The 71,825-nt window shown below is 44.7% G+C and overlaps 2 protein-coding genes across 8 annotated transcripts; both read right to left on the bottom strand.

Annotated features, from left to right (window-relative positions):
* Positions 1–7,037: 7,037 nt before the first annotated feature.
* On the bottom strand, positions 7,038–25,804 carry RAB9A (RAB9A, member RAS oncogene family). 6 transcript variants are annotated; one of them, XM_084610773.1, is made up of 4 exons: positions 25,601–25,804; positions 15,878–15,910; positions 8,216–8,280; positions 7,038–8,124 (listed from the first exon to the last, which is right to left on the bottom strand). In XM_084610773.1, the coding sequence occupies exons 3-4, from the start codon at positions 8,266–8,268 to the stop codon at positions 7,485–7,487; spliced, it is 693 nt and encodes a 230-aa protein (XP_084466899.1). In that variant the 5' UTR covers positions 8,269–8,280; positions 15,878–15,910; positions 25,601–25,804; the 3' UTR covers positions 7,038–7,484. The 6 variants fall into 6 exon arrangements, with proteins under 6 accessions (XP_084466899.1, XP_084466898.1, XP_084466901.1 ...); XM_084610772.1 differs by lacking the exon at positions 25,601–25,804 and adding an exon at positions 24,456–24,573; XM_084610775.1 differs by lacking the exon at positions 25,601–25,804 and adding an exon at positions 24,456–24,573 and having other exon boundaries at positions 8,227–8,280.
* Positions 25,805–46,944: 21,140 nt separating this feature from the next.
* TCEANC (transcription elongation factor A N-terminal and central domain containing) lies at positions 46,945–70,999 on the bottom strand. 2 transcript variants are annotated; one of them, XM_084613312.1, is made up of 4 exons: positions 70,873–70,999; positions 56,002–56,104; positions 55,775–55,831; positions 46,945–48,566 (listed from the first exon to the last, which is right to left on the bottom strand). In XM_084613312.1, the coding sequence occupies exons 3-4, from the start codon at positions 55,800–55,802 to the stop codon at positions 47,470–47,472; spliced, it is 1,125 nt and encodes a 374-aa protein (XP_084469438.1). In that variant the 5' UTR covers positions 55,803–55,831; positions 56,002–56,104; positions 70,873–70,999; the 3' UTR covers positions 46,945–47,469. The 2 variants fall into 2 exon arrangements, with proteins under 2 accessions (XP_084469438.1, XP_084469439.1); XM_084613313.1 differs by lacking the exon at positions 55,775–55,831.
* Positions 71,000–71,825: the final 826 nt, after the last annotated feature.

The following is a 71,825-nucleotide window of genomic DNA, read 5'->3' as shown; positions in this document are numbered from 1 at the left end:
TTGCCTAGAGGGGTTCTCTATGTTTTTGAATCTAATTACCCTGTAAGATATCTACCATCCTGATTTTACAGGGGGGATTTCTTTATTTCTATTTACTTCTATTTTTTATTAAAAGTCTTCTTGTAAAAAACTGAATGCTTTTTCATTGTTCTCAGATCCAAGGGTTTGGGTCTGTGGTCATCTATGCAAATTGGTGAGGCTTTTTACCAAACCTTGTCCAGGAAGTGGGGTGCAAGGTTTTGGGAAGTATTTTGGGGGGAAGGACGCGTCCAAACAGCTCTTCCCCAGTAACCAGTATTAGTTTGGTGGTGGTAGCAGCCAGTCCAAGGACAACGGGGGGAATATTTTGTACCTTGGGGAAGTTTTGACCTAAGCTGGTAAAGATAAGCTTAGGAGGTTTTTTTCATGCAGGTCCCCACATCTGTACCCTAGAGTTCAGAGTGGGGGAGGAACCTTGACATGGTGGCATAGTGGTGGGATTAACCTGAAATCATTTTGAGATCCAGTTGAGATTTTTTGAACTAGAAATACAGATTTTAAAAAGGAATTTTTTTTTTCCTGTGGAAAGGAAGTCCAGAAAGCAGCTTTGAAACTGAAAGCACCTTTGTTTTCTCTGCTTTGTGGCCAAGCAGAGACAAAAGGGGATTATCTTGTGAATTGCAGGTTTTCTTTGCCTGGAGGCAGGGTACTTAACTCCTGCAGGGAAATTCACAGTCTTCCAACCCAGAGGTTTTTTTTTCTTTTCTTCCTAAAAGTAAATAGGGGGTGTGTGTTCTACCCATTTGCTTTTTCTTTGGGCTGGGTAAGCAGGTTTCCAAGTAGTTGGAGGTTTTTTGCTTTAATTTGGGCCCAGAGCAGAGACAAGGGAATTGTCTTTTTCTGTAGGCTGACAGTCACTATCAGAGAATAGGTATTCTATTCCAGCACAGCAAAATTTTACAGCCACGTTTTGTTTGTTTATTTCTAAACCTCGGGTGTAAAGTTAGTTAAAAACAGAGAGGTTAGAATGACCAAATCCTCAGCTCGACTACAGCTGGAATTAGCCAAATTTCAGGCTGAGGAAAAACAAAGGGAACATGAAAGACAGATAGAACTCATGCGGCTGGAGAAGGAGGTACAGGAGGCTGCCCACAAGAGGGAAATGGAGGCAAGGAAGCATGTGGAGGAGGTGGAGAGGATAAAGGCCCAGCAGAATATACCAACAAACCCTAGCAATCCTTCTCCAGGTACCACTTCCCATCCCAGAAAGTTCCCCACCTACAAGGCAGGTGATGATACTGAGGCCTTCTTAGAAAACTTCGAAAGGGCCTGCCTTGGGTACAACATCTCTACTGACCAATACATGGTAGAGCTGAGGCCGCAGCTCAGTGGACCCTTAGCTGAGGTGGCAGCTGAAATGCCTAAAGAACACATGAACAAGTATGAACTGTTTAAATCCAAGGCAAGAGTCAGAATGGGGATAACACCCGAGCAGTCTCATCGGAGGTTCAGAGCCCTAAGGTGGAAACCAGACATGTCATTTACCCGACATGCCTACCACATTGTGAAACATTGGGATGCCTGGATATCAGGAGCAAGTGTTGAATCTCCAGTAAATTTGCCCTTCCTAATGCAAATGGAACAATTCTTAGAGGGTGTTCCTGAGGAAATAGAAAGATACATCCTAGACGGGAAGCCCAAAACTGTAATCGAGGCAGGAGAGATTGGAGCCAGATGGGTGGAGGTGGCAGAGAAGAAGAAAACTGGTCGCAGTTGGAGCGGAGACCAGAAGGGACCACCCCAGACCACACCCTATTACCGGGGGCCGCCCAAAGCCCCACCTACCTCCCAAAGAACCCTCCAGACCCCTTATCGTCCCACCACCCCGTTCTCCAGCAACCCTCCTCGCCCCAGTGACCCGTCAGCTGGACAATGTTTTAAATGTAACGAGCTGGGGCATGTAAAGGCCAACTGCCCCAAGAACCCCAACAGATTACAGTTCATTGCACCGGAATCACACCAGAGGTCCACAGGCCCAGATACCTCCCAGATACCCTTGGAGCGGAGGGAAACTGTGAGTGTGGGTGGGAAGAAGGTCACCGCGTGGAGGGACACCGGAGCACAAGTGTCAGCTATCCACGCTTCCTTAGTGGACCCCAATTTAATCAACCCAGAGATCCAAGTGACGATTCAACCCTTCAAGTCCAACTCTTTCAATTTGCCTACAGCCAAGTTGCCTGTCCAGTACAAGGGCTGGTCAGGAATGTGGACTTTTGCAGTCTATGATGATTATCCCATTCCCATGCTGTTGGGGGAAGACTTGGCCAAGCATGTGAAGCAGGCCAAGAGGGTGGGAACGGTCACCCGCAGCCAGGCTAAACAAGCTGTGAGGCCTAGCTCTGTTCCGGAAACTTCTATCAGGACCCGGTCAGAGGTGCTGGACCTGGACCCCAGGCCAATGTCTGCAACAGCAGTAGTGGATCCAGTCCCAGAGACCCAGACGGAACCAGTCCCAGAACCGGAACCAGCCGAACAACCAACACCAGACCCCGTGTCAGCACTGAATCCAGTACTTGCAACCTCAACACCAGAGGGCCCCACCGAACCTGAACTGGCAGCAGCCGATAACCCTACACAAGAGGCTCAGCCGGAGCCTGAATCCCAACATAGTGCACCAGCGGAGAGCGGTTCACAGTCAACAGAAACAGCTCCATCCCCTATATCGCTTCCAGAGGGACCAAGCCTATGTCCCCAATCCAATGAGGAACTGATGTCTCCAGCATCAAGGGAACAGTTCCAGACCGAACAGGAAGCAGATGAAAGCCTCCAGAGAGCTTGGACGGCGGCACGGAGCAACCCACCGCCTCTCAGCTCTTCTAATCGATCCAGGTTTGTTGTAGAAAGAGGACTTTTATACAAGGAAACTCTTTCTGGTGGACACCAGGAAGACTGGCATCCTCAGAGACAGTTGGTAGTTCCAACTAAATACCGGGCCAAGCTCTTGAGCTTAGCCCATGATCACCCTAGTGGCCATGCTGGGGTGAACAGGACCAAAGACCGTTTGGGGGGGTCATTCCACTGGGAGGGAATGGGCAAGGATGTTTCTACCTATGTCCAGTCTTGTGAGGTGTGCCAAAGAGTGGGAATACCCCAAGACCAGGTCAAAGCCCCTCTCCAGCCACTCCCCATCATTGAAGTTCCATTTCAGCGAGTAGCTGTGGATATTCTGGGTCCTTTTCCGAAAAAGACACCCAGAGGAAAGCAGTACATACTGACTTTCATGGATTTTGCCACCCGATGGCCGGAAGCAGTAGCTCTAAGCAACACCAGGGCTAAAAGTGTGTGCCAGGCACTAGCAGACATTTTTGCCAGGGTAGGTTGGCCCTCCGACATCCTCACAGATGCAGGGACTAATTTCCTGGCAGGAACTATGAAAAACCTTTGGGAAGCTCATGGGGTAAATCACTTGGTTACCACTCCTTACCACCATCAAACAAATGGCATGGTGGAGAAGTTTAATGGAACTTTGGGGGCCATGATTCGTAAATGAGCACTCCAATGATTGGGACCTAGTATTGCAGCAGTTGCTCTTTGCCTACAGAGCTGTACCACATCCCAGTTTAGGGTTTTCCCCATTTGAACTTGTATATGGCCGTGAGGTTAAGGGGCCATTGCAGTTGGTGAAGCAGCAATGGGAGGGATTTACACCTTCTCCAGGAACTAACATTCTGGACTTTGTAACCAACCTACAAAACACCCTCCGAACCTCTTTAGCCCTTGCTAGAGAAAACTTACAGGATGCTCAAAAAGAGCAAAAAGCCTGGTATGATAAACATGCCAGAGAGCGTTCCTTCAAAGTAGGAGACCAGGTCATGGTCTTAAAGGCGCTCCAGGCCCATAAAATGGAAGCATCGTGGGAAGGGCCATTCACGGTCCAGGAGCGCCTGGGAGCTGTTAATTATCTCATAGCATTCCCCACCTCCAACCGAAAGCCTAAGGTGTACCATATTAATTCTCTAAAGCCCTTTTATTCCAGAGAATTAAAGGTTTGTCAGTTTACAGCCCAGGGAGGAGACAACGCTGAGTGGCCTGAAGGTGTCTACTACAAAGGGAAATGTGCTGGTGGTGTGGAAGAGGTGAACCTCTCCATGACCCTTGGGCGTATGCAGCGACAGCAGATCCAGGAGCTGTGCACTAGCTACGCGCCAACGTTCTCAGCCACCCCAGGACTGACTGAACGGGCATACCACTCCATTGACACAGGTAATGCTCACCCAATTAGGGTCCAACCTTACCAGGTGTCTCCTCAAGCTAAAACTGCTATAGAACGGGAGATCCAGGATATGTTACAGATGGGTGTAATCCACCCCTCTGAAAGTGCATGGGCATCTCCAGTGGTTCTAGTTCCCAAACCAGATGGGGAAATATGTTTTTGCGTAGACTACCGTAAGCTAAATGCTGTAACTCGCCCAGACAACTATCCAATGCCACGCACAGATGAACTATTAGAGAAACTGGGACGGGCCCAGTTCATCTCTACCTTGGACTTAACCAAGGGGTACTGGCAGGTACCGCTAGATGAATCTGCCAAGGAAAGGTCAGCCTTCATCACACATCTCGGGCTGTATGAATTTAATGTACTCCCTTTCGGGCTGCGAAATGCACCCGCCACTTTCCAAAGACTTGTAGATGGTCTCCTAGTGGGATTAGGAGAATATGCAGTCGCCTACCTTGACGACGTGGCCATATTTTCGGATTCCTGGGCAGACCACCTGGAACATCTACAAAAAGTCCTTGAGCGCATAAGGGAGGCAGGACTAACTGTTAAGGCTAAGAAGTGTCAAATAGGCCTAAACAGAGTGACTTACCTTGGACACCAGGTGGGTCAAGGAACTATCAGCCCCCTACAGGCCAAAGTGGATGCTATCCAAAAGTGGCCTGTCCCAAAGTCAAAGAAACAGGTTCAATCCTTCTTAGGCTTGGCCGGTTATTACAGACGATTTGTACCACACTACAGCCAAATTGCTGCCCCACTGACAGACCTAACCAAAAAGAAACAGCCAAATGCTGTTCAGTGGACCAAAAAGTGTCAGAAGGCCTTTAATAAGCTTAAAGCGACACTCATGTCTGACCCTGTACTAAAGGCCCCAGACTTTGACAAACCGTTCCTAGTAACCACAGATGCGTCCGAGCGTGGTGTGGGAGCAGTTTTAATGCAGAAAGGACCTGATCAAGAATTCCACCCTGTAGTGTTTCTCAGCAAAAAACTGTCTGAGAGGGAAAGCAACTGGTCAGTCACTGAAAAAGAATGTTACGCCATTGTCTATGCTCTGGAAAAGCTACGCCCATATGTTTGGGGACGGCGTTTCCACCTGCAAACCGACCATGCTGCACTGAAGTGGCTTCACACCGTCAAGGAAACTAACAAAAAACTTCTTCGATGGAGTTTAGCTCTCTAAGATTTTGATTTCGACATCCAACACATCTCAGGAGCTTCTAACCAAGTGGCTGATGCACTCTCCCGTAAAAGTTTCCCAGAATCAACTGGTTAAAATCGTCCTTGAGATGTGGAAAATGTTAGTCTTTATGTACTTGGTAGTATATTTAGAGATGCATGTGTCTTATTAACTCTGTTTTTCCTAGAGCTCCAGGAAGAAATCCCAGCCAGTGTTTCACCCTAGCTGAGATTTGGGGGGCGTGTCATAAATATAAAGGGAAGGGTAAACCCCTTTGAAATCCCTCCTGGCCAGGGGAAAGCTCCTCTCACCTGTAAAGGGTTAAGAAGCTAAAGGTAACCTCGCTGGCACCTGACCAAAATGACGAATGAGGAGACAAGATACTTTCAAAAGCTGGGAGGAGGGAGAGAAACAAAGGGTCTGTGTCTGTCTGTAGTCGTCTTGGCCGGGGATAGACCAGGAATGGAGTCTTAGAACTTTTAGTAAGTAATCTAGCTAGGTATGTGTTAGATTATGATTTCTTTAAATGGCTGAGAAAAGAATTGTGCTGAATAGAATAACTATTTCTGTCTGTGTATCTTTTTTGTAACTTAAGGTTTTGCCTAGAGGGGTTCTCTATGTTTTTGAATCTAATTACCCTGTAAGATATCTACCATCCTGATTTTACAGGGGGGATTTCTTTATTTCTATTTACTTCTATTTTTTATTAAAAGTCTTCTTGTAAAAAACTGAATGCTTTTTCATTGTTCTCAGATCCAAGGGTTTGGGTCTGTGGTCATCTATGCAAATTGGTGAGGCTTTTTACCAAACCTTGTCCAGGAAGTGGGGTGCAAGGTTTTGGGAAGTATTTTGGGGGGAAGGACGCGTCCAAACAGCTCTTCCCCAGTAACCAGTATTAGTTTGGTGGTGGTAGCGGCCAGTCCAAGGACAACAGGGGGAATATTTTGTACCTTGGGGAAGTTTTGACCTAAGCTGGTAAAGATAAGCTTAGGAGGTTTTTTTCATGCAGGTCCCCACATCTGTACCCTAGAGTTCAGAGTGGGGGAGGAACCTTGACACCAGTAATAAAAGGTTCCACACTGCAAGCTCTGCCCTCAGGAACAGATGTATCTGTGTTTGGGGACGTAACTGAAATTTAAGTAAGAAGTTCTGTTATTGCCCATGTCGATCTGAGAGAGAGAGAACAGGATTCATTAGCTCTACAAGGATAACAGGAGTAAAAACTTATTTGCTGCTTATGTAAGCAGATGAAGCCCTGCTTCTGCACAAGAAGCAGCTCTGTGAACGGAGGGGATACTTCAGTTGCATACAAGTCAGTTTTCAGCCACACATCAAGTTCCTAGCATGACGTGTCTCATTCGCTGTATGGTGCAAATGCAGCTTTAAGTAACCTGTTGGCAAAATTCAACAAGGCTTTAGAAGAGCAGATGAAGGGAAAACACGCAGACATTTAAGTATGCAGGAGGTTTATTTCCCACCTTAAAATCTACAGTAGTTCTAGTCACATTAGGTACTTAATAGCAGAAATCTAAAGGTTTATATAGAATTTAAAAAAAAAAATCACATTAGAGATGAAGTACCACTCAGATCAAAAGGAATGTAATGAGACTGAAGTTCTTTAATATTTAGCATTATTGTTATGAAATGGGTTTTAGTGAACCAAAAATGGAATACTAATTTCATAAAAATATACATACATATAAAATTTGTTCCTTGCATTTGAATTACAGAAAAAAAACCCAAAAGTAGTGCTTCTAGAACTTTCAAGTTTCTCTGAATTACATTTAAGTATTTATCATTTGATTTGTTAACTTTGCAAATTACACATTTGTATTAAATGAACATTTTTAGCTGACACCTTTCTAAACAGAAGAGTTCAGTAACAAATCACTCACTGAATGGAAGCCCTCCCCTACCCCCCAGTAAAGCAGCAGAATGTTATATTTTAATAATATTAGGGTGGAACCCACTTATATTTGAGCTATTACTCCTTTTCTTATTTTTAAGTTTGTCAGAACTTTATTGGCAAAAAAAAAAAAAAATTAACAGTCAACAGCAAGATGAACTGGGTTTAGGCTTCCGGTGAAGATTTATTGTATCTGTCTGAATCAAGTGATCTGTTCTGTCTTCAGTAGCAAGAACTCTTCGAACAGCTTCCTCAAAGGCCGCTGCAACATTAGTGGCATCTTTTGCACTAGTCTCAAAATAGGGATGGTTGCCATTGTTCCTGCACCAGTCCTGGGCTTCTTCTGTAGACACTTGCCTTTCATTTATGTCAACTTTGTTACCCAATATCACAAAAGGAAAACTTTCAGGCTCTTTGACATCTGCATAGTAAATGAATTCTTTTTTCCAGTTACCCAAGTTTTGGAAGCTTTGAGAGTCATCTACACTGAAAGTTAGAAGGCAACAGTCAGAACCTCTATAGAAAGGAGTCCGTAAGCTCCTGAACCGTTCTTGACCTGCCGTGTCCCATATCTGCATTGTAACAAAGTGTCCATCCACTTCCAAATCTTTATTTAAGAACTCCACGCCTATTGTGTGGAACAACTGCGTATCAAACTTGTTAGTGACATATCTGTTCATAAGTGAACTCTTCCCGACTCCACCATCACCTAGGAGTATTACTTTAAGGAGCGACGATTTTGTTGCCATTGTTGTTGAAACGGATCCTCCTGATTTCTGAGTCCTGTAACATGAGAGAGACCCTGTTCAGAACAAACATTTTTCCCTTGTGATATAGGCAACTTATTTTGTTAAATATTGAATTGTTCACATACTCATGCATTACCCATAAATAAAGTGTTAGGCCCAAGTCACTGAGGATTTCCATTGTTCACTAAACCTTAAATGCAAAAAAGAAAAGAAGGAATTGACTAAATATGTTCATAATTTTTAAAAGTAGCACGCTTCCCACTGGATAAGAAATTAAGAATGGCCATACTGGGTCAGACCAAAGGTCCATCTAGCCCAGTATCCTGTCTTCCAACAGTGGCCAACACCAGATGCCCCAGAGGGAATGAACAGAACAGGTAATCATCAAGTGATCCATCCCCTGTCACCCATTCCCACCTTCTGGCAAACAGAGACTAGGGACACCATCCCTGCCCATTCTGGCTAATAGCCATTGATGGGTCTATCCTCCATGAACTTATCTAGTTCTTTTTTTTAAATCTCAAATGAGGTTTGTGACAGATGGGGCAATTTCCTGTAATATCCTGGACAAACTTAATTCAATAAAGTTAAAACATTTGAGGAGCTCATATTAGAAATGTAAATGATGTGTGTTATTGTGGGACTGTATGTAACTTGTCTAGGAGACATGACTAATGTAAACCTTGGAAAGTGTTATGAATTTCAAAGGACTCTTTTAAACAATGAGCTAAGAAACTGTTGAGTAGCTTCCCTAGGAAATACTTGGGAGGAGGGAAATGCAAATGCCCACCCACCTCTGGACCTGATCTTTGTAGGAGGCTTGCCCTGGGGAGGGGATCTTTGTCTGTAAATTACCTATTCCCAGGATCAAAAGGGCCAAACGGCATAAAGAAGTAACTCAGATTCATGGTGTTCTTGTTCTGAGCAAAAGGAGTTATGAACTTGAAAACACATGTGGGGCTTGAAGGACCGTTCACCTGCCTGAACCCTTGTTGGACTTGGGGTGATCTCCAGTAAGCTTATTAGCACGTGTAGGTTCTTTTATTGTTTTGATATCTTTTCTCTGTAATGTTTTTACCTTCAGAATAAATGGGCATGGGTTTGCCACAGGTAACTTAACTGTGACAACTGTACGGTTTACCATCTCTGAGGAGAAAAAAAGGCAGGCCAACTTACACATTCTGACTTTGCTGAGGAATTCACAGTTTAGACAGGGAGCTGTGCAGCCTGGAAATACCCTTGTCAGGAGGGAGAGAGAGATGCATGTCTACACTCAAGAGAGGGGATGGCTAGGGAGCCAGAAGCCTAAGAGTGAGTGCCCTCACTGGACCATAGAGAGAGAGACTATAAGTGCTATTGCTCTGAACTTTGACAAGCTTATAAAGTGTTTCTTATATAGCTTTATATATATATATATATATATATATATATATATATATATATATATATATATGCTTATATAGCTTTATATAGCTTATAAAGTGTTTCTTATAAAGTGTGCAGCCTCACCACTGAGTCCGTGTTTTCGGGGTTGGGGCAGGGAAGAGAGCTGCACAGTGATCTCCCATCTCTGTGCAGCCAGTGGCCTGTGCTCCCCAATGCCCTGCTGGAGCCTCCACATTTATTTGACAAATAAAATTTGCAGATTTTGAAGAATATTAAAATATTGTGTGCAGAATTTTTATTATTTTGGCACAGAATGCCCTAAGGAGCAGAAGTTCATTAAAAACAGTTATGGGTCTATCTTTTTCTATTGAAGACTGCATTCTCTATGTGAGCCAATTCACCCTGCTTGCAGAAACATCTTCAGCCACAACAGCTGCAAATGTGTGAGCTCTACCAGACCTTATTCTGTCCACTACAAAACTTTGATGGAAACATTTACAATGTTTGTCTTACACTTCTTGTACTCAACATATTTAACTGGATTCAAAGTACTGAGGCCACATCTACATTCAGAATTTTAGCAAGCTCCTGCACTGTTGGCTCAGCACTGCTGCTAGCAAGAATTGGAAGGCTGGTATAGTTTGGCTGCCTGCATGTTTTCCTCACCGTCATCCAGACTTGTAAAAAAGCTTCTAGAAGTGTTATAATTCTCAATTTAAACACAAAAGAAGTCATAGAAACATTTCTAACAGCAACCTAAGCTACCTAACCCGAAAGCCCACTCCACACTTAAATTTTAATTCGACACAGCTACAGAACTCAGGTGTGAAAAATTCCCACCTCTGAGCACAATAGCCATGCGAACTTAACCCCCAGCATAGATTCAGCTAAATTAATGGAAGAATGCTTCCATCAACCTAGATACCCGCAAAGATGTAGTGCTTGGGAAGGCTGTGATCCTACAGCAACAGAAAAGTCACTTCCATTGTTGTAGGCTGTATCTACACTATGGGGTTATGCCAGCATACCTACCCCACCATATCTATGCGGCTTTAGTCTCCACAGTGTAGACATGGCCTAAGATTCCTATACCAATCTACCTACTATCCCCATAAATGTATGACAATTAGGAAAAGTCAAACTAGTTCAGCAAAATAAGCACCTGTCTAGAAGGTCAGAGTTGGAAAGGCATTAGGATATTCTCCACTCAGTCATTGGAGGTTTTTCCCTTTATATGGCCCACTTGGTCTTTCTTCCTTCCTCCCTAAAGTGCAGTATGCAGTGTAGTTGTAGCCATGTAGGTCTCAGGATATGAGAGACACAAGGCGGGTGAGGTAATAGATCTGAAGAGCAGCTCTGTTTGGCTCAAAAGCTTTTCTCCCTCACCAACAGAAGTTGGTCCAATAAACAATATTACCTCACCTGCCCCATCTCTCTGATGAAGAACAATGTCCCACTTGTTTTAATTACTACTATTAATTGGCATACATATCACCTGAAAACAGAGCTGCTTTTGCAGAATTGAGAGCTGCTATAAACTGGCATACATATCACATGACAATGTGCTGATGTAGAATCAAGGCCTGCACCAGACTCCTGGAATTTCAGGCGTGCTCTGGCTCCTTCCATCTACAGTTCCCACTTTTTTGTAATGCTCAGTCTTACAGGCCCTATCTAGAGTAAGAACATTTTTTTTAAATGCCCAAAGTTCGGTAAAAACTGGGAGCCTTAATGCAGAAAGGATTTCAAAACTAGAGAAAAGAAGATAGCCACTGCCTATAAAGTTTTGTCCACAACAAGATGAATAAATGTATTCATCCTTGGACTACACTACTTGAAGATAAGCAACACTGTAGTGGTGCCCTCCTGGACATATGTACAAGGTTAGAGTACATTTTTAAAATGTCATTTAACAAGAAAATAGTAGTAGAGTGGCCAATTTTCTTTCACAAACTTTTACATCCTAGTAAATATGCAACCATAGCCATGATCTTGCAAAGATGTTGAGCAATGCGTAACTACACAAGAAGCCTACTGAAGTTTATGCATAAACTACTCGCATGTGAGCAGGGCCGGATTAATGCAGGTGCTCTAGGGGCTGCAGCCCAGGGCTTCGGGCTAAGGGAGGCCCCCACAAAAATAAATCCATAATTATATACAATTCAGTGGTCACCAACCCGTCGATTGTGATCGACTGGTCGATCCTGGAGCCTCTGTCAGTTGATTGCGATCTCCAGGCTGCTAAAACTCCAGCCGCGCAGCAGAGCTCAGGCAGGCTGCCTTCATACTGTGGCCCCATGCCACTCCCGGAAACGGCCGGTTGCTGGCACATCTCTGTGGCTCGTGGTGGGGAGGGGAGAGGAGGGCGGCTCTGCACACTGTTCCCCACCCCCAGCACCGTCCCTGCAGCTCCTATTGGCCGGGAACTGGAGCAGCGGTGCTTGCAGGCAGTGCATGAAGACACACTGTCCCCCTCCCGCCAGGGGCGTGCAGAGACAAGCCAGCAGCCGGCCGCTTCCAGGAACGGCATGGGGCTATGGCAGGCAGGCAACCTGCCTGAGCCCTGCTGCTCTGCCGCCTGGGAGCTGCCTGTGGCAGAGAGGATAAAAATCAATGATTTTTTTGATAAAATACTTTTTGAGAAAAAAAAAAACTATCTAAAGATAGTTTTAATTAAGATACATTATAGCTCAAATATATCTCATCATGAAATAGGGATTATAAATTCTAATTCTATAGTAAAAGACAATTATTCATGTAATGTTTAAGAAAAGTTTTGTAAATGAGTTCCAGTAGTTCATGGATTAGAGACCCTATCTTATGGGGTTCCACAGGCTTCTGTATAGATTATTTAGGTTAAATCTTTCTATCTATCCAATGGGACTCAGTGCTCAGTCTAGAAGATACCATCAGAGATGTTTAATTTTGCAGTTCTCAAACTGTGGATTTGTGTCTCCAGAGATAACATGCTTGTTAACCGCAAAAATGTTTTTAAATAAATAAATAATATATAGAGGTGAGAAATAACAGACCTCAACCTTATTGTCCCTCCACAAATTTGTGTACACAGAGTCAATCCCTTACCTCTCTCTAAAAGTGCAAAGTTTCAAAAAGTTCAATGAATAGAAGATTGTTGGGGGTGGAATAGATCTGGACAAGGAGAAGTCGTCTGGAGATAAATGTGAGAAGGGAGGGATAGGCAGTAGAATCAAAAGCAAAAATGTTAGAGCAGCATATTCCAGAAGTCTTGAGGTCTGAATGTAGCCTTCATTGATTTGAGCTCTATCATACCATTCTCTCACTAGAAGGGGAAACCTAAAATGGCAGCAGCCTGTAAAAGAGACCCAGTTTGGGAATAAGAACCATTCAAGAAATATATATTTGCTGATGAGGTTTTAAAGAAAGTCACACCAGTGAACTGGTGGAAGTCACTTAAGCACTTGGATTCAGAGACTGTTGAAGTGATAATCTCACTTTTAACAGCAGTAGCTTCTTCTGCCGGTGCAGGAAGAATATTTTCTTCCTTTGGACTAATTCATTCCAAATTGAGAAACTGTTTGGGATCTAAAAAAGCAGGAAAGCTTGTTTTTCTTTTCCAGATTATGAACAAACAGGAAAATGAAGGTGAAGATGACTGAGTTAGCTGCAGAAGCCAATATTTTAAGTTTCTCATGTTGACCTGGCTGACAGTCGATTTTTTTTTTAAATATTTCATTTAACTATTTTAGTTAACAACTTTAACAAAAACAAATGTGATTTTAAAAAACTTGAGTATTTAACTAAAATCAAAAATGTATATGCTTGTTTTGTTAAAATATTATATGTTTGCTGTTGAAGAAAAAAATCCAGAATACATAATGTTATTGTTTTAGTTAAATAAAACAATTAAAATGTCTGTCTGGTGATGTTCTCCTCCTAATACAGCATGGCAAGTAAATCCTCCAAATATTAATAATTAACCTGTTGAATTGGAGATGGTTCACCTGCCAGTGACTTCATAAATATCTGCTTCAATTACCTTTGGTAAATGAAATAACCAAATAATCATTCATTTTCTGATATAGCTGAAAAAATAATCTGAAAAGTTTTCAAAATAAATCACTTAAAAATGTATAGTGTGTACCTTCTAAAAATGAAACCTACATCTATCTGTGAGCTGTGAAGAATATGTATTAAAGTTATAACAACCAACAAGAATCCACTTTTATGAAGTGAGCTGTAGCTCACGAAAGCTTATGCTCTAATAAATTTGTTAGTCTCTAAGGTGCCACAAGTACTCCTTTTCACTTTTATGTAGAAATCCATGATTAAATCGAGTCTTCCTGACTAGTGATTTAAATCATGATTTAAATCAATTTGATTTCAATCAAATCCACCCTGGACTGTGGCAAGCACCTCCTGGGCGGAGCCTGCACCTCACACCCTCTCCTGTACCCTAACACTCTGCCCCAGCCTGGAGCCCCCTCCTGCACCCAAACTCCCTCCCACAAAGAAACTAATATAACAGCTGTTCTTAGGTAAGAAGTAGGCTATTTTGAATTAACTATATTCTACATGTTTTAAGACCGAAATGTAACCACAGAACTGTATTATGTTAATTAAAAGGCAAGTTTAGTATAGCGTTAATAGCCTCAATGCCATAATTTGATTATTTTGTTTTAAATTAGGAAAAAGACTTGTATACAGGGCCCCCACAAAATCTAACAGCCCCGGGCCCACAGAAGAGTTAATCCGGCCCTGCATGTGACTTCATGAAAAGTCTCTGTAGGATCATGTTTGTGTTTTCTAGTTATAAACCAACTTAGCTACAGCTTATACCATGGTCCCATATCTCTCTCCCTCCTTTGTTAATTACAAGTTACTTTATCAGTTAACTAGGCTTTACAATAACAGCACATTAGACTAACAAATGCATCAGTGAAAAAAATCTCATTTTCAGATCACTTCACGACACTTTGCTAGTGCCCATATTTATTGCATCTATGTATAAAAGAGGGACTCAGACACACTAAGGATTTTTTTTTAAACACAGCAGCTAAAAATCATGGTTTTTTAAAGTCATGTCTTTCTTCCCATTTCATAGCCTTGAACTGCTAAAGTGGATGCTTTGTATTTTTATTTAAGTTTCCCTGATTTCACAGAGATTTTTCTCTACTAAGGTTTCATAACTTAAAACCTCTTTAACATCCTTACTGTGAGAACACAAACTTAAAACACAAACTGATAAGCAAATAAGCCTTTGCCATATTTACAATCAATGCCACCTTCTGACATACTGGACTTCAAGTCAACTGAAGCATTTCAGCTTTAACCAGGCAGTACTCCTCCTTCAGGGTTTGCTGCCTGCAGTAAATGGAATTTTTATTCCTAAATCATTCAGGTGTTTAAGGGTTTGTCTACACTTAATCTGAATTAATTTTCAAGGTAGGATGTGAAATTGAAGAGCAATAGCCATTCCTGAGTGCCTTGTTCAGGTTTTGCTTAACCCGCTTTTGGATTAAGCTAAACCAGATGGTACTCAGTTCCATAAAGAGTGTCCACAGATGGAGTTATTCCAGAATAATCTCATGTACAGACAATTCTTAAATATAGTTTTAAAAGCCTCAGTTTAGGGGGCTCCTATTTTTGAAATTTTTAGCCTGGGTGGATAAAAAAAGCTCACAATAACTTTGTTAAATGTACTGAAAGTCTAAATTAACTTTTCATTGTTAACACTGACACAAGTTTGTTTTGAAGTGACTAAGATTTTATGTCACTAAGGAAAGTTTCATAAAGATACAATTTTAGAACTTGATACTCCAGATGGTTCCACAACTGACTATTATGTGATTAAAGTTACATACGTAGTTTTGCAGAATCAGGGTTATAATTTTCAATATTTTGTTTTGTTTTTCCACATTAAGTTTTATAAAATTCATGTAAGATCCTTCTAAGTAGAGGCATTTTTAAAAACCCAGCATCTTAATGTTATAAATTTTAATCTAAAGTCACAATAGCACAAGTTTTCAAATTTCAATTTTAAAAACCCAAATGATTAAAATAATGGGTCTAAATTACTCCCACTCTGTTTAATGTTTTAGTATTTAGATTAGCCAACTGGTATTCTTTTTACCTGTTTTGAACTCTACAGAATTTATATTTTGTTTTCGAACACAGTTAACATCTATGATATATAACTGCATACGCAAAGAAATCAACATATGTCAAGAGAGATTAGCAAGTGAGGTACTATCTTTTATTGGACTACCTTCTCTTGGTGAAAGGCAAGCTTTCAAGCTATACAGAGCTCTTCAGGTCTGTGTAACTTGAAAGCTTGTCTCTTTAACCCACCTTGTGTGTCTAATATCCTGGGACCAATACAGCAACAACAACACTGCAATATTACATCAAAAAACATTTACCTTGATTGTTCAGCTTAAATCATCATTCAGCATCTGCAAATGAGGAGACATTAATTTGCAATATGTGTAACCAATTTGTTTCAGCCAATTTTGCTTTAAGAGTAGCTAAGCATAAAATAGTAACTTGTAATATATCAAGAGATTGTACATGCACATTTACTCTGACAGTTCATATATCATCACCAACACACAGCATACCAATTGGTTTAAGGATGGATAGATACACAAATCAGTTTTTCTAGAACAGTTTTGTGAATATATAATACAAGATTCACTGTCATGCCCCTCTCAAAAAGGAAGCCCCAAAACAAGAAAACCTACTATGAAAAGCCATACACAAGACTCTTTTCTTAAGCCTCCCCTCCATCTTTAAAATTAATCTAGAGTAAATAACAGGAATGACATGGAAAAAGATTAGATCATTGAATTCCAAACCCCTGCAGGATAGTCCCCAGAAAAAGGTCATATCAAATACTGAACTTATACCACATTTGATTTTGACTACAAAACCAAAAAAAGGAATTTAAAATGTCCCCCACCCCAAACACACACACAGTTTTGTGACTCACAGAAACTATTTTTCTAGGTATGTCCTCAACCTTCACTAAAATCTTGGGGGAAACCTTGTCTGTATTTTTAATAAAATGCAACATTTGTGAATACTGCATCTTTAGACTGTGATAAATTTGCATCTTTTTGCTGTTAAGTGGATGCTTTAATATATACAATACGTACAGTACCTCAGGAGCTTTTCATTTAAAGTTTCTTGGCTTGAACACTTAAATTCACAGTCTTTATATTGAATTAAGGGTTTTACATTTAGTTTGATTTATTTACAAATTTGTCAAACATTTTCATTTGCTGGCAGACTGGAGAATGCAACATTGTAGCAAAGACACTATAGAAAATACACAGCATATGCCAAATCCTGTAGTTCCTAGGCCCTTCTGTAGTCTGGCTACTGCACCATTGAAGGTAGCTGGGGATTTCTAAAATTTATTAAAAAAAACAAAACAAAAACCAAATAGGGATCCAGGAAAACCACTAATTAGCTTTCCTTTTTAAGTGCAAATGAACTTCAGAAGGAGCCTGACTGCTTTATAGATACTGAAGCCAGGATGAAAGATATCTAATAAAATTCACTGCTTGAGAAATTCTAGTAGTTGAATATATGAAGCCTAATCCACACTACAAGTAAAAGTGTCTTTGTGACCAGTTTATGACCTTCCTGTACTCTTGGTACAAATAATGAGAATTGGTGCCCACTTTTCATCAAATAATGGCTGACAAGTATGCATTTTTGTACAGAATCTAGCATAACAGATCATCAAATCTTGTTTGGGGACTACAGATATGGCTACAATACAGATAAATAATGTTTGTTTCCACACCTACCGTGCTGCCTAATCATGTTCCTATCAATGCATTCTAACTGAAAAGGAGAGCCGCTATCCCATACAACCCCTGCAGAGGATAGAATGCAGGGAGAATGTGTATATAGAGTGGTACCATCAGCACATGAAACAATGCTGATGGTTGTCCAACCACGCAGCTGATTACACAGGCCCTCCTAATCACGTGGCCAGAAAATAAGGCTGCAGGAAGACAGAGTGGATCAATTTAAATCACCGATTTTAATCATTATTTAAAAAGGCAAGCAGAAAACAATTGAAATAGATTTAAATCTTGATTTCAATTGTAATTTTTAAGGTTTTCTTTCCTAAAGAAAGGTTAATTCTCATTAGTTGGTAACCTTTAAAACATGTTGATTTGCAACTAAATATATCCTTTACTCTAAAACGGGAACTTTTTGATAACCAGGACAATACACTATTATACAGCTTAATGTAGTTAGATTCTTACTTTTTACACTTTTATGTTAGAAAATGGTGAATGATGCATTTCTTATTTACTAGATTAATTTTTTGCTAATGATTTGTGTCAAGTTCTATTTGGATGGAAACTGGAGTACAATTAAAAGTATGCAAACCCAGGATGTTATTTTTTGTATGAAATTAAACTACCTTAAATGCGCAGGATACACAATAAAAATATTTATATAAACATGTTTTGCCCTTAAAACATTGATTTATTAAACAAAGGAATCATTATTTGTCGGTAGTGAATTGAACTGATGGTTTCTGGTCATCATGTCTTTCAGATATTAAATTAGTAGTTCTTATCCTCACACCTAGTTTTTATTCATAGATAGTTTGGAAGAAAAACGTTCCTGCTTTTTCAATTCCCACTCAATTTCTTAATTTTGAATGAACTAATCAATGAACTGAACTAGTTGAATAAACTGAAGTGGAGAAAAAGATTCTTTCTGCAGCCACAGAAGAGACTACTACTTCAAAAGCTGGTTTAGCACGTCAACAGGCCTTGTTTCCAGGTGCTTAGTCAGTGACTACCATAAGTTCAATAGTCTGAGAACTTTAAAACCAAGCAGTACATATCTGTGGCCTCATATTTAATTATTTTAATAGATTATTGTAAATTTAGGCCTTATACAGCTTGTCATTTTAAATAGGTTTATTCTTTAAAAGTATTTAAATACCTTTTTTATTTTATGATTTGTTTAAATCATCCATTTTTATCCTGCAGGAAGACAATTGTGTACCTTGCTGAGCCTTTGTCTGGTGCAAAACACTAACTATAATACTAAGAATAATGTGGTATATAAAGGCAACTGTGTTTATAGTCCACTATACCATTAACGGATTACAATTTCAGTTAAAAGTTGTAATATGAGTAGTGCCAAAGAAACCACCAAGCTTCACAGGTGTTTGACCAGTTTAAACTTGTACTTTGAGTAAAAGGAGTAGCAGGAGGTGGTGCTCTAGGGAAAGAACATGACAGCTTGTGGCCCTCAATCTATGTATTTATTTGCTACAGACTTGTTCAGGGCCCTGAACTAGGGTGAGGGTTATAATTGGAACCACTATTACTGAAAGGAGAGAGATGGGGCCCCAAGTGTGACCCTTTAGTTACATTTTAAAACATATTCAAAATACAAGAATAGACTAGAAAAAGTGTCTAACTAGAGCAGGTCTGAAATTTTCAGATGAAAGTTTCACTGCGAAATGCTGATTCATGGAACCTGAAATGTTTCATGGAAACACACTTCAGGTTCAATAAGTTCTCTCTGAATTGCAGGCAGGGGTTTGATGGAAGCATGCCTGATTCCCAGCTGGCTCATGTGAGTATCAGGAGTCTGCAGTCCACAGCAGCCCCACGAGCCGATCTGCTCCATAGTCAGCGACCCCAGGCTTCTAGAGTTCCTGCAGCAGAACCTGGAAGCCCTGGCTTGAACTAAGGCTTGGCTCTCAGGTCTGCATAAGGGTACCTGGAAACCCTGAAAATGGCAACTTGAGCAGGTGTCTCAGGCTTTCCAGGCTCCCTGTCATGGAGCTGAGAGCCTGGAATTTCTGAGCAACAGCACAGCTACGGCTTCTGGGGCTCCCTCCTGCCAGAATTGGAAGACTGGGTCAAGCCATGGCTCTCAGGGTCTAGGCTCCCAGCACTGCAGCATGGATCCAGAAGCCCCAAGAGCCCCAACCCATGTTGCAGCTCCCAGACTCCCTGCCACTGAGCTGGACTTCCATGCCAGCAGGCTCCCCACGTTGCAGGGGTCAGACAGCGCTGGGAGCCAGCTAGCCCGGGAGTCTAGAAGCTCTGGGATCCCAGACCCCCTAGGCCTGGACCAGCCCACATGGCAACAGTTTTAATCTTCTCAATGATTTTTTTTTTTTCCAGAATCTCCAGGTCACAAGAAATTCCAAAATGTTGACATTTCCCAGAAACCTGAAATTCCAAATTTTGGCCAGCTCTAATTATTATAACCCTTTCCCCTACTACGTTCTCTAACCCTTCTACTATGAACTACTTTTCAGATTGGAAATACCTTGTTAGCCTCCCCAGCCCCCTTTATTTTGATTTTTAAAAATGATACTTATAACCATAAGCCATAATGCTTAAAGCCACAGCCCAACAGCAATAAGCTATCCCAGGAATGCATTCTTGGCTATTGGTACACTAAGGCTTGGTCTACACAACTGGGTTAGGTCGAATTTAGCTGCGTTAGGTCGATTTAAAAATGACTGCGTCCACACAACCAACCCCGTTCCGTTGACCTAAAGGGCTCTTAAAATTGACTTTTTTACTCCTCCCCGACAAGGGGAGCAGCACTAAAATCGACCTTGCTGGGTCTAATTTGAGGTAGTACGGACACAAATCAACGGTATTGGCCTCCAGGAGCTATCCCAGAGTGCTCCACTGTGACTGCTCTGGACAGCACTTTGAACTCCGATGCACTAGCCAGGTACACAGGAAAAGCCCCAGGAACTTTTGAATTTCATTTCCTGTTTGGTCAGCATGGCGAACTCAGCAGCACAGGTGACCACGCAGTCCCCCCAGAATCGTAGAACGTTTCTACGCTCCCCCATCATCTCCGTCCCTGAGGTTATTGCAGATTAGAATGCGAAAAAAAACGCACTCACGATGACATGTTTTCCAAGCTCAAGCAGTCCTCCTGCACAGCTGAATGCATGAAGGCATTCAGTGGCAGAGCCCAGGAAAGAATTAAGTGAGCACAAAGAGTGGAGGCAGGATGAGATGCTGAGGGGGAGCATCTGTTGGGGAAGCAAACGGACATGATGAAGCATCTGTTGGAGCTGCAGGAAAGCCAACAAGAGCACAGACCCCTGCTGCATCCACTGTATAACTGCCTACCCTCCTCCCCATGTTCCATAGCTTTCTCACCCAGACACCCAAGAACGTGGCGGGAGAGGCTCCGGGCACCCAGCCACTCCAGAGGATGGCCCAAGCAACAGAAGGCTGTCATTCAAACAGTCTGATCTTTAGTGTGGTTACAGTAAGCAATGTAGCCTTGTCCTTCCCTCCTTCCCCACCCCACCCAGGCTACCTTGTCCATTATCTCATTTTTTTTAATTAAGAAAGAATGCATGGTTTCAAAACAGTTACTTTATTTTGAAGGGGGGAGAGTGGTTGGCTTACAGGGAATTAAAAATCAATAAAGGGGGCGGGTTTGCATCAAGGAGAAACACACACAACTGTCACACCGTAGCCTGGCCAGTCATGAAACTGGTTTTCAAAGCTTCTCTGATGTGCAGCGCACCTTGCTGTGCTCTTCTAATCGCTCTGGTGTCTGGCTGCTCAAAATTGGTGTCTGCCTCAACCTTCCACCCCGCCATAAATGTCTCCCCCTTACTCTCACAGATATTATGGAGCACACAGCAAGCAGCAATAACAATGGGAATGTTGGTTGCACTGAGGTCTAACCTAGTCAGCAAACAGCACCAGCGAGCTTTTAAACATCCAAAGGCACATTCTACCACCATTCTGCACTTGCTCAGCCTACAGTTGAGTTGCTCCTTACTACTGTCCAGGCTTCATGAGCCATGGGAGCAAGGGGTAGGTGCGACCACACGGTGCTGCCAGCTGGGAGAGCAACCTGAAGCGGAAGCCTCCAGCTCACATGATATTCCAGGCAGGACTGAATCTCCATGCGACAAAACTTAAGGAAGAGAATGACCTGGACTCTCTGGCTCCCATTCGGTGCTCTAAGAGGAGAACAGTCATGTCTGTCCAGGCATCCCTGATCAACCTCACCAAGGTCTGCCAGGAGCACCCAGGAGACGTATGACAGCTATCAGTCCTACTGCACCATCTGCCGCGAAGGCAAGGAGCTGCTGCTGTGTAGCAATGCAGTACCGCATCTGCCAGCAGCACCCATGAGATGTATGGTGACGGTAAGCTGAGCAGCCTCCATGCTTGCTGTGGTATGGCATCTGCACGGGTAACCCAAGAAAAAAGGCATGAAATGATCGTCTGTCGTTGCTTTCACGGAGGAAGAGAGGGAAGCCTGACGACATGTACCCAAAACCACCTGCGACAATGTTTTTGCCCCATCAGGCATTGGGAGCTTAACCCAGAATTCCAATGGGCAGCGGAGACTGCAGGAACTGTGGGATAGCTACCCACAGTGCACTGCTCTGTAAGTTGATGCTAGCCACGGTAGTGAGGACGCACTCCGCCGACTTAATGCACTTAGTGTGGACATACGCAATCAACTGTATAAAATCGGTTTCTAAAAATCCACTTCTATAAAATCGACCTAATTTCGTAGTGTAGACATACCCTAAGAGTACTTTCAGCTTCATGCCTCTCAACCAAGACTTTAAAATAAAAGTTGTTACTTTAAACCAATTTAGTTAAAACTTGTGCAGAACACTTTGTTGACACTTAGGGCTTGTCTATGCTTAAAAGACATTTAAATCCACACCCCACTTTAATTTTAATTAACTATTCTAGAATGACTCCTCGTGTGGGCACACATTCCAAATTAAGAGTGTCCACACAGAACTGTTCAGAATAACTATACCCAAATAGCTCCATGTGTAGGCAAGCCCTTATTTCAGTTTAAAACAGATTTATTTCAGTTTCTTATATCAATTAGGAACAGGTTTAAGGTAACAAATAACAGCATCCACACAGATTTTTAACTAACTTGATTTAATTAAACCAGTGCAAGGTAGTTTGCAGACAATGCTATAGGCCCTTGGTCTCAGATTTAATCTACCTCCATCCCTGGGTGCAATTCACTGGTCAGGTTGCCCTTCTGCATTGTTTCCCTGTTGCTTTGCTGTACTGATAGTTCACATCCTCTGCTGGACAGCTTATCACATGTGTGACAGGCTACCTGAGCCTCTCCCATGGCAACTCTATTGTGGTTTCTTCTCTGTCTTGTTCCCTGCTCTGCTGATTACAATTACTTTTCATGGCCCACCTGCGCATCTCCCATTCCATGTGGATGCACAATTAGCTCCCTACTGGGATGTTTTACCTTCCTCAGCCCTACCATAAAACAGTCTCTCTTCTAGGACAACTCCACCTGACCCCATATCTCCCAGGCTCTAGCTACAGCCATCCATGAGATCTGCTACCTGGTATTTCCTTTGCAGTCCACTTCTCAGCAGCTGCCTCCACTCTGCTGCCCACAAATCACCTGATTCTCTCTGTGCCTGATAATTTCTTGCCCTGGGATGTCACTTCCTTTTCCTAGTAACTCTGGCTAACACAGTGTTCTCTGTCAGCTAGGTCAGCGTTTCTCAAATTTAATTGCACTGTGACCCCTTTCTGACAACAAAATTACTACACGTCCCTATGCACTGTGTTGCTCTAGAATCAGGGCTGGCATCAGGAGGTGGCAAGCAGGGCAATTGCCCAGGGCCCCACAAAGCTAAGTTGCTCAGGCTTCTGCTTCAACCCCAGACCCCAGTGAGTCTAACACTGTCCCTGGCAACCCCATTAAGATGAATTCACGACCCACTTTGGAGTTGGGATCTAACCACTTTTAGAACTTATCAAAAGACCTACCTATTACCTAAAGTTGTCCCTTAATAAAAGAAGTGTATTTTAAAAAGCAAACCGAACTCCATAGAAACTGGGAAGGGTGAAGACCAAATTCTCTGTTGAAGCCAACATCGATAATTAAATGTATATCTAGTTTACCTATTATACTGTTAGACGGGTGCTATATATGACTCCTGCGAGCAACTCCCTCTCCAATGCTTACCTCAAAAACTGCTCATAGGTTTTTTTGAAGCAGCAATTGTATGAAAGTGACATCATTTAAGTATGAAACCAAAGTGGATGCTGGCAGATTCAGTACTTGACACTGGATTTTGAACAGCAGCGAAACTGTTATTGGGGTTGTAAGTGTACGCAGAGTCAGAAAGATGACACTGCATTCTTACATTTAGAAAGGGAGTTTATAAATGAAGGCTTAAAATTCACCAAAAATTGAAGCTGTATCCCCCAGGCTAGCCAGGGAGCTTCCCGCTTGCCGGTAGCATATAAGCTACTGGCATTTCCCATCTCGGTAATTACCTATTTAAGGTCAGCCTTGCCCTTACAGTTACTTGGGGGAAAGTAGCTTTTCAAGCCACGCAGTTTAGGGACCTTCCTTCTCAGTCAGTCTACAGGAATCTCCCTTCGAAAGGTGCTCAGGGACAAGGAAAGCACCCCGCAGAAACCGAGTTAAAAAGCTGAGACAGGCTGGTGATTTCAACCGGCGCTGAGAAAGCGCCCTGGAGGGAAAGGGATCTGTCCCACAGTCACGCGATCGCTAATCACGCCGCATTTCATTACAGCGCAGAAGAAGTTTGATCAGCGGCTTGACTCCCGGTCCCCATCTTGAACTGCTTGTTTCCACAGCCAGCGCCCCCCCCGGCCCCGCCCCCGGCAGCGGCCTTAGCCCCCGGCCCGGACCCCGGAAAACCGCGCGCGGGGCCACGACGGCCGCGGCCACAAGCCAGACCCGGAAACCCGGGGAGAGCAAGTGAGAGGTGGGGGGAGGGGGCTCCCAGCCCGGCCCCCGGCAGGCAACAAACGCAGACACCGCCCGCCCCGCAGCGCGGAGAGGCAGCGGCCGGGGCCAGGAGCGAAGCCCGGGGGGGGGGGCGCCTGCACCTGCCAGGCCGCCCCGAGGCCCCGTCCCGCGCGGCCACCTCCCGGCCCCGGCTCCGGCTCCAGACGAGGCTCCGTGCGCTGTTACCTGCCGGGGGAGGCGCCGCTGATGTCGGCACCGGGGCTGCGCAGCTCCCGTCCCGCCTCTGCAGCCACCAGCTGGTACGGGAGAGAGAAACAACATGGCGGCGGCGGGAGGGGTGGGGCCTCTAGGTCACGTGACCCAGGCCGGCCGCAGACCCCCGCGCTCACTCCCCGCCCGGGCTGGGGCGCTGCTGTGGGAGGGGCCCGCGCGCCTCTCTGGCAGGAGGCTCCGCCCCCAAACTGCGATCATTGGTGCCCGCCTGACGGCGCCCCCCCCGTCCACTGGAGCCTCAGTCACCCGGTGCCGTCACTCGTGCCTGCCCCGCCCAGGCCCCCCTCGCCGGGACTGAGCAGCGCGCCCGGCCGGTCCCCAGCCATGTCCCTTGTTCCCCCCCACGGCCCCTCCCCGCCATGCACACCGCTCACTACTAGCTCCTCTTCCCCCCGCCACTAGCCCACCTCCCCCCCCCCCACACACCCACCAGCCCGAGCTGGCCCCCTCCCCATCCTTGCCCCCCGCCACATACCCCCTTCCCCCACCCCACGCACACACTCCTTCTCCCCTGCCCCCCCCCCACCGCTCACTCACGCCCACAGCAGCCCCCGCCCTCTCCCCGCAAGTGAGTCTGTCGCTGCAGGGTGCCGGAACTGCTCCCTTTTCCAAGGTCTTGTTCCCTGCTTTTGGAAGCTGCAGCACCAGCAAGGCTAAGGCCATGGCAGAGCGCAGATCAGTCCATGAGAAGCAGTCATCCAGGCCCCTGAAGGAGGGGAAGATCCTATCCTGACTGCCAGACCACGCGGGTCACGAGCACTGGGGAGGCATCCCAGCCACAGGGCCCCAATTGCTTTACTTTTACAACTGTTTGCCTTTGTGCAGATTCTTGTTCTCCCAATAGCCCTCATCTGTTTGTGAGGGTGACACAGCGCTTTTATGCTATGTCTTTTGCTCTGTCTCGGTCATCAGATCATTTACTTATACATGAATCACTTCAATAAATGTTTTTTTTAAATAAAAAAGGTTTGCAGACTTATCTTTGTTGAGAAAAAAACATTGAGTCATCAGCAACCCAGACGCAGCAGCCTGGCACTCAGATTAAAATTCTTATTTCCCCTGTGCTCAGTTGCTAATTCAGGCCGAAATGGGCTCACCTTCACTCTAGTCTTGAAGTCTGGCTGTGTGGGCAGCACGGAGTTGTATCATCAGGGTTTCAGTCCACAGACCTTTCCCCAGCTTCTTATTTTGTTATCCTGTCTTCCTCACACTCCACTGTGCTCTGCTTGTTTGTCTCATCCACCAGCGTCTTGTTCTAGACCAGGGTGGCCAACTTGAGCCTGAGAAGGAGCCAGAATTGACCAATGTACATTGCCAAAGAGCACAGTAATACATTGCAGCCCCCATCAGCTCCCTCCCACCCACCAGCAACACTGCTGATTAGTGCCTAACCCTCCATCCCTGTGCCTCCTACCCATCCTGATCAGCCATTCTGCAGTGTGCAGGAGGCTTGAGGGGAAAGGGGTGGAGCAAGGGCGTAGCAACCTCAGGGGAAGTGGAGGAGTGGGGCCAGGGCCTGTGGCAGAGTATGGGGTTGAGCAGTGAGCAGGGCCCCCCCCGAGCCCCCTCCCAGCACAATGGAAAGTTGGCGCGCTGTAGCTCCAGCCCCAGAGTCGGCATCTATGCAAGGAGCTGCATATTAACCTCTGAAGAGCTGCATACAGCTCCGGAGCCACAGGTTGGCCACTCCTGTTTGAGACTGTAATCTCTTTGGGACAGGGACTGTTATTTGTATCACACAAAAAGCATTGACCTGTTTGGCCTCTAACAGCAGCACTCTGTATAGCATGACCCCCCAATGATGCTAATGAGACATCAGTCAGGCTTTGAATGTGGTACACATCTAACTTCAAAAACATTAGACAATTAGGGCTGCACTGTGCTAAAAAAACAGAGGGGGGGATCCCTGTCTCAAAGAGCCTCTAATCTAATTTTAGGCAAGATATAACAACTGGGTTTACTATGCAATATAGTTGTCATGCACAACTCCCATGCAAACAGTTGTAGCCAGCATAATTTTGTACTCAAGGGTGAACAGGGCCATAATTTGGGGACTAGTCAGGGATTTTATAAAGGCAATTCAGAATTTGTTTGTGCCGCAGTAAATTGGGTTGCTTAACATTCTTAGTTGCCACAAAGGCTGAACACCATATTCTTGTTTTAAGCACTTGTATCTCACAAACCATATCCCTGTTTAACATTTCCTTACTAATTTTTTAAATAAAGAAGATACTCCGACAGACCTGCCCAAAAGTTACCAATCAACTCCTGCAGAGCGTAAAAACTAAAGATCATGAACTAACCAATTTAATAATCTGGTGGTAGTACACTGAACTGCTGCAGTATCACAGTTTGGATCAAAAGCTTGGCCCCTAGTTTGTGAGGTTGACAGAATTAGAAAGCAATCCAGAGGCAACCTGCACAGCCCATGGAGGGTGAGAGAACCTTTTGTCTCTGTTGAGAAATCCCGTGGCCACTGGCTGGAGCAGCAATTGTGGACACAAAAAGGAGACAGATTCACCCTTCTTGGTCAGAAACAGGTGGCTACACCATTGTTATTTTGGGGGAAATGGTGGATGGAACTAAAAAGGGGGTGTAGGAAGTGGGGGGATCTCAGATAACACATCAGAAGGCAGAAAAAGGGACACTGATTCACTAGGTTTGTAATAATTAAAGACATCTGTGTGCACATCTCTATCTTTCTGCTCTTCCTGCCAGTAACAGTCCTGTTAGCAGGCCGTATATTCAAATAGAAATATGAGCTCAAAGAGTAGGTATCTTGTAAATTTTAGTATCCTTGCATGTTCAGAAGAACTGAATTGGCAGGAAGAGTAGGATGACTGAGTGGCATCTGTCTGTCTCTGTCACCACAACTTATCTATCCAGTTCTCTGGAATTATTGTTGGGTTGCTCAGCTATAGATGGGATTTTAAAATTTTTGCGGTCACTGGGTTAGAGAGCTGAAAATGCTAATACAACCAGGGAAATACTTATAGAAATGCCTTTAGCGGGGAAGGGGGCTGTCTGTTTTCATTTTAAAACAATTAAACATTCGTCTATAAGGAGCCTCAAAGATGCTGGCAGAATTATTGGTGTATATATGCTATTCTCTCTAATCATACTCCATAAAGAATTTATTAGGAATGTGGGAGGCCAGGATAGGAGAGATACATCAAGTACAACAAAACAGTATTTCATGAGATGAAGAAACATTGTGAGGGTTTTGAATTTTATTATCTAACTACGCATTTATGACATTTCTTGAGAGCAGTCCCCATAAAGGCAGCTAGTGGTGATGGCTCTTCTTCATGAAACATATTCAGCACAGGAGTCCCAGTTTTAGGATAAGTAGATCACAGTGAGTGTCCCCCAGAGCGAGGGAAAAACAAAGTGGGGTATGGTTATCAAACAGGCAACCCATCAGACAACCTGGTGGAAGATTCCTCAATATATGTCAACCCTTCCAAGCTGTAAAGGGATGTTTTATAGCACTGGAAAGACAAAAATCTCCCCTTTCCAAAAGGATACAGAGTGTTTGCTTCTAGCCCTGGATAGCCCTCAGCCATCAAACTTTGAAATCAAAACTTTAATATACAGTGGAGCGATTTGGGGGCATTTTTAGAGGGGTTGTTTTAAAACTATTAGTTGTATTTTTCTCTCCATCTTAGGCCTGTATAAGCAGGTGCATGGCTGCAGGGCATTTTGGCTTTACAGAAAGGGTAGTGAAGGGTAAACAAATTTCAAAACATGCTATTAAAGGGTGCTCTTTCATAAACTGGATTTTTTTTAATTTAGTCATTTTAAACAAAGTTAACAGTGTCTTTTTAAGTAATAAATTATATAGCCAGGAAAAATCTGAGCATATTAGTTATAGAATAATCTTTTCATAATGGGCCTGCTCCTGCAATGCCTCAGTGGGCCTTTTATGGGAATACAGAATCAGGTCTAATGTGAATAATTAAATCAAGAACAGAAACCTGAAATTTTTTGAACATATTTAGAGAGGTCCCCAAAGTCATCAACTGAGGTCCATGATTACAGGTTGAAAGAAAGTGTGTTTGAAACAAGTGTTATAAAAAACAAACTCCATTTACTTTAGTGATAGGATCATAGATTGGATTTGTCACTTTTACAGCCATCTCCAAAAATATTTTGGATCTAATGTATGTCAAGGCCTAACAAAAGAACCATTCCATGTTTTACAATTATCTAAAGGAATAGACGTCTAAATGCTGCAAGATCATTAACATAGTCCAGATAGAAAGTACAGGTGAATGTGATGAGCCTAGGCCCATCTCTATTTAGCACATGCTTAACTTTGAGCAGATATTTAAGCCCCATTGAATTCACTGGAAGTTAAGCAAATGTTTAAGTGCTTTGCTAAACAAGGATGGACTTAAGCATATAATTAGAACAAATGAGATCATGGCCCATGACCAGGGCTCCTAGGCCCTACAGTAATACAAATAATAAATAACAGTAATAATTTGTTGAATTGTGAATTAATAGTACTGTAGTTGCCATTTAAAACTCTAAGATTTTCACAACCACTTGCTGAACTGGATTTAAAAATTTGTGAACTCCAGGAGCTGGAAAAATAAGGTCTTAATGATTTTGAATTGGCACTCTTCCCTTGGAGTCAGTGCTTGCCCAATACTACAGCATAATATGAAGAGGTGCTGTGCTGTGGAAGTGTCATATTGGATGAAATGTTAGACCTAGGTCTTGACCACTGTTTGCAAAGGCTGCATTTCAGTGATGAAGGAAATGATTCCTGTGATTTGTCTGGGATTTTTCAGAATGAAATTTGCATTGTAAGTTATATAACATAACAACAATATTTGTATGTTTGGAAACTGCTACTTTTTTCTTTATGTGACATTAATTTAAATAATAGTTATTGTGCCTGAAAGAGATTTGGAAAACTGCTGGGAAATATTAAACATTCTATTTAAAAATAAAATTCCCTTTATAAACTGTCTTATACTATACATCTTCTATATTTTGTTCTCTTGACCTGTATAGCAAAAGATATTGGCAATAAACAAACAAACTAACAAATACATAAATCATGATCATGGCCTCTAATAGCCATGATCTTGCAAATAGTTATGTGACTGGAACTACATATATACTTAAAGTTAAGCATATGAATAAGGATCAGGGCCTTAGAGCTCATTTGCTCAGCAGTTCCACACCCATAGTTATTCATGTTTATAACAACACAGATAGTTGCAGTAGAAATTGTTACGGTGTTATGAACAGGAGGATAATGACTGCTCATGGGAAATATAATAGGTCATACTTAGGAGCAGATGAAGATTTATGCCTAATTGTGTCCTCAAATGCGTGCACTGAAATCATTCCATGTTCTGCACATACATCTGAAAGTAGAATCTGGACCTTAAGAAATTTGCTCCTGTATTTTTATTCACCATATGAAAGGTACATTGGCTTTCTGAACCATAAGCTAGTGAAAGGAACAAAAGAGAACCCAACCCATAGCTGCTGATTGACAGCTGCTCATATCCAGGTACACCATCCAGCTGCTCATTTTAGGGACAAAGCATACAATCTTATCCAGTGTAAGATTATAACTGGCTCTGTTACATCACTGATGCATGAACAATATAGCATGTGCTCTGGCCTTGCCCCTTGTTGAGAGACTGCACTTAGAGCAAAGTATTGCACAGTGAAACTAAGACCACGCCTTTTCTGTACCACACACATTTGGGATATGCACATCTGCAGTTTTAGCTATGTATCTCTTTCCTTTTTTTGCTAAAGCTCCTGTCAAATTAAAAAACAAAAGAAAAGTTAAATGAACCGTAAGAAGCAGTATCTCCATGTTCACAAGCAAGTAAAGTGTTTGTTACAGTTTCTCACAAAATCTTATTTCTTAATTCAAACAGGACAGGATATGAATATGTGGAATGGAAGATGTCTGAAGGATTGCGAACAGAGTTGTAGGGAGGGGCACAATAGGTAATGTAATAATTGCTAGTTTAAAATAACAATTTAACTAGTCATCTGAAAGGCAGAGTAAACAGCGTGTTAATTACCTTTGTAGATGATATGGGCAGGACAAAATGAAATTGAACCTAGAAAAATGTGAGTCTACAGTTGCAAGGCCTTTGAAGAGCTACTACATGACTACTTTCACCTATGAATTCTAAATGTATATGCATAATTGGACAATGAAAGAAAGCACAAAAAGCATCTGTGAAGGAGATGGTGTTATATTTAATTCTTTCCCTCTCATTCACCCAGAAAAGAAAGTTACTCACCTTTTGCTGTAACTGTGGTTCTTCGAGATGTGTTGCACATATCCATTCCACTATAGATGTGTGTGCAGCTGTTGGAGAATTTTCCCTCAGCAGTACACACTGGGTTGGTGGGAGCATGCTCTGCTGCACTGCACCACTGTGCAGAGGTATAAAGGGTGGAGCTGCCCCCAGCCACTCTTCCTACTAGGCTCAAACAGAGAGGGGAAGGAGAAAGGGCTGTGGAACAACAGTTATAGAAAAAGGTTAGTAACTGTTTCTTCTTCTTCAAGTGATGGCACATGTCCATTCCACCACAGGTGGCTAACAAGCAGTGTGAACTGGAGGTGGGTTTGGAATCTACTTGAACAAGGATTGCAGGACTGCCCATCCAAATCTGGCATCATCTCTGGATTATTGAGAGCTGGTGTAATGAAAGGCAAACATATGGACTGATGACCAGGTTGCCAACTTACAGATGTCCAAGATGGGCACACAAGTCACATAGGCTGCAGAAGCTGCCTAAGACCTGGTTGAATAGGCCAGCACTCTACTCTGGAGTGCAAGATCAGCCAGTTGGTAGCATAAATGAATACAGCTGGAAATCCAAGCAGAAATCCTTCAGAAGGACACTGGATGGCCCTTCTCTCTGTCTGTAAACACAAGGAACAATTGCAACAACGACCTAAATGGCCTAATCCAACCCAGGTAAAAAGTCAAAGCTCTTTTATTCAAATGAGGCTTTGGACAGAAAGTCAGTAAATAAATTGCTTGGTTAATGAGAAAATTGGAAGCCACTTAAGTCAGGAACTTCAGGTGAAGTCAAAGGTATACCTTGTGTGAAAGGGTCAGGCCAGATAGCTACAAGAGAGTGCTTTTTTTTTTTGAAGCAAAAAGGTGGGGTTTTTTTTATTTGCATAACACACTTACAAAACAAAACAACAGCATATGCAATGTGTAACACAGCAACCAATCACAATTGTTTTCTCATTAGCTTCAGGGGAGGGAAGTGTTCAAGCTTGCCTGGGCCCAGAGCGGGGGGCTTCCTCGACTCTTGTGGTCTTCCACCCTTCCGAGTTACCTGGTGGTCCAGAGCGAGGGGGCTTCATCGACTCTCAAGGCTGCCACCCCCTAGAGTTACCTGACGCCACGCCCAAGTGTCACCAACAATTCCCTCCTCTGAAAGCACCCAACAAAAGGGGCAGGCTGTGGGGTGGACAACCCAGCGGGGGCATGTGCACCCACGTGTGAAAGGACCCCTCTAAGGTGGTGGTGTCCGCAGCAGCAATGGCTGGGGCTGGGGTCCCTTACTCTCTCCCCCAATCAAAGGGTCAAAACAAAGGGAGCCGGATGGGGACACCGAGTAGAGAGCCTCAGACAGCGCCCACCGCTCCTCAAAAGCATCAAGGGAGTCTGTGGACGCCGCCCAGAGGAACTCCGCCCGGATACGTGAACGGACCAAGGATCGGAAAACGGCCCCACAGTCACAGGAAACTCCATGGGCTAACCCCTTCTCTCTGGTTTTATAGATGGCCGTTTTAGCCAGGGCCAGGAGGAGGTTAACCAGGAGATCCCGCGACTTTGTGAGGCCACGGATGGAGAGTGCATAAATAAAAAGGTGAGAGGAAAAATGCAACCAAAAACGTAATAAAAGATTTGTGAGGAGCCAGAACAGGGGCTACAGCCTGGCGCACTCCAAATATACGTGCACCAGGGTTTCCCTCACACCGCAAAAGGGACAAGTATCTGGGATGGGGTTGAACCGTGCCAAGTACGTGCCCATGCTCACAGCTCCATGAAGGAGCCGCCAACTGATGTCCCCGACGGGCCTCGGAACCAAGGTGGAATATAGGCTGGCCCACCAGGGCTGCTCACCCTCCAAAAGGTGGCAGAAGGTCTCGCCACTTTGTGTCGGAGCGAGACACTAGGGTGAGGGCGTGAAGGGTGTGGAGCACGAGCGTGTATAGATGTTTCCTTGGCATGGTTTGGAAGCATACCGGCTGCAGTTCATGCAGCCGGCTCGCCGTAAAGGGGTGAGGGGGTCGATTGGGTCTACAGGGCAGGGGTCCAATTAAAAGGTCTGGCGGGCCTGGGGTAGAGGATGGGTGGGGTGTGCCCTCGAGCAGGACCTGATAGAGGTAAGCTTTAGCAGCGGGTGGCAAAGCGGCCTTCACCTCCTGAAGTACGCACTGGGGGTATGAGATCTGGAGAGCCCCATGCGCCGAGAGAGCATCGGGGATCCAGCCAGTCTCCCCGGTCATAGTCCAGGAGGTCTCCGACTCCTGTGACTTCTGCCAGGATCAAGCTCTGGCACACCGAGCGGGACTCCACCACCTGCACACGGAGCTGGGGGTGTGTAGCAGGGGCTCCGCGTGGAGATCTGCCCCCTCGGTGGCCACCATGGACCTGGTCATTAAAAACAGTTTCCAAGTCCAGAGGAGGTCCTGGTAGAAGACCAGCAGCCCGGAGAGGTCTCACAGAAGACCTCCCAGATAGAGATAAAAGACCTGCCGGTCATATCAGAGCCCTCGGATGCGGCGCAGGATGGCCTCCACGCCGAACTGCCTGCACCATAAAGGAGCCTCTGTAGGGCCTGGAGGCGGAAGACGCAGACCTGAGTGTGCAGACACTTCAGGCCCTGTCCTCCTTCCTTCAGGGGTAGATGAAGAACCCCTACAGGGGCCCAGTGCATTCCTGACCAAAAGAACCCCAGAATCGATGTCTGGAGGTTGGTCAGGAAACCCGGGGCCGGGACCAGGGTGTTGAGCCGGTACCAGAGCTTGGACAGGACTAGTTGATTAAGCACCAGCGCTCTCCCACGAAGGGAGAGACATCGGAGTAGTCCTGTCCATTTCCGGAGCCGCTCTATCACCCAGCCCTCTAAATTTTTCCAGTTCTCCGGCAGAGAGGGATGCGTGGCAGAAAGGTAAACGCCAAGGTAGAGCAGCGGACCCGCGCTCCACCGGATGGTCTAAAGCGCGGGTGGGAGGGAGCTCGCCTGCCACCAGTCTCCTACCGCCAAGCCAGAGCTCTTGACCCAGTTGACCCGGGCAGAGGAGGCTGCCGAATAGATGGCCTGGCAAGCCTCCACCCGTGCCAAGTCACCCGAGTCCTGGACCATGAGGAGCACGTCATCAGCGTATGCCAACAGGACCAGCCGCCGCTCCGGCTCCCACAGCGCCAACCCTGTCAACCTCCTGTGGAGGAGGCAGAGGAAGGGCTCGATCGCCAGAGCATACAGCTGGCCTGAGAGGAGGCACCCCTGCCGTACTCCTCGCCCGAAGCTGACCGGTTTGGTCAGGGTCCAGTTGAGCTTAACCAGACACTCTGTGGAGGCATACAGCACCCGGAGAAAACCCACAAACTGGGGTCTGAAGCCAAATGCTTGCAGAGTGTTCAGGAGGTATCCGTGGTCCACCCTATCGAATGCCTTCTCCTGATCTAGGGACAGGAGGGCGAACGACAGACCATCTCTACGCCAGAGTTCCAAAAGGTCCCGAACCAGAAATAGGTTATCAAAGATACTGCGGTCCGGGATGGTGTAGGTCTGGTCTGGGTGGATCACGTCCGCCAGCATAGACCCTAGCCGCAGCAAGATTGCTTTCGCTATGATTTTGTAGTCCATGCTGAGGAGCGAGACGGGACGCCAATTTCGTAAATCGCGGATGTAACCCCTTCTTCGGCAATAAGGCAATCACGAAAGAGGGAGGACCCCGCTCTGCAAAGACTCGGCCCAGACGCTGACTAGGTCTGGGCTGAGGACATCCCAAAACACGCGGTAGAACTCCACGGTCAGCCCGTTCATGCCTGTAGACTTATTAGTGGGTATAAGACGGAGGGCTTCCTAGAACTCAGCCAGAGTGAGAGGCAACTCTAGCCGGTCTCAGTCGCTTGCGCTGACCGTAGGGAGCTCCTCCCAGAGCACTCTGCAAGCGTCAGGGTCGGTCGCATCCGGGGAGAAAAGACTTGTGTAGAAGGCTCGGGCCCTCCCGCACATCTCCACCGGTTCCATGAGGGGGGTGCCGTCTTCTGCCAGGAGGCAGGTAACGTGTTTCTTGGCCCCCCTCATTTTCTCCAGGGCATAGAAGAAGCGGGAGCCACGATCCAACTCCCGAAGGAGGCAGATGCGGGATCAAACAAAAGCGCCCCGGGCCCGATGGTCCTCGAGGGCCCGGAGCTCCTCCCGCTTCTCCCAGCATGCTCCGCAGAGGAGCGGGTCCTCGAGGCTGGCAGCCAGATGCCTCTCCAGCTCTACGACCTCCTGTTACAACTGCTCTATCGCCACATTTCTCCGTTGGCTGGTGCCCCGGGTGTAGTCGCAGCAGAAAAGCCGGGCGCACACCTTCCCCAGGTCCCACCATCGCTGCGCCGAGGGAAAGGCACACCACTGCCCTCGACAGGCCAGCCAGAATTCCCAGGAGGATGTCACAAAGCCCTCATCCTCCAACAGGCTGTTGTTAAAATGCCAGTAGGCCGGCCCCGGCCTCTCCGCACAGAGGGAGGCTATCATGGTGGCTAGATGATGGTCAGAAAATGGGGCCAACCGAATCCTGGAGGAGTGGGCTTGTGAGAGATGGAAGTGTGATAAATAAATGCGGTCCAACCGGGAGTGGCTCGACCGATGGGCTTCCACCCGGACAAAGGTGAACGTGGAAGTGTCATCCAAGTGGTGGTCACACCAGATGTCCACTAGGGAGTGATGTTCGACTATCTCCCAGAGGGTGTCCACGGCGGCCGGGCTCTGCTCGGTCCCCGAGCGGTCCTGTTGCTCGAGGGTGGTATTAAAGTCCCCTCCCAGAATCAGGCACTCGTGAGAATCTAAGGTGCCGAGGAAGGCGGACGCCCGCTAGTAGAATTGCAGCCGCTCCGGGCCCCATGTCGGGGCATAGACGTTAACGAGGTTAACCACGAGCCCCTCCATACGGACCCGGAGATGCAGCAGGCGACCTGGCACGGCCTCGGCGACCCCTAGTAGGTTGGGGGAGAACAGGGTCGCCACTCCAGCCTGTTGAACCGTGGCATGGCTAAAATAGACCCTGTCCCCCCACTCCAGCCATCAACTGTCTTTGGCGGTCGGGTCCGTATGGGTCTCCTGCAGGAAAACCACAGAGTACCCTCCCTCTCGAAGGAAGGAGAGCACCTGGGACCTGCGGAGAGCCATCCTACAACCCCGGGTGTTCAACGTTGCGATGGTGAGAGATGTCATGGGGAGGGTTGGGGGGTCCTCACTGGCAGGGATGCTCGCATCTCCCAGCAGGCCGTGACCCATCCCGTAGGTGAGTAATTGTTCACGGAAGATGAGGACCCGCCAGTAGGCCGCAGCATCCTGCTTCCCCGTCCCTTTACCTTCCCCCATGAGGGCCCTTGTGGCCCGGAGGATTTGAGAAAAGTCCCCCCATCGCTGGAGAGCAAGTTGTACCTTTTTGCGGGAGCCACGGACATCCTCTAAAAACTTCCGCAGCTCTCCTCACAGCTCATGGGGAGGTGGGGTTACGGTTTCCCGGTTCTTCCTCGGCGGGGCCCTTGGTGCAGCCCTGTGGTCCACTAAAATGGACAAGCAGGGTGCGGACCCTCGACGGGGTGCCTGATGGGCTGGAGCTTCTAGGCCTGCCTCAAGCTCTGTGGCAGTTGGGGGCGGTGGAGGGAAAATAGCAGCTACTAATGGGTCAGGGCAGGAGAACACAAAGGCCGCTCCCTGGGGGTCATCAGTTGGGAAAGGGAAGGAGACAGCCCCGGGGGCGGCAATGACATTGCAGGAGGTAAATTGGATAGGGGTAGGGGCAGGGGCAGAGGCGAGGTTCTGGTTTTCGGGAGGCAAGCAGCTGGATGGTGGCACCTCCCGATCAGACTCAAGGGTTAAGGGGGTGGGGAGGGAGCTCTCAGTGACACTGGGCATGTGCTCTGTGGTGGATTTAGCAGCCACAGCATCAGGAGGTGGATTATCTTCTGTAGGGCCCCTGCCTGGGAAGGAAGTCGATTGCTCCGCACCAACGGGGGGTGCCCCTGGCGACTTGTGTCCTGGCCGCGTGGCGCCGGCTGTCACCTGAGCAGGCTCGATGGTTGTCAGCGGGGTGCCATCAGCGGCTGGGTCAGTGGAGGAGTCCAGGGGCTCCTCGGAGGTGGGAGCGGAAGCAGCAGTTAAGGGGAAGGAGCATGGGGAAAAGAGGGGTGGAGTGAGGTCGCCCAGATCGAGATTTGCTGGCAAAAGGTTGTCCTTCCCCTGGGCGACCGGGGTCAGATCTAAGGCCTCAATCTCCTCGAACATGGAGGAGAGGACACTTTCCTCTGCCCCGGGGTTCTCCCCGCCAGCACCCGCCACGACTGTTGCTTCAGGGTTCACGGGGGCTTCAGGTAGCATCAGGACAGAAGGGGCTTCCTCGAGGGTCTCGGAGGGGAGGGTCTCCCGTGGAGGGGAGACACTACCTTCCAGTGCTGCCACGTCTTTCCTGGTTGACACCGGTGGATGGGACGCACTCGAGGGCAAAGCGGAAGGTTCGGCATCGGTGCCCCCCTTCCTGGTCTTCCAGGGGGCCTCTGCCTCGGGTAGATGAGATGGAGCTCGAGCCTTCCGCTTGCCTCGCTTCCCCTGGACTAGGGCCCAGCCCTCCATGGCATCATCTGGGGGCTGGTTAGCAGGGGTCATGTTGCACTATAAGGTGGGTAGAAAGTTGGCTAGATTGTCAGGCTCAACGGGTAGTGATCAATGGCTCCATGTCTAGTTGGCAGCCGGTGTCAAGTGGAGTGCCCCAGGGGTCGGTCCTGGGGCCGGTTTTGTTCAATATCTTCATAAATGATCTGGAGGATGGTGTGGATTGCACTCTCAGCAAATTTGCGGATGATGATACTAAACTGGGAGGAGTGGTAGATACGCTGGAGGGCAGGGATAGGATACAGAGGGACCTAGACAAATTGGAGGATTGGGCCAAAAGAAATCTGATGAGATTCAATAAGGATAAGTGCAGGGTCCTGCACTTAGGACGGAAGAACCCAATGCACAGCTACAGACTAGGGACCGAATGGCTAGGCAGCAGTTCTGCGGAAAAGGACCTAGGGGTGACAGTGGACGAGAAGCTGGATATGAGTCAGCAGTGTGCCCTTGTTGCCAAGAAGGCCAATGGCATTTTGGGATGTATAAGTAGGGGCATAGCGAGCAGCTCGAGGGACGTGATCGTCCCCCTCTATTCGACATTGGTGAGGCCTCATCTGGAGTACTGTGTCCAGTTTTGGGCCCCACACTACAAGAAGGATGTGGATAAATTGGAAAGAGTCCAGCGAAGGGCAACAAAAATGATTAGGGGTCTGGAACGCATGAGTTATGAGGAGAGGCTGAGGGAACTGGGTTTGTTTAGTCTGCAGAAGAGAAGAATGAGGGGGGATTTGATAGCTGCTTTCAACTACCTGAGAGGTGGTTCCAGTGAGGATGGTTCTAGACTATTCTCAGTGGTAGAAGAGGACAGAACAAGGAGTAATGGTCTCAAGTTTCAGTGGGGGAGATTTAGGTTGGATATTAGGAAAAACTTTTTCACTAGGAGGGTGGTGAAACACTGGAATGCGTTACCTAGGGAGGTGGTGGAATCTCCTTCCTTAGAAGTTTTTAAGGTCAGGCTTGACAAAGCCCTGGCTGGGATGATTTAATTGGGGATTGGTCCTGCTTTTGAGCAGGGGGTTGGACTAGATGACCTCCTGAGGTCCCTTCCAACCCTGATATTCTATGATTCTATGTCAGGGGGTAAAGGCGATGGCTCAGGGACTTGGCGGGAGGGGCAGGGGAACGGTGGGGCAGCATAAGGGAGGAAGGATTCTCCCTGGGGCAGGCTCTCTCCCATGCCTGGTGGTATCTCTGCCACACCCTCCTCCATAGGCCCCGCTAGATTGTCAGCAGTGAGGGCAGGGCTCTCCCACTCGTCTGGGAGTTGTAGGGGAGGTGCCCCTTGGGCCTGAGTGGGAGTAGCGGTTGTCCGAAGGAGTGGGGGGGTGGGTTCGGGTACCAGGCAGCCAGGGGCGTCAGCAATGATGGGGCCGATGTCCTGCTGGGTCTCGGGGATCCCAGGTGCCCCTCCTTGCCAGGCTAAGGGGCAGTCCCTCTGGACATGCCCCGACGCCCGGCAGAGGTAGCACTGGGCTTCCCCCATGGAAAAGTGCACCCGGTAACGGGCCACCTGGTGGGGGACTAGGAAGGACCCTTCGAGCACCACTCCGTCACACGCTGCCGACGGCAGTAAAAGTTGCACTTGCCAGCGAAAGGAAAAAATGTGACGGAGGGTGGGGTCCTTGCAGCCCAACGGGAGAGGACTGATAACAGAAACAGGTTTCCCCAGGGAGGAAAGGGCGGGTAGCAGGGCAGCATTGGGCAGAAAAGGAGGGACAGAGGTCAGGACCAGGCGGACGCCCAGGTCCTCTAGCAGCTCTAGGGGGACAAACACCCCCCCCCACCGCCAGGCCCCTCTCCACCGCTTCCTGGGCAGCAGCCTCTGATGCTAAGAAGAAAACAACCTTCCCATACATTTTAGAGGCCACCACAATGGCCGAGGACCCCACCACCCTCGCTAACGCCCGGACGTAGGTCTCCACGTGGGGCGAGGTGGGCACCAGGGGGCATCGGACACCGTGCTTCCTTGTCATGGTGGGAAAGGGGCCCCGGCCGCTATTGATGGTGGCGGAGGCGGTGGGCGGGAGAGACGACGAGGCGGCGGGGCTTCCGCCACCTGAGCATACATCCTGGGGGCTGAGGGAGGGACATCCGCAGAGCTGGTGGAGGGGGCAGCGGGGGAGGATGCCGTGGTCAGTGGCGGGGCTGCAGCAGTGGGGGTGGCCCCTGCCATGGAGGGTCTGGTGGTTTTAGTGGGGCCCTTCCCCTTCTTCTTCCCCTGGCCTTTCCCGCCAGCTGGGAGGGCTTTCCTAGAGTCTGGGGAGGCGATGGGCATGGCAGCGGCGGAGGTCACCCCGGTGCCCTCCATTGCCGATGCCCCAGTGGGGGTGGTGACAGGTGATTAACAGGAGTTGGGGTCAGGTAGAAAGGGACAAGCTGTGGGATGGACAATTCGGGTGGGGGGAGGGCACATGAACCACCGTACACTTGTCCAGAGAGTCCTGTTTGGTTGGCTGGTGCTTCTGACCCACATGGTGGAATCAGGGCGAGCAGCTGAGTCCGGAGGCAGACGTTAGACAGCCAGCAAAGATGGTGGAGGGAGGGGGGGGTGAAGATCGTAGTGTGGGGGTTGGGAGGACACAGATGGATTGGGGGGCAGCTCCATTCCACACCCCCTGTGCCCCTACAAACACAGTTAAGACACAGTCAAGGCCTCCCCCCACACAAGAGCACAGTTCAAAAGTTACTCAGTCTTAGGCCCCCTCCATGGCGATTTGTAGATTCCCCAGGCGGTGTTCCTCTGGTGGATGGCTTTTTCTCTGTCTGTTCCGGGTTTTCTTTTTTGCATTCCAGAAATGCCGGAGCAAGTGATAAGAGTCCTCTCGACCGGAGACGGGTCCACAGACAAACAGCAAGCGGCTGGATCTGGGGGCTGGGTCCTTCCACTCCCCACCTCTGGGGAAGCGGGCCGGCAGGCCCCCCCTCTCTCGGGGGGGGCGTGTTTCAGCTGGAGCAGCAGCAGCGTCCAAGGGCGGGGGGGGGCGGCCCTAACAGCCGGCCCTAACAGCCGGCCAGCACTCTAGCAACAGCAAAGAAAGAAAAAAACAACAACAAAAAGAAAAGAAAGGGGGGAGAGTGTCTAGCCCAGCCGGGGGGGGGGGGGCGGGAGCCGAAAGCAGGGGCAAAAAGCAAGGAAAGCCCAGGCCAAAGGGCAGCAGCAGGAGAGCAGGCTAAAGAGGTCCCTTTTCCCTGGGTAAGGTAATAGGGAAGGTTCCAGAACAATCAGGAACTTTCTGGAAACAATTAACGCAGACAGGCTGATTAGAACACCTGCAGCCAATCAAGAAGCTGCCAGAATCAATTACGACAGGCAGGCTAATTAGGGCACCTGGGATTTTAAAAAAGGAGCTCGCTTCAGTTTGTGGTGTGTGTGTGAGGAGCTGGGAGTAAGAGGTGCAAGAAGCTGAGAGTGAGAAGGCGTACTACTGGAAGACTGAGAAGTACAAGCATTATCAGACATCAGGAGGAATAAAGAAAGTGTTGGGAGGAGGCCATGGGGAAGTAGCCCAGGGAGTTTTGGCTATCATGCAACTGTTACAGGAGCCACTGTAGACAGCTGCAATCCACAGGGCCCTGGGCTGGAACCTGGAGTAGAGGGTGGCCCCGGGTTCCCCCCATCCCCCCAACTCCCTACTTGATACTGGAGGAGTTGACCTGGACTGTGGGTTCCACCAGAGGGGAAGGTCTCTGGCCTGTTCCCCGATCCACTAGGTGGATCAGCAGAGACTATGGGGCTTGCTCTCCTTCCTTTTCCCCATGCTGGCCAGTGATGAGGCTAACTGAGTGAACGGCAGATTTGAGCCAGGAAAGTGGCCAAACTGAGGGCTGCCATGAACCTCTGAGTCGAGCAAATCCGCCAATAAGCGCAGGACCCACCAAGGCAGAGGAGGAACTTTCACACTTGTCTCTAAAGAAGATTGTATTGGGAGGTTCTGATACTGAGGCTTGCAATTCCCCCACTCTCCTAGTCGAGGTAATAGCAACCAAAAAAGCCACCTTCACAGAAAGGTGTAACAGAGAACAAGTATCTCAAAGCACAGACCCAGGAACTTCGCTAGAACTAAATTTAAGTTCCACCAGGGACAGGGCTGTGTACCTGTAAATATAACCTGTCCATACCCTTCAGAAATGTGATAGGCATAGAACTGGGGAAAAAAGCAAGCAGTTATCCATGGAAGGGTGGAAACTGAGATAATTGCTAGGTAGACTATGATGGAACTCGCAGGCGTGATGATGTGTATAAGAAAGGTGACCATTTATATTACTATTGTTACCACTATTACATGGTCAAAATGTTTGTTTAGAGGGCTCAGCTTGCTGAGATGAACCAGTAGCTGCAGAATAGAAGGGAGGTGGTGTACGCCTCTTGTAACGTCTCCTCTGTGACGTTGCACTCTATATGATTTTATGAAAATATGCTAATGTGTGAATATAATGTAACTGGAATATGCTTCATGCAAAAGGTCTCTTGTAAGGTATCATTACAAAGCTTATAATCTACTGAGTGTAGTCAACCTATTTGTATGTATCTATCTTGTGTCTGAAACTAGAAATATGAAACATAACTCTGAGGGCCTACTGTAGTTACGCAAAGTGTGGGCCATTAATGGTGGTTTGGAATCTTGATGGCTCCCATCAACCAGGACAGTTGACTGTGGATGGCTCTGTTTGCTTACAGGCCTTCCTGTGAGTCAGGCTGGGAGGAATGAAGGCTTGGGATCTCACAGAACATGTGACCATGTCACATGGTACTGAAATCCATCTTAAACCTGGTGCTTTCCATTTAGAAAGAGGGGCGGGGACCCAGAGACCCAAAAGATTTCCTCCTTGTGCCAAAGATATATGAGGGGGTGGAACAGAACATTCTGCAGTCATGAGAAATCCCCTAGCTACCACCTGAGCTGGAACAAGGGCTGTACCAGGGGAAAGAATTGTGCCCAGACGAGGAAGGTGTCCAGTCTGTGATAGCAGCTTATTGAAACATCTCTGAGGGTAAGATTTTTATCTGTATTCAGTTTTCTTACTGTATTAGGCATAGACTTGTTTATTTTATTTTGTTTTGTTTGGTAATTTAGTTTGTTCTGTCTGTTATTACTTGGAACCACTTAAATCCTACTTTTTGTATTTAATAAAATCACTTTTTACTTAATTAACCCAGAGTACGTATTAATACCAGGGCGCAAACAGCTGTGCATATCTTTCTATCAGTGTTATAGAGGGCGAACAATTTGAGTTTTCCTGTATAAGCTTTATACAGGGTAAAACGGATTTATTTGGGGTTTGGACCCCATTGGGAGCTGGACATCTGAGTGTTAGAGACAGGAATACTTAAGCTGTTTTCAGTTAAGCCTGAAGCTGTTGGGGGACGTGGTTCAGACCTGGGGCTGTGTTTGCAACAGGCAAGCGTGTCTGGCTCAAAGCTAGCAGGGAAAACAGACTCAGAGGTAGTCAAAGCACATCAGGTGGCAGTCCTAAGGGGGTTTCTGTGATCCAACCCATCACATCCTCCTCTTTCTGGACTGGTCCTGAGTACGAGGCATGAAAGGTGGAAACTGTTGGGACTGCTGCAGCTGGAACAGCTCTCTTTTTGTTGCTGGTATATAAATTTCCAGAGACTTAAGGGATGCCCCAGAATCCTTAAGACATGTAGCCTCTTTTTGGAAAAGAGAAAAAAGCCTTTGAATTGGAGGTCCTGGATGGTTTGTTGAACCTTTTGGGGGAAGACCTGATGACCGCAGCAATGAAGAGCACAGCATAGTGATGGTGGAACCATAGTTTTTGCCAAAGAGTCCCCTGTGATCTACACTTCTGGCAACTGAATTACCCTCCTCCACCACAGCTGTGAACTCCTGCTTTACATTGTCCAGAAGCCTGTCATTAAATTTTAAGACATTATCCCACAGACTAAAATCATACTGATCTGCTGGCTTGCAATTCTAAGTAGTGACCACGTTGCCATTAGTGCAGCTCTCAGTACCACATAGCCAAGAGCTTTTACGGGTTTCATCTACACCTGAAGCATATGACACAGCTTGTAAATTGTTCAACTTGGTACTTCAGGGATTGGTCTCAGTAGGCCCATCCTAGTCAACGAACCCTCTTGGCTTGAGGACTGTCCCTGAATGCTGCTTCTTTGAGTGCACCTCTATGTCCTTGCCTCCACTTGGTGCGTGCACTGAAGATTTTGAGGACTCCAGTACTGAGTCCTTAGGAGACTTATACTGTCTCTTCTTCAGTACTAGCAACAAGATCTGCCTCTCAACTCAGATCAGGAGGAGCACACCTAACAGATGTGGATGTGCTTGGTACCTACTCCAAACAAGAAGGATCTGATGGTGGCAGGGGGAGCGAAGACTCCATCAGTAAATACTTCAGTATGGCTGCCCTCTCTTTCTTTGGCAGAGGTTTGATCCCTCCACAAATATGACATTTGTCACTCACATGCACCTCCCCAGACATTTAAGGCTGCTGGGTGTGGGTCACTCACTGGCATGGACTTGTTATATGAGTGACAGGACATGAAGTCTGGGGAACAAGACATAAGTCCAGTATCGGTACCAAAACAGGAACCAGAAAATCCAAGCTACTAAGTACTAAGCTATACATAATCTTGTATCTAAAACAATGTACAAAAACATTAAACTAGCCTAAAACTAACAGAACAAGTACCATTTACACTAAAGAGGGCAGAACTTGTACATGCAAGGATAGTAGCTTCAACAACTGTGAATGGCAGCAGGAAGGAACTGGGGGGAGTTAGGGACAGCTCTGCCCTTTATACCTGCATACAGTGGTGCCGAGATAGCAGAGAGCACTCCCGCTGCCCCAATGGGCACTGCTGAAGGAACAATCTCCAACTGTCCATGAGGCACACATGCACCTTCAGTGGAATGAACATGTCAAATCACTTGAACAAGTCTAATTTTTTACCATGTAATTAATGACAGTTATCGTAACAATCCACCATTATAGTTGTCAAAAACCAGATATTGGGTTAACAATCTTTGGAAATTACTCCATCTTATTCTGTCTCATAACGTTTCACAACCTGCTCAGCATTATGGCTACAACTTCTACTATTGAAATGTTCAAATTTTTTTAAGTTTCCCTTTCCCCTTAGAACTTGACAGAGCACTGGAGCTGCTGCAAAATCTTTATGCAGGCCGAATAAGTTATTTATAAAAAAGTGTCCATTGTTCATAGCTCTAAATAAACACCGCCTGCTACACAATGTTCTAATATGTACTGTATTTGTGTACTGCTGTCTTCCATAACAGGATGACTTCAAAAATTATAGCATGCAGAATTTTATGTATGATGGTCACCATTGAAGTATTTTTACCTTTTTCCTGCAATCTAAAAGCTTACTCACTCTTCTACCCTTAGTACAAATAGTGCCACTGAAATCAACAGGACTACTCATACACAAAGTTAGGCATATGTTTAAGTGTTTGCAGGATCAGGGCATAACTGATTAGTTGTACAGAGGAAGCAGCGAGCAGAGTGTATAAAAAGTACTATCAATTGCACAAAGTAAACAGAAACAAGTATAATATTCTTCTCATTGTTTTCAGTTACCACAGTATAAAATATTACTTGTAACAGCAGTTGATACACAATTTCCAGAAAGTTGTGATTTTGTGAAGTTGACAGTTTCCCTTTAGTTAGCTTGTAATTCACCAATGACCAGTTACTTGCATCTTCTCTGTAATGGCTCTGTGAAAGCTTCTATTTGGGTGGAGTGTTCTCAGGATAGTGCATTAGCAGAAAAAGGCAGCCATGCCTCATTTGTGCCAGACATATAAATGGAGCAACCGTTTTAAACTCCTTTGGAGCTGGCTAAGGGCTTGTCTATACTTACCAGGGGACTGACAAGCGGCGATGGATGCATCGACCGCACATCGCTCTCCTGACTCCTTCTCAATCTGGTGAAGTACAGAGTAGGGGGAGTCAATGGAAGAACATCCCCCATTGACATCGCGTAGTGTGGACTCCGCGGTAAGTAGATCTAAGCTATGTCGATTTGAGTTATGGTATTTACATAACTCAAATTGTGTAGCTTAGATCCAATTTCCCCTGTAGCATAGACAAGGCCAGAAACAGGCAGGTTCTCCGCAAGTTTCTCTTCCTTGGTCTGCAAAACACCTGTTAAGTCCGAAGTACAGCCTGGGAGGTATGCCAGGTATGTAGGTGTTTTACTGTGTTTACACAATAGGAAATGAACAATTCCCCTGGTGTGTAAAGCATGCTTGGAAAAAACAACTATTGCATTAACACTGCACCATCCAGCCAAGTTATTATGAATTTGATGTTTTCTAGCAATAATTCAGTTTTGTTACATAGCCTCACATCTCTCAATCAAGACAGCATTCTTTTTCACAGTATTCTCTCTGCATCACACAGAGTTGAAGGAATCCTAGGCTGAGAAAATTGGGATTGAATAAAAGGGCTATTTCTTCTAGGAGTTAAGTGCTTATAGTGAGTTATAAATAACAGAGAAAGTATATAGGGATATAAGGCATAAAATTATTCATTTGGAGACCAAGTGTGTTTGTCTCATCTCCTTCCTACATGTGTATTGGATGCTCCCCCTACTCATATCATCCAGAAAAAGAATGCCTTCTTGATCTGCTATGTGCATCATTCAAGTTATTGGAAATGTTGACTAACAAGAATTGTAAACACAAGCTAATTTCATTCCCAGATCACACCTACCTACACAGCTAACCAGGGTTAGTGGAATCATTTTATATGTTAAACAAACAAATGGGAACATTGGTGCTTTTTGAACCATAGCCCATAATAGTTGGAAGAGGAATTGACATGGTGTTGTATAAATGCATAAAGAGAAAATATAAATAAAAGTAAATTAAGACATAGAAGAAAAATAAATGGATGCTAGCAGGATACAGGTATTAATCCTAGTTTGTGCTAGTACCACACATGATATAAACCTGAAATATGAACTTAGAAATAGGACAGATGCTTCACTATTGGACAAAGCAACAACCGTAGAGCACAATAATTCACCAATTCTTGGAGTAAAAACAGAGGGTTTTTTCCCCTCAGGTATTTATTACCTGAATGAGGAAAAATGTAACATACTGTAATTAATAACTAAGACCCCAATTCAGGAAAACATCTCTGTTCAGGAAAGCACATAATGAGACTTAAGCATATGTTTAACTTCATCCCTTAATTTCATGAATAAGGATGATTTAATAATGTACATATGTGATTTCCTGAATCAGGCCCTCAGGGGTCTAATTTTGCAAACACTTACTACCAGGTGTAATGCATACCATGTTAAAATGCAAGTTTGGATCTCAAATTGATATAATACTCTATATCATACTCATCTGATCTGGGATCTCTTTTAAAGAAGCATTTTTTGCTTAGCTATAAAACAGTTTACATCCAAGTCCATTTTTGCTTTAATTTGCTACCATTCTCCCCAGTATCTTTTATATTCGGCAGCTTATCCTTCTACTTAAACATGATTAAATTGGTTAGAGAAGTAATCTGACTCTTTTTGCAAGTGAATTTCTCATTTAATTACAGAGCAGGTCTGTGTTGGACAGTCTTCAATGATCATCCTGGAAAAAAGGTGTTCATTACAGTATTGCCATTAACTTGCTTAAACTGTACTAATGGCCTGATTTTCATAAATGCTGAGCATCTACAAATCTCACTGAAGACAATAAGAACTACAGTGTTCAATACGTTTGAAAATTAAGTCCTTAACTGTTTCGAAATACCAAGCAATCTTTGTAACAAGCACGCAAATGTTTCCCACTAAATTATATTACAACACAATGCACATTTTACACACTTACAGCAAATAAAATTTAAGACAAATCATTTCAATACAACCTCCAAAATGATTTTATGACCACTATCATTTAGCTATTATCCTACAACTTATTTGCTGTGTCTGCACAATAGCACTGATTTATAAACATCTAAGACAAATACAAAAATAATCCCAACACTTTTTTCTGATATCTATTTTATGTTTTTCACTTTTAAGTGATATTCATTAAAGGGTTAATAATCACAAACAAACCCATCTGCTGTGGTACCACTGCTCTCCACATTCATTACAAATAACGTAAGTCATCATTTGTTCATCTGGATTTGCATTTCGCACCCAACTAGGCAGGAAGAGAGTTCCCCTGGCAATCATAGTGACAGTGCAATCAAATTTTTCACAGCGCCTACATTTTATTTTGTTTGTCTGTGTGCCATCAATAACTTGGGGAAGCTGATGTTCCTGAACAGATGATTCTGTGTACAAAGCTCTGAGTTGTTTCAGTTCATCATTGGCCATTTCCATCACGGTCATATCAGCAAAAGTCTTTGGACTCATAGTCCCTGAAAATAGGCTATGTTTTAAGTGGGAATTTTTAGGATTCTTCAAGTTAGAGACTTTGCTTCTGATACAATTTTTGTACTTTTTGTCATTTCTAGCATGAAGAGCAAAAATATGCTCTTCAATTTCTTTGGATAATTCTTGCCACTTATTGGCTTCCTCTTTGCTTGTGGCAGAATCAGTCAAGGCTTTATAAATAAGTTCTGTGCATTTCAACCTCATGGGCTTCATATGTCCTTGCTGTGGGCTTGTTTCACTGCCAGCAGGTTTAGTGTTTTCATTATCGGTGTGCTGCTCTTCTAAAAGACCCAGTTGATTCACACTGCTTTTTGGCTTATTATACACTTCATCTTTTGAAACGTTTTGTGATGTCAGCAAACTGTTAGAACCAGCAGCATCTAACATTTCATGCTGATTCAATTCTCCAGAAAACTCAGTTTGTTCTTGTGGAACCGCACTGAAATATTCATTGTGCTCTTTCACACTCTGAGAAACTGACTTTTTACCTTGTACCGATGAAAGATAGTTATTCTTGTAAAGCGTCTTCCACTTTGATAATAAATGCTTTGCTTTCTTTTTCAATGTTATTGCAGGACAGTTCTGGAAGACTCTGTACACAGCTTTGGCAACATCAGTCTCCTGAAGATATTCTATAGTCATATCAACAGCTTCAAGTTCTGTAAGGTGATTTCCAATATCTTGGAAATTGTTTTCAGACAGTAGCTTCTCAATATAATGGGCTCTGTTCATAATTATTTTTTTATCAGACATTTTTAAACCTGAAAGAAAAGTAATAAAAATATATGATATCATCTTCATGACCATAGAGAAAGCTATTATTATTAATGTTCTGCAAACTTTCATAAGCTTTGTTATTGTACAATTTATTTTATTCTTAAATGTGCAAAAAACCTCACTTACACCACACATGTCCTTATTTGAATGTACACTATAGACGAAGATACTAAAATAAGCTAAATATGTAGCCAGTTACATGCTCAGTCAAAGTTTTGAGACAACAGAGTGGCTTTGCACTATATCCTAAATATTAACAGACTCTGGTTCTATTAGTCAATTGGGAAAAACAAGGTCCAAAGTTCAGTGTTCACTACTAAGAATGCCCAGCCACAAGTCCTCTGATGTTTAAAATTTAGAGACTGTTAGAGCACTCCGGCTGAGCAAAACTGTTACAACGACACAAAAAGACTCTTTTTTCTCATACTGCCAGGACACAAACTATTTAGGGCTTTATATATCAATGTCAACCACTTGAATTTCACCAAGAAGCAAACAGAAAGTCAATGCGGTCTTCAGAGAATTGGTGTATTATTATCAAGTTTATATGTTTGGTCACTGATTCTGCATGCCTCAACTTTTGGGTTCCTCACTTGAGACCTCTTGAACCTGTTTTTCATAACTGCTGAGCACTCAGTTCCAACTGAACTTAATGGAAGCTACAGATCGTCAGCACATCTAGACAAACAAGGAAGGTGGGCATCCAAAAGTTAACAACCATCTTAAAAGATTTTGCTTTGTGGCTTAATATTTTTTTAAAATCAATCTTTGTCACCACAGCCAGCCCTTTTCTTAGCAGGTTTCAGAGTAACAGTCGTGTTAGTCTGTATTTGCAAAAAGAAAAGGAGTACTTGTGGCACCTTAGAGACTAACCAATTTATTTGAGCATGAGCTTTCGTGAGCTACAGCTCACTTCATCGGATGCATACCGTGGAAACTACAGCAGACTTTATATATACACAGAGAATATGGAACAATACCTCCTCCCACCCCACTGTCCTGCTGGTAATAGCTTATCTAAAGTGATCATCAGGTGGGCCATTTCCAGCACAAATCCAGGTTTTCTCACCCCCCCCCCCCCACAAATTCACTCTCCTGCTGGTAATAGCTCATCCAAACTGACCACTCTCCAAGTTTAAATCCAAGTTAAACCAGAACATCTGGGGGGGGGGGTAAGGAAAAAACAAGAGGAAACAGGCTACCTTGCATAATGACTTAGCCACTCCCAGTCTCTATTTAAGCCTAAATTAATAGTATCCAATTTGCAAATGAATTCCAATTCAGCAGTTTCTCGCTGGAGTCTGGATTTGAAGTTTTTTTGTTTTAAGATAGCAACCTTCATGTCTGTGATTGTGTGACCAGAGAGATTGAAGTGTTCTCCGACTGGTTTATGCATGTTATAATTCTTGACATCTGATTTGTGTCCATTTATTCTTTTACGTAGAGACTGTCCAGTTTGACCAATGTACATGGCAGAGGGGCATTGCTGGCACATGATGGCATATATCACATTGGTGGATGTGCAGGTGAACGAGCCTCTGATAGTGTGGCTGATGTTATTAGGCCCTGTGATGGTGTCCCCTGAATAGATATGTGGGCACAATTGGCAACGGGCTTTGTTGCAAGGATACGTTCCTGGGTTAGTGGTTCTGTTGTGTGGTATGTGGTTGTTGGTGAGTATTTGCTTCAGGTTGCGGGGCTGTCTGTAGGCAAGGACTGGCCTGTCTCCCAAGATTTGTGAGAGTGTTGGGTCATCCTTTAGGATAGGTTGTAGATCCTTAATAATGCGTTGGAGGGGTTTTAGTTGGGGGCTGAAGGTGACGGCTAGTGGCGTTCTGTTATTTTCTTTGTTAGGCCTGTCCTGTAGTAGGTAACTTTCTGGGAACTCTTCTGGCTCTATCAATCTGTTTCTTTACTTCTGCAGGTGGGTATTGTAGTTGTAAGAAAGCTTGACAGAGATCTTGTAGGTGTTTGTCTCTGTCTGAGGGGTTGGAGCAAATGCGGTTGTATCGCAGAGCTTGGCTGTAGACGATGGATCGTGTGGTGTGTTCAGGGTGAAAGCTGGAGGCATGCAGGTAGGAATAGCGGTCAGTAGGTTTCCGGTATAGGGTGGTGTTTATGTGACCATTGTTTATTAGCACTGTAGTGTCCAGGAAGTGGATCTCTTGTGTGGACTGGACCAGGCTGAGGTTGGTGGTGGGATGGAAATTGTTGAAATCATGGTGGAATTCCTCAAGGGCTTCTTTTCCATGGGTCCAGATGATGAAGATGTCATCAATATAGCGCAAGTAGAGTAGGGGCTTTAGGGGACGAGAGCTGAGGAAGCGTTGTTCTAAATCAGCCATAAAAATGTTGGCATACTGTGGGGCCATGCGGGTACCCATAGCAGTGCCGCTGATCTGAAGGTATACATTGTCCCCAAATGTGAAATAGTTATGGGTAAGGACAAAGTCACAAAGTTCAGCCACCAGGTTAGCCGTCTATCTACTACCCAAGATCCATAAACCTGGAAATCCTGGGCGCCCCATCATCTCAGGCATTGGCACCCTGACAGCAGGATTGTCTGGCTATGTAGACTCCCTTCTCAGGCCCTACGCTACCAGCACTCCCAGCTACCTTCGAGACACCACTGACTTCCTGAGCAAACTTCAATCCATCGGTGATCTTCCTGATAACACCATCCTGGCCACTATGGATGTAGAAGCCCTCTACACCAACATTCCACACAAAGATGGACTACAAGCCGTCAAGAACACTATCCCCGATAATGTCACGGCTAACCGGGTGGCTGAACTTTGTGACTTTGTTCGTTCACCTGCACATCCACCAATGTGATATATGCCATCATGTGCCAGCAATGCCCCTCTGCCATGTACATTGGTCAAACTGGACAGTCTCTACGTAAAAGAATAAATGGACACAAATCAGATGTCAAGAATTATAACATTCATAAACCAGTCGGAGAACACTTCAATCTCTCTGGTCACACAATCACAGACATGAAGGTCGCTATCTTAAAACAAAAAAACTTCAAATCCAGACTCCAGCGAGAAACTGCTGAATTGGAATTCATTTGCAAATTGGATACTATTAATTTAGGCTTAAATAGAGACTGGGAGTGGCTAAGTCATTATGCAAGGTAGCCTGTTTCCTCTTGTTTTTTCCTACCCCCCCCCCCGATGTTCTGGTTTAACTTGGATTTAAACTTGGAGAGTGGTCAGTTTGGATGAGCTATTACCAGCAGGAGAGTGAGTTTGTGTGTGTATGGGGGGGGGGGGGGATGTGAGAGAACCTGGATTTGTGCAGGAAATAGCCCAACTTGATTATCATGCACATTGTGTAAAGAGTTGTCACTTTGGATGGGCTATCACCAGCAGGAGAGTGAATTTGTGTGGGGGGGGGGGGGGGTGGAGGGTGAGAAAACCTGGATTTGTGCTGGAAATGGCCCACCTGATGATCACTTTAGATAAGCTATTACCAGCAGGACAGTGGGGTGGGAGGAGGTATTGTTTCATATTCTCTGTGTATATATAAAGTCTGCTGTAGTTTCCACGGTATGCATCCGATGAAGTGAGCTGTAGCTCACGAAAGCTCATGCTCAAATAAATTGGTTAGTCTCTAAGGTGCCACAAGTACTCCTTTCCCTTTTCTTAGCGTGAGTCTTCCATGAACGTTTACAAATTTGGCTTAATAAATTCCCAAATGTTTGGGTGTCTTAATATCTAATATAAAATCTTTTATCTGGCTTTAACATTTTTCATTGTAAAATAAAAGATATCATCTTTCACAGAATTTATCATAACAAAACACTTAATTAAATAGTGCCAGAATGTTGCCTTTTTATTTATTGCATTTGTTTACCATGACAAAGCCATTATTTCCCCATTTCTGTTTGCCATTACAGGTAGCTTTAATTATAACAAATCAGCTTCTGCATCTCACCCCCCTAGAACAAAACAAAAAACCCAGGAGCCCATTTTTCTGTCAGTGGATGTCTAAATGTTATTGACATAAATGGGGATTACATATGCATATCCAGGAGAAACCATAAAATGTACAAAGGCTTTAGGAAACCTGTGCATTCACATTCTCCCCATATGAAACTAGCTTTCAGTGCTTATATTTAAAGTGTTTTGCAGCAGAAAACTGAAACACGCATTGATTGCTTCTTCATATTAAGCTTCTCTTAGGCCTTGACCATGTCAGGAAGATAAAATCATATGACTAACATATGTGCACTGTGTGACCAAATCACATTTGTCCAGGGAAAAATGAATAAATCCAATATACAATTCAGAATATATTTTTCAGGCCGTTGTTGTGGCTCCAACAATTTTCATTTTTAAAATGTGTTAATTACATGTGTTAATATATATACATACATACACACACTCTATTTTTGACATTTGGGGTTTTTTGGGTAACTGTTATAGTACACAGATGAACAAATTGAATTGGGAGCTGCTAAGTTAAATCCTGGGAGGCTAATAGAGAGAAGTGGGACCAGATCAGTAAACTCCCACGGAGGTCATCTCCTCTGCCCTTTCCCCTACTAGTTCCAACATTCTACATCCCATAGCAAGTAAATATTTTATTTATTTACAACGGTAAAGTAGGTTTCAGAATAGCAATTCTTATGTTAGAAATTGTTTATCTGTACTTTTTGCAAGCTCTTTAGGGCAAAGGCCTCTTTGTGTATTTTTCATAAAGTACCTGGCACACTAACTGTGCTATACAAATAATGTTTTCACAGCATATGCACTGTTATGTGGCCTAATGAAAAAGTAAAGGGCATTCGGGATGTAGATTCTTGTCATTTGACTGTTTTTAGATTTCTCTTATGCCGGTCTCATTATGCCCATGACAAAAATCAAAGCCCTCAGGACAGGAACAATATACAAATTTGTACAAAAGACCAGCAGTCCTAATACTTTACCGTTATCTCACTTTGATAAGCATAAATTAAGACTGGATGAAGTATTCACTAAAGTGAATTCTTGGCCTTGTAAACCAGTGTGATTGTGTCACTGTTTTCAGGGTTTGTCCCAGTCAATTTTTTTTTAAAACCAGAAATAGTGTTTTGTCACAGTTTTTGTATATCCCTTCTGACTCTGACCAGCTAAAGAAATCAGCCAGCTGAGAAGGTGAGACTGATAACAGGTTGGCTAAGTGCTCACATATTAAGGAATACATCTTCACCAGACCTGTCACATGTGTCACCCTGCTTTGCCTTAGTCATGAAGGTGCCAAGCAGAAGCCTGGCAGTGCACTGAATGATGAGCTGACAAGCAGCTCACATGATCTGCGCAGCCATATGCAGGTAATTACCAAGCTTGCCTAATATGATTCATGCAACTGACTAGCTTCCTTGCACCACAGATGAGCAGAGGATTAAGGTAGAGTCTCTGGAGCTGTGGTAGACTAAAAGGACTAAGAATAAAAGGGAGATAGGCAGGTGCCTCAGCGCACCAGCAGCCCTACACGCTGACCAATACTGTCTCATTGCTTCCTTGTCCTCCCCTGTTTGTCTGTATCTATTTGTTCTCTCTTGTCTTATACTTAGATTGTAAGCTCTTTGGGGCAGGGACCATTTTTTGTTCTGTCTTTGCAGAGAGCCTAACACAATGCAGTCTTAGTCCATGACTAAGGCTTCTAGGTGCTACAGTAATACAAATAATAATACTTAAAATGAATAATTATGGTAGAGAGAGTGAGGGGAAGGTCAAAGGGGAGACAACTGAAGGATGCTGAAAGAGAGGCGAAATGACCACAGGAAAAGTGAGGAAAGAGAAAAATAGAAAACAAGAGCATAGAAAATATGAGGAAGAGGTAGAGTGGGCAGACTTTTTTGCCCTTTATTCCCCAGCTGCCAAAACCCTTGCTTCACACCTCCCTGACTGCCTCCAAAAACAATCCATAAATATTCCCAGACTGCCTGTCCCATGTTTTGACTTTGAAAATCTGCTCAGCATGACAGACTGAATCCACTTTCAAGGCTCTTGTGATCTTAACTCATGACATTTTCAAAGTCAGGGAAAACTGTTGGTACACATCCAGAATATACATCCACAGAGGAGTAGTTACAGACAGAAGTTAGAGAGGAGATAGCACAAGGGGGATGTTTACTGTATATAAAGTTTTAAAAGTCCACACGATCATCCCACAGGGAACAGGAAGGAAGGAAGGAAGAAGCCTATTTAAGCTATCTATTTGTGCAGAATTTAAGATTTCACTAAACTAAATGTTTCAGTACATTATGGATGCAAAGATAAACTTTCTGCATGTGAACTGAATGTAAATCTTCCAAATTGAACTGAATGGAAAGCAATGCAGTGTTATCTTTTTGAATTTGCAGACAACATCAATACCTACAGTGAAATTAATATCAATTATTTATTACAGGGTCTGCCATGTTTCCCTAAGTGTGAACCACAGCCCAGCCTGACCTTCTTCGAAGCTGACTGACACCCTCTACTGGCATCCTAACGTGCCTCCAAAATGTCAAGCATGAATAGGTATAAAGAGCTTTGTAAATCTTGGATGATTGGTATTAAAAATGAAAAATGCTACTTAAGTATAGTTTTAAAATATTTAGAAAGAAGAGAGACTGACAGGATACATTTTTCAGTTACATCAGTTGAATTGTATGCATAACAACATCCTCAGTCTCATTGTTTAGTTTAGAAATACACACAGTCTAGTACAATGAGAAGGTTTGTTTAATTCTAAAAAACTAAAGTGATGGAAAAAATAACACTATTCATTTCCAAAAGTATCCTACATCCTTAATAACGACAAATACAGATCCAATCCAGCAAGTACTAGATTACGTAACTAAAAGTTACACAATGAGAGAGCAGATGTATAAACTCAGCACTGCACTTGATTAGTTTCCTGTCTTACAAAGATCAAGTAGTTGGTGTTGAAAGAGGAAGAAAATCTGCTGGCTGTTATGGTTGGTCATGAGACACAGGGTGAAATTAGCTACAGTGTCATGTGCTCATCCAATATGTATTATACTGCACTTCAGGATAAGACACTGGTTTGGCTAACACCCTCACCTCCAAACAAGACCTTTTCCAGCCCTTTTACAATGGTTACAAATGTGTGTGCACTGTTCCATGCCACATGTAAATTCTATATCCATACCTTTTACACGCACATGCACACATGAAGTGGTTAAGTTACTTACGAGTTTTCTGAATCTCCCAGGCATGCATTAACTTTTCCAGGACTTGGCTCTAAATGACTAAAAACATACATGCTTTAAACAACACATACAGCCTATGTATGAATCAATATGCCATAGCAAAAGATTAAATATAATATGGATTAGAAGTAAAAGAAATGTGTTGAACAACTAAATGAGCATTTATTATAATCTTAGAAAATTTACAGCTCAAGAGATAGACTACTTACATGTAAAACAAAATAGATGTGTTTACAGGAAATCTTTCCTCAGAGGTTGATGTATGCATTCAATGAATAGTAAAGATTCCATACGGAGCAGTTCACACAGGATCTATGAGCAAAGTTAGATAAGAAAAACCAGAACAGTTAAAGCAGTTATCAAAATATGTGTACAAAGCTATTAATAGACCCTATGATGGCCTCAGAAAAATTAATGTCTGAAGGTGCTCTGTCATCATCAGCAAACAATTTATCTGGGCTCTTAATCAAGTTATTAAGATATATTTAGGGCCCTACCAAATTCATGGTCCTTTTCCGTCAATTTCACTGTCACAGAATTTTAAAAATCATAAATTTCATGATTTCAGCTATTTAAATCTGTAATTGTTCGGATCGTGAACCAAAACGGAGGTGTGTGAGGGGTCACAAGGTTATTGTAGGGGCATTGTGGTACCGCTACCCTCACTTCTGCACTGCTGGTGGTTGTTGTGCTGACTTCAGAACTGGGTAGCAGAAGAGCGGTGGCTGCTGGCCAGGAGCCCAGCTCTGAAGGCAGAGCTGCCACCAGCAGCAGCGCAGAAGAAAGGATGGCATGGGATGGTGTCGCCACCCTTACTTCTGTGCTGCTGCTGGTGGGGCACTGCATTCAGAGCTGGGCACCTGGCCAACAGCCACCGCTCTCTGGTTGCCCAACTCTGAAGACAGCACAGAAGTAAGGGTGGCAATACCACGACCTCCCTAAAATAATTTTGTGGACACACACACACCCCGTGAAACTCTCTTTTGGGTCAGGACCTCCAGCTTCAGAAATGGTGGTCTCCCCAATTAAATCTGTATAGTATAGGGTAAAAACATACAAAAGACCAGATTTCATGGTCCGTGATGTGTTTTTCATGGCCGGGAATTTGGTAGGGACCTAGAGATATTCCAGCAAAAAATCCCTCAAATGAAAACAGCCACTTTGTGTAAATGACAAAGAACAATCCGTGTATCTCTCTCTCTCACACACACACACACAGAGGAAAGACACCTTTAGTCATTTTGATTGTTAATTTCTTATACCAATATGTCTGGTTTGCCAATGAAACTAATGTTGTTAAGGGCCAACTGTTTCTGGTTTAACATGCTGTACACTGAGTTTTGGTAAATTTTAAAATGTTCATCACTCAGAATTAAACAATGTTTTAAATTACATCTGTAAGTAAACAGTAATATCCTACCACTATAGGCATTTATGACAAAATATTTTTAAAAGACCGGAAGCTCCCCCAAAATCGGAAAATCAATGGGAGATATCAAAACAATAACCCCAAAATGCTCCACCATGCACAATACCAGCCTTATTGTGTCCCTTCCACTCAGAAAAAGAGAGGGACCCTACAGTATGTCCTGAAGGTCAACAAAACTGGTGTTTCAGACCAACAAGGTGGAATGAATTCAAAAGTTCACTTTCACTTTGGTTGTTATAGGTCATCTGTAAACCACGGTAACCTGTGAGAACAAAGATGGGGAAGAGAAAGCCTAGGCACTATTTTATCACTAATGAGGACAGAAGATAGGATAAAGTCTGATCCTCACATCAACAGAGTTAGCTGATGAAAAAACAGTATATTCCCTCAGAACTTTCTGGAAACAGTGGTTATGCTGGCCTCCAGGAGTGAATGTCTAAACCAGTTCCCACTCAAAAGAAGAGCACCCCCACCTTGGATCATAGGAGGAATGAGTGGTCTGTGATGTGGGTACATTTCCAAATGCCCTATCTTCCATCCCAGCACAAAGAAAAGATCAAGAGTGAGGAAGACCATGAAACCTTGAGCTGTTCCAGAAGAACTGTGTATTTTTTTCATATAAAAACTTAAAAATGGGTGTGTTGTTCAAAGTCATTAGGGGTCCACAGAACTTTTAAAAACATTTGGGGTTTACTGTAGTATTTTGACCACATTCTCATTAGCATGCACAGATGTGCATGTCTGCTGCTCTCTGTCCGAGAGTTGGAAGCATTTCAGCACTGCTGTATTTAGTTTGTGAAGGGCTTTAGGATCCTTCTGGATTAAAAGTACACATATAAAATACAAAAATCTTACTCTAATTTTTGAGTCACTGTTTTATTAAAATAAAAGGCAATGTGAAAAGAACATGAGCGGCACCCGCACAATTACTGCTCTATAAACCAGGCCAGGACTCTGGAGTTCAAACTCTGGGACGGATGAAAGAGAGTTATCACATCAAATCCTTTGTCCCAGCTCACACAATAGCAAACAGAAATCTGTGTGCTAACCAATGTAAGACACACTGACGGTAGCTATAAAACTCTACAAGTTTTTACTGGAGGTTTCATCCCAAAAGGTTATTTTTGTGTATTTGGAGGGGTGGGAGGTAGAGTTGTTCTTCAAAAGAACAGATAGGAGAACTCCCAGTCAATCGTGATCTCCGGCTGCGCAGTGAGGCTACCACTAAAACAGGCTCCCTACCTGCCCCGGCCCTACGCCGGTCCCGGAAGCAGCCAACGTGGCCCAGCGGGCAGCGATTAGGGGTCTCCCTCCACACGCTGCTCCTGTCTGTAAGCACCACCCCCACAGCTCCCACTGGCCAGGAATGGGGAGCTGTGGCCTAGGGGAGCTGCGGGGGCGGTGCTTGCAGAAAGGGGCAGCATGCGGAGCCACGTGTCGCCCAACCCCTGCCCAGGGGCTGCAGGGGTGCTTTCCAGGAGTGGCGTGGGGCCAAGTAGGCAGGGAACCTGCTTTAGTGGCAGCCATTCTGCACCGCCAACCGGGAGCTGCTGAAGGTAAGTGCTGCCCGGCAAGAGGCTGCACCACAACCCCCAGCCCTGAGCCCTCTCCCAGAGCCAGCACCCCATAACCCCTTCCTGCACCCCAACCCCCAGCCCTGAGCCCCCTCCCAGAGCCAGCACCCTAAACCAGCCCTGAGCCCCCTCCCGGAGCCAGCGCCCCATACCCCCTCCTGCATCCTGAACCTCCTCCTGCACCCCAACCCCCAGCCCTGAGACCCCTCTGAGAGCCAGCACCCTGAACCCTCTCCTGCACCCCAAGCCCCAGCCCTGAGCCCCCGCCCAGAGCCAGCACCCTAAACCAGCCCTGAGCCCCCTCCCAGAGCCAGCACCCACACCCTCTCCTGCACCCCAACACTCTGCCCCAGCCCAGAGCCCGCTCCTGCACCCAAACTCCCTCCCAGAGCTTGCACCCCTCACCCATTCCTGCACCCCAACCCTCTGCTCCAGGCTCAGCCCAGAGCCACCTCCCACACTGTCAACCCCTCGGCCCCAGCCCAGAGCCCGCACCCCCTTCTGAACCCCAACCCTCTACCCTGCCCTGGTGAACGTGAGTGAGGGTGGGGGAGAGCAAGTGATGGCGAGGGGGGGGGATGGAGTGAGTGGGGTGGGGCTTTGGGGAAGGGATGGGGCAGCTCCTGGGTTGCCCTTAAATTCAAAAAAAGTGATCTTGGGCATAAAAAGGTTGGAGACCACTGGTCTAGGGTCACCAGTATGGATGCCCAGGGTCCTGTGCTGCTCCCAAAGCAGCTATGCTGCAATATAATCCCACCCTTACATGCAAAAAAACCCACCTCCTTAGAGTATGTGTATCATTGTGGGTTCAAACTAACAGTAATTTTGGGGTATATTTTCTATCGAAAATCCACTCAGGACTCAAGAAGAGCATGCCACAGAGTTCCTTCCCACTCAAAGCTCCACTCCCCAGAGTGATGGAGCTCCAATAGTTGTGTTGTGTGGAGAGAGAGAAAACATGGTGTAAAGCAGTAGCTTTGACCCTACTCTCCTCTACCAGGTGGACCCTAGTTTGCTTCATTCTGTTACCATGGGCACAAGTTAGTATGTGGCCCAGTTAGTGGCAAATTATCCCATACTTACTCTCTCCAGACCAGAGGCTAAGCACGACAGTATTTTGTCACTATCTTCCATTAATAGGGTGACCAGAGGTCCAGATTTTATAAGGACAGCCTCAATATTTGGGGATTTTTCTTATATAGGTGCCTTTTCCCCCCCATCCCATCCTGATTTTTCACTCTTGCTATTGGGTCACCCTATCCACTAATAATAAATAACTCTTAATTCAACCATAGAACTCAATTTTACAAAGGTAGGTATCATTATCCCCATTTTCAGGAACAGAGAGGTGAGGTGACTTGCCCATTGTTACATAACTGGTCAGTGACAAAACCAGGAAGAGAATCATGATCTTTTGATCCACAGCCCAGTGTCCTAGCCACGTCACAATACACGGCTCTAAGTAAACGGTTGGGGGAAAAAACAGAACGTTTGGGAACAGAGGCAGAACAGGAAAGAAGCAGAAGAAAAATCGCAAGTGTTTGAAGTGATAAGACAATGCTTTACAGCAGTAGCTCTCAACGTTTCCAGACTACTGTACCCCTTTCAGGAGTCTGATTTGTCTCGAGTACCCAATGTTTCACCTCACTTAAAAACTACTTGCTTACAAAATCAGACATAAAAATACAAAAGTGTCACCGCAAACTATTACTGAAAAAACTGCGTACTTTCTCATTTTTACTATATAATTATAAAATAAATCAACTGGAATATAAACATTGTACTTACATTTCAGTGTATAATATAAAGAGCAATATAAACAAGTCACTGTCTCTATGAAATTTTAGTTTGTACTGATTTCGCTAGTGCTTTTTACATAGCCTGTTGTAAAACTAGGCAAATATCTAGAGGAGTTGATGTACCTCTTGAAAGACCTCTGCATGTCCCTGTGGTACGCGTAACCCTGGTTGAGAACCACTGCTTTACAGAATGCGCTCAGCAATTTTAAAATGCAGGATTTAATTTTTTTACCACCAGAGGGGGCTGTAGTACAACAAATCCATGACATCTTGATTTTTTTTTCCCTTAAGTGTAAACTGATATTTACTATGGGTGGATTCTATGACATAGAAAACTCACTCTGGATTATTATAACTGTACCAGCACACAAGATTACTGCTTTTTTCCTTTTGTGGGTCTCTACCTTAAAGGGTCAGTTTTTCAAAAGTCCAAGCAACAGATGAGCCAAGCAAAATCATAGTCCCTAAAGTGTACAGAGGATGCACGGCTTGATTTAGCATAATTTTGTAACATTGACATTATTCTGCTGCATGTAAAAGAAGAAAGGTAGCAGAATCCATTCTTTGCTGTTGATTGTCTGTTTTGAAATTTTAAGTACAGTTAAAAAGACCAACAAACAAACTGTCTTTCAGGAAAAAAGGCAGTAATCATTATAGAAGCTACAGTGAAACTAGGCAACATTTCAATCCATTTATTCAAGTACTTATAATTCTATTTTCAGGTCAGGGGAAACAATAGTAAATTTGGAGCAAAGAAAGTCATGCTGTATGCACAGCATTTTAATATCAACTTTTGTTAGAAAAGAGGCAGCATGATCTAATGGACTGAGAACATTTAGGCCTGGAGGAGCACTCTAACCTGAATGTGCCACACCTTAAGTGGTGAGAGGGTAGCTTCTAGCACTTATGATTATGAAGGTTACCTTCCAGTCCTGAACAGAGCGTAAACTGATACAGTACTGCCTTCTTAGGTCTGCAGGCAAACAGCTCCAATGCCCCTGCTGCAGCAGTGCATGCAGTGGTCAGTGTCACATCAGTCTTCACTGCTACTATTCAGAACTGTCTGGGAAGCTCAAAACTGACAAAAATAAGGACAACGTCACTCTACTATTTGGAAAACCTATGAACTTTATCAGGGAAAGCACTGAAACTATTTACTGGGTAGGACCACCAATAAAAACAGAGGCTGGGTGGAAGGAAGAACAGCAAAAACAACCCTTCACAACATCTAGAAAGATGAGCGAGGGGAAGAATAGTGGAGATGAGATGACTGTGTGTGCAACAGTCAGAAGGCTTGGGGAAGAGGACCTATAGAAACATTCTCAAGACAGTCCAGAGTCTGCGACAGAGAGAGAAAATGTTTCTCTTTTCCAACAGCCAGAGAGGGACTACGGTACTTCAAATTTAATCAGATACCTACTTGCCCAAAGCTGATAAGAACAATGGCCTGCTGACAGGAATGCTAGCAGTTTAGGAGTGCCATGGTACAAGTAGGCATCAAATAAGTTTCTCAAGTCCTGACTGTGACAATGGCTGACCAGTTGCCGGCTCATACCAAGGCCCTTAGGACTCACTAAACACTGACAAATGCATAGCTGGAAACCAGCCCGGCTCACCTGTGGTGTTAGCACTGTCAAAATAGAAGTTAATAAGAATGTGTGTAGTGTTTAGAATTAATGAAATGCTTGCAGGATGCCGTATGTATTGATCTCACTTATAATATCTGTAGCCTACAGTATAAAATACACAACTACAGAGGTTTACAATGCACTCACCAAACAGAAAAGAAACATTAATTAGTGTAAAGTGCTAGTTAAGCGCACAGAAAACCCTCACTGAAACCAAACGAGCCATTGTGAAACAAAGGACAAAGACTTCGTTGATTCCCACCCACCCATAACTCCCATAAGAGGGGCCCTGTGAGTGAACTCATCCCATAAGACTGAGCTCTGGGGAAAAGGAATTAAAAATGCCTGACAAGAAGCAACCGTATCACTATGCTGCTTGGAGTTCAGAGAGGGCAATATTTCTAAGCATAAGTAAGGGATCCCCAAGCTACTTAGTCTGGGTTAGCCCTAAAGGACATAGAGCTTGCATATACAGCAGCTATCAGTTTTTGGATCCTAAGACTGTAATTCATTTGCGTGTGTGTTTACCTTCTTTAGCCTTGTAACTAACTCTCTCATTTCTTTTTCTTAGTTAATATATCTTTAGTTAGTATTATAGGATTGGCTACAAGCATTGTCTTTGGGTTGAGATCTGATGTACAACTGATCTGGGGTAAATGACTGGTCCTTTGGGACTAGGAATAACCTGAATATTATTGTGATTTTTGGCGTAAGGGATCTCTATCACAGACGCAAATTTACCTAGGTGGCAAGACAGACTGGAGTTTGTCTAACCTGTTTTTTAAAACTTCCAGTGACGGGAATTTCACATCCTCCCTTTAAGCCTATTCCAGTGCTTAAGAAAAACTTTCTAACTATAAGGGTATTAATATCATACCTAAATCTCCCTTGCTGCAGATTAAGCCGATTACTTCTTGCCCTACCTTCAGTGGACATGGAGAACAATTGATTACATCTTCTTTATAACAGCCCTTAAGCATATCCTCCATTATTCAAAACATTAATGAAATATTGAATAGTATCAGGACCGACCCTGGTGGGACCCCACTGGATATGTCCTCCCAGTTGACAGTGAACCATTGACAACTACTCTCTGAGTAGAGTCTTTCAACCAGTTGTGCACCCACCTTATAGTAATTTCATCTAGACAGTATTTCCCTAGTTTGCTTATGAGAATGTCATGTGGGACTATGTCAAAACCCTTACTAAAATCAACATATATCATGTGTACAGCTTCCCTGCCCCTCCCAAATCCACGAGGCCGGTAATCCTGTCAAAAAAGGAAATTAGGTTGGTTTAGTATGATTTGTTCTTGACAAACTCATGTTGGTTCTTACTTATAACCCTATTATCCTCTAGGTGCTTACAAATTGATTGCTTTATAATTTGTTCCAGTATCTTCTGAGGTATCAAAGTTAGGCTGACTGATCTATAATTCTCTGGGTACTCTTTGATCCTGTTTTTAAAGATAGGAACTATATTTGCTCTTCTCCAGTCATCTGGGGCCTCACCCATCCTCCAAGAGTTCTCAGAGACAATCATTAATAGTTCTTAGATTGCATCTGCTAATTCCTTAAGTATACCCTAGGATGGCTTTCGCCCTTCCAACTTTAATATATCTAACGATGGGGAACTGCGGAAACCCACCTGCTGCCACCACAGTGGGGAGCTGCGGGGGTACCTTAGCTCCCCGCTGTGATGGAGGGGAACTGCGGTGGTCCTCCTGCCTCCCTGTGGTGGGAGGAGCTATGGGGATCCCTCTGCTCACCCCAGGGCGCCCAGGGGGTCCCCCGCCTCACAGCAGTGGCAGGGAGTGGTGGGGGTCCCCCTGCCGCTGCCACTGTGGACAGATGCGGGGCTTCCCCCAACACGCCGTGGCAGCCATGGAGCTGCGGGGGTCCCACTGCCTTGCTGCAGTGGCAGGGAAGTTGCCAGGGTCCCCCTGCCCCTCTGTGGTAGCTGGGGACTCCGGCGGAAAGGGAACTGCTGAGGTCTCCCTGCCCTCCTCTGATGGAGAGGAGCTGTAGGGCTCCCTCTGCCCCCCCATGGCAGACAGGGGTCCCCCGTCCCTCGGCAGTGGCGCTGCAGGGATCCCCCTGCCGCTGTCCCTGTGGGGAGATTCAGGTGTCCCCCTGACCCGCCGTGGAAGCCATGGAGTTGCGGGGGTCCCACTACCCTGCCGCAGCAGCAGGGAAGCTGCTGGGGTCCTCCAGCCCCACCATGGTGGCTGGGAAGCTGTGGGGATCCCCAGCCCTCCACAGCAGTCAGGAGCTGCAGGGTACCCCCATTGCCCATGGTGGCTAGGAGCTTGAGGGCCCGCTGCCTCAGGACCTCTGTGACAAAATCGTAGCCTTAATTATGACTCAGCTGCATAAAAGATCAAATTCTGATCTATGAATCAACATGACAGCTAGGACAATGCAGACCACAAAGCCCAGGAAAAACCTTGTGAGATAAAGCATTCTAAACAGAGAGAATACAGCTATGGAGCAAACTACCGGAGGAGATCAAGGGAATCCAAAGTCATTAGGAAATACTGCAAAATCTCTATGCAGCCCTTTCTACCTTCAAAATGATACGGACGAAAGCGACTCCCACATCTACACTGCTACCAACAAAATCTAAAAGAAATCAAAACCAAAAACCCTACCTCAAGCAGAGTTTTCACCCTGAAAAGTGAGAAGTGCCAGAGACTCCAGGAAGTCCATTATGACTTCACTATTTCTATTGATCTTACATGGAAGGTGTTAAGATACTGTGGTGATAGGCAGCAGTCTAAAACCCTAAAATAGATTGTGATCCTTTCTATTTTGGAAACAATATTTGATGGGATTAGAAAATACCATTAAAATAGTTATTTGAGTAGTAATACTGCCTCCTTTTTGTTATAAGCTGACACCATTTTTTTTATATTTAGCAGGCGTAAATACGCTAAGGTTTTATATGATTACGTAGAAATGTGTTCATATGGTATTATTGAGGGTCACACATGAAATTACTTTTCTACAGAAATCTGATAGAGCATCCAAAATTAGTCATTAGACAACTGAAATGTCACATTTATTTCTATTTGAAAAAATATTATGTCGCAAGGACTAAGAATATTTCTTTCTTTGAAAACTTTTTACTGATTAGCTTTCTGTTACACAATTTGAAATGATCATATTGGAGGATTATGATGTCTTCTTTGTTTTTTTCTTATTTTTAGAACTATAACAACCACACTGGTTATTGAAATATTTAAGAGTATATGCAAATGACAGTACTAATAGACACGGACAAACATTCTTATCATTAAATTGATCACATGTAAGGAGCAGTTATTTAGCTTGTTATTCTACTACTTCAAAGATATAGTTTCACAGGGTCTTCACCCTGGGCATCAAGTCCTCAGCACTAGAGAATCTGTGAGCTGAACCACTCACACTGCATAAATTTTATCATTAGTTTACGAGTTCCACTTGATCTGATGGTGGAGGCATGAGTCCCTCCCAACATGATATGCGATGATGGTTTCTTTGAAGAATGGTTATTGGTTTACATATTGTATCCCAAATCTCACTTGCCTTACTCATATGAGTTGTCCTGTTGAATTTAATGGGATTATTCACCTGAGTGAGGCAAAAAAGATTTGGCCTTTTATTAAGGACTAACTTATAGCTCGCTATTTTCATGGGCTGTAAATATTAATCTCCATAACAGCATTTCCCCCTTTGTTTAGCTTCATGTCAGTTTGTGATAATTCTATAATGTATTTTTAATTTTTTTAAAACAAGCTTTTAATACATACAAACTGAGACAGTATTTCCACTTGTTTTTTATTTGCAATTTCTTTGGTGGCAAAATGATGGTATGCAATTCTGCTTATATTTTATCACATGATAATTACATTAATTTTATTACTGTCCTATACATTGTTCAGATGGAATTTCATTAATGAGTTTAAGGAATTATATTTACACATTAGTAATAGACTTTATTAGAGTTTCTTGAAATCTGCAGCTGTTTCAGGTAGAAAAATACTTCCATGATATCTCTGATCTATGACCAAATCATATTTCTGTCAGTCTTAAGAATTATTTAGCCTGGTGTTTTCAAGTTTTGATGCAATGCTGTATTACTTGAGAGTAAGAAGATATATTCCTTCATACACGTTCCTTCTCCCCCAGCCCTTCACCTTCTACATATCTTTATGACAAAACTGAACAGGAACAGGCAGGAAAATATCCCTTCTCTCTTTCAGCTACTTTTCAATACTTATCAGTAACAGGTAATAGCTGTGACCACTGGATAAGAACGTTGAATCTCCTTCCTTCTGGGAGCTCATAACAGATCAAGCTTTTGTCACAAGGGATTTGTTTTCAAAATATGCACTATTATTTTTGGACACAATTCCAATGGGGTGGTTGGGGGAAAGCAGTTTAATAAAATTCCAGATCTTAATAGAAGATTCAAGTATTGTAAATTAGTAACAGGTGGCGAGTTATGTTTGATTTACAATATTTAAAAAAAACAGACCAGTCAGAACAAGACAGTAGTATTTTGGTATGCAATAAGCAACTTTTGACAAAAGATACCTGCGAATTAACATAATTTTAATTTAAATTGGGAGTGTCTGAACTATGGAGAAGGCATACCCTACTGCTTTCACAGAGGTAGGGTTATGGAACCTTCCCCCCAAAACTTGTATAGCGGAGGGCAGGGCTTACCTGGAGTACTGAACTCTGTAACAGTCAAATAGTAAGTGCTGGTACCATTGACACTGTACCATTTAAATTCTCACAGTACATTTACCCAATCAAAACTATTTACCCAAAGAAATATTTTAGGGTGTGTGAGAAAATCTTTTATTTTATTAGTCCCCATTCATGATATGAAAAGTAAACCCCCATCTCACATTTTGCAGAGGTAGTGCATTTTAAAAGACCTACAATTTATTACTGTAAAATCTGAAAAAAACAATATTGAATTGGCAATGCTTCACTGTTCCCTTATAGCCAGAGGATGCTATATCCAATTCTCTCATTCTAAGAACATGCCAGGAGACTCTAATACAATTACAGGAACTGCTGCAGTTTATAAATGAACTAATTTAATTAAATCCAGTTTAGTTTTCTAAATTGCTCAGATAGATGGATTCATGCTAGATGGAGGAAAACCACTAAATTCATACTGCCAGTCACTTAGGACAGATAGCCAATATGGCAAAACTGCTTAACACTACAGAAATCATCCAAGAAGAAATCAGATTCTTCACAATTTGTAACTGCGTTACTCAATAGAAGGAATTGAGCACAATTTCAATTCAAAATGATGTCTCCCAAACCCATTGAGTATTCATAGGTTTTTAGACTAGTACTTCCCTGGATTCACTTTTTATGTGCAACAGAATCCACAGCATTGTCAAACCCAACCTCTCAAAAAACACGAGTCAGGCTCACTATTTTTTTAATAGTTAATTTTTGTATTTGCCTTCTGGGTTTTAATCCTTCAATGCTCACACCTTCAAGCTTTTCTCCACAACCATATGGTCTAGAAACTTACTTTAAAAAAAATGCATGCTAATCTCCACTTTCAATCATCTGACTCTAAGAGCTGGTGCGTTAAGAAAAAAATCATAAAATTTTGTCAGACTCACAATAAAATTGTAAGAGTTGGTAAAAATGCACCTATTCACCACAACAGTGTTTTCTCCCCAGCAGCAAAGCATTCCTCAACTCTCCTCCAACTTCCTCTCGCCATTACTTCTCTTTCATCCACCTCACTACCTACTATCAGATTCCTTCCTGCCTGAACCTGAAGGACGACCCATCACTCTCACAGATCTTGGGAGACAAGCCAGTCCTTGCTTACAGACAGCCCCCCAACCTGAAGCAAATACTCACCAGGAACCACACACCAAAAACACTAACCCAGGAACCTATCCTTGTAACAAAGCCTGTTGCCAACTGTGACCACATATCTGTTCAGGGGGCACCATCATAGGGACTAATCACATCAGCCACATTATCAGAGCCTCGTTCACCTGTGCATCTACCAATGTGATATATGTCATCATGTGCCAGCAATGCCGCTCTGCCATGTACATTGGTCAAACTGGACAGTCTCTACGTAAAAGAATACATGGACAAAAATCAGACGTCAAGAATTATAACATTCAAAAACCAGTCGGAGAACACTTCAATCTCTTTGGTCACTCGATTAGACCTAAAAGTGGCAATTTTTCAACAAAAAAAATTCAAAAACAGACTCCATTGAGAAACTGCTGAATTGGAATTAATTTGCAAACTGGATACAATTAACTTAGGCTTGAATAAAGACTGGGAGTGGATGTGTCATTACACAAAGTAAAACTATTTCCCCTTGTTTATTTCCCCTCCTACTGTTCTTGTAAAGTGCTGGAAATGGCCCACCTTGATTATCACTACAAAAGGTTCCCCCCCTCCCCTTCTCCTGCTGGTAATAGCTCACCTTTCTTGATCACTCTTGTTACAGTGTGTATGGTAACACCCATTGTTTCATGTTCTCTGTGTATATAAAATCTCCCCACTATATTTTCCACTGTATGCATCCGATGAAGTGAGCTGTAGCTCACGAAAGCTTATGCTCTAATAAATTTGTTAGTCTCTAAGGTGCCACAAGTCCTCCTTTTCTTTTTACAGATACAGACTAACAGGGCTGCTACCCTGAAACCTTCCTGCCTTTGTCATCCTGGTGTACGCTGCAGGTTTAAAGTTGGCCTATAGCCTCTAGGGTCTCATCCCATATCTTAGATTTTGCATTTTCCAGTTATTTTGCAACTTCCCACAAATTGTGTTTATATCATACTGTAGGTTTACCTATTTTAAACCAATAAGGCACCAATCCTGAATGAAGCTTCTTTCACGCAGACCCCATCGAAGTGGAGTCTCATAGAAATCCTGACCTCCTGGTATCCTGATTTGGCCTGACTGTTGGTAACTATCTCCTGGTTTCTGCCCTCTGGTTTCTCTTGATTCTGATCTCTGTGTGTTCCAGCCCAGCCTGATTCCTGGTAACTGGCTCCCTTGGCCTGTGCCTGATACTAGGCCAGGCTAACCATGCCCCGGCTCTGACATACACTGACAGCAAAACTTTTTCTGTAGCACAGACATAACTTTTGCACTAGTGTAGCTACACCAGCGACTGGCCATCAATGGCTGTAACAAAGGTAAACTCCAGTGCAGACAGTGTCAGATAACAAGATAGAAAACTCACCATGCAAATTACTCAGGCAATCAATCCCATAGTAGATTGTTACTGTAGAAAGTGACATATTCTCACTATGGTCCAAAATATGCCTTTCAAATCTTTCCTTAAAAGTCATTTCTCCCACAAGGCTCTTATCTTTCTATCTGAGGGTTATATACTGCTTCTCATCACTGTATGATCAGAGTACATCTTGTTCTCCCTTCCCAAATTCCTTATCATCCCTTTAACATGATGGAAAGAGAGAAGACAAAGTTTAACATTGAGCTACAAGACAAATGCTGAATATAGTTACTTGCTCAGTTACTTACTTTTGCTGAATACCATTTTTATCTTTTTTTCTACTGATCTGTTTATATTCTAAACAGGATCCTCGACTTGTAAAGCACCTATCTTATTCTAGGCACCATAACTTAAATTCACTCCTGTGCTTCTGCACAGCCTGGCCCAGAGAGAAAGGTTGGGACAACTTATGCTTCCTCAATTCTTGGGCTGTTGGAAGGAGGGTAGCTCAGCCTCCTAGTTTGCACATGGCTTCCCAAGGCCCCTGTAGCAGCCGGGAAACAGATGGGAGCATCCTAGAAGGCCCCCTTTGCTGGTGGAACCATACTGTTGCTTAGAATGTAAGCTCTTTGGAGCAGGGACGGTCTTTCTATTCTGTGTTTCTACAGAGTCCCCTAGCACAACAGGGTCCTGGTCCATGACTTGGGCGCCTAGGTGACATGTCAATATAAATAATGATAATCTGCATGCCATTGTTCAAGCATAGCTGGTGCAAAAGGACTGAAAATTATCTGTGAACTGGGCCTATCATAAATAAAAACCTGTACTGTGTATGTCTGCGGCTATTACCTTAGACTGAGGAGGAGTTAGTAATGTAAACAGCTGACCACAGAAGTCAACTCTACACTTCAGCCCACCAAGACTAGAGTGTGTTGACCGTTAGCAACAAAACCCAAAGGGAGGTGAAACCTGCCTGGTTCTAGGTTTGGATACGAAGTGGATTCAGTTTGCAAAACTTCGGTACGAAGCGGGGCCCAAACCGCTTACCCAGCTCCTGGGGGTGGGAGACACCGTAACCCCTCCCTCCCTGTGACAAGGGGCGGGGTTTGGCTGAGTTTCACCTCCAGGGTTCAGGTTAACACAAAACAAACGGTGTAGGAGTCGAACTCAGATCAATTGAAATCTGGCTGTTCCCCCCCACAGGGCGGGGAGCCCCCGATCTAGAGCGCAGACACGGGCTTAGGGGAGACGGTGTTTCCCGCCCCTGGCTGCAGGGTGCCCCTAAATCTAACTCCCGCTATCACTGGGGGACGCAGGGGTCTTCCCCTCCCCAGACGTCTGACCCCCCCCCTTATCACTGGGGGCGGGGAGGGGCAGGCGGTCTCTCCCCGGTATCCCGGGGCGGGGCAGCGACCGTTACCTCCGAGTTGGGGCAGGGGACTCCTCCGCCCCTCCAGGCTGAGCCGGGCGCCGCCATCTTGCCGCTGACGTGCAGGGCGGGCCCCAAGCTGGGGGAGCTGCGGCCGTGGGCGCGCGGGGCTGGGCGGTGCTCGGTGGGCGGGCGGGAAAGGCAGCGCAAGAGCCCGGGGAGAGCTGAGCCGCGCCCCCTCCCCAGCGGCGGGAGTGACTGTAACGCACAATCCCGCCCGCGCTGTTCCCTGCCCCGCCGGACTTTCCCGCTCCCGCCCCGAGAGAGGGGAGACGCTGTGGCGGGAGAGCGGAGGGAAATCTCGTTCTTATTTGGCGGCCAGACCACGTATAAGCAGTTTCATAACAAAGCCCAGGCCCTGAGCAGTGTAGGGGGAAGCCAGCTGCAGGGCTAACGTGGCCCCAGCGGTTTCTGTGCTGTCACACAGGCAGCAAAATCACACACACACACGCCATTCACCTGTGACTGTCTCCAACACGTGCAAAAATGTCTCCCCCGAGCCTCCAGAGGGGAACTGTCAAATATAGGCAAAATCACCCTCCCAAATCCCCCCCGAAAGAGAGAGACCTTAAGCTGCGGTGAGGCTGGTGGAAAGGTTTCAGTCCTACAAGCATGCTGTTTGAGATCATAAAAAGAATACACAGTGTGTGTGTGTGTGGGGGGGGTTGTCGATATCACCTTCACCCCATGACTGGACCTGTGTTTTAAGGTCACACCTACAATACAACTAAAACTGTTTCCAACACAGTTGCCTCCTGACTCAAGTACAATATTCATTCCATTTTGGCTTCTGCTGTGCTTCATTTACTCAACTAAAGTCTTGGTATGGTGGTGTTTCTGGGTCAGGAGTGATTGTTGTAAATGGGTCTCTTAGCATATTTATAACTGTAATGTGTTGCAGATAGAGGCTGACACAAACATCAGAAGCTTCACACATCATGCTC

Source organism: Lepidochelys olivacea, assembly GCF_965140295.1.
Source record: "Lepidochelys olivacea isolate rLepOli2 genome assembly, chromosome: 1".
Taxonomy (NCBI): domain Eukaryota; kingdom Metazoa; phylum Chordata; order Testudines; family Cheloniidae; genus Lepidochelys; species Lepidochelys olivacea.
This window is presented reverse-complemented; position numbering and strand designations above follow the sequence as displayed.

Excerpts from the sequence above, each read along its gene's own strand:
- RAB9A (XM_084610773.1), bottom strand. The coding sequence starts at position 8,268 with ATGGAAATCCTCAGTGACTTGGGCCTAACACTTTATTTATGGGTAATG. Across the intron at positions 8,125-8,215 it reads TATTTATGGGTAATGCATGA|GACTCAGAAATCAGGAGGAT; the intron begins GTATGTGAACAA and ends CTCATGTTACAG.
- TCEANC (XM_084613312.1), bottom strand. The coding sequence starts at position 55,802 with ATGCATGCCTGGGAGATTCAGAAAACTC. Across the intron at positions 48,567-55,774 it reads CTGGGAGATTCAGAAAACTC|GTTTAAAAATGTCTGATAAA; the intron begins GTAAGTAACTTA and ends CTTTTCTTTCAG.